Source organism: Conger conger, chromosome 14, assembly GCF_963514075.1.
Source record: "Conger conger chromosome 14, fConCon1.1, whole genome shotgun sequence".
In the NCBI taxonomy this organism is placed as follows: Eukaryota; Metazoa; Chordata; class Actinopteri; order Anguilliformes; family Congridae; genus Conger; species Conger conger.
The window spans coordinates 29,424,670-29,496,758 of NC_083773.1; the positions used below are offsets into that span (position 1 = coordinate 29,424,670).

The 72,089-nt window shown below is 41.5% G+C and overlaps 1 protein-coding gene across 1 annotated transcript; it reads right to left on the reverse strand.

The window, feature by feature from the left end:
- Positions 1–210: 210 nt before the first annotated feature.
- Positions 211–38,589, reverse strand: vstm2l (V-set and transmembrane domain containing 2 like). The gene is made up of 4 exons (XM_061220581.1): positions 38,220–38,589; positions 7,842–8,011; positions 6,856–6,900; positions 211–1,358 (listed from the first exon to the last, which is right to left on the reverse strand). Exons 1-4 carry the CDS (start codon positions 38,335–38,337, stop codon positions 1,080–1,082), a joined length of 612 nt encoding a protein of 203 aa, XP_061076565.1. The 5' UTR covers positions 38,338–38,589; the 3' UTR covers positions 211–1,079.
- Between the last annotated feature and the right edge of the window lie 33,500 nt (positions 38,590–72,089).

The following is a 72,089-nucleotide window of genomic DNA, read 5'->3' on the forward strand; positions in this document are numbered from 1 at the left end:
CCTTTTTTGGGGGGGAGGGTCATTTCATTCAGAAATTGCGGAATCAAAAATGAAGCTCTGAAATGAACCTTATTAATGGTTCTTACACTTATCCTAAGGTATATCATTATTTTCAGAATTGCGGGTGGGTGTTGTAAATTGGTGGTGGTTGACAGGAGTGCCCCCCCGTCAAGAAATTTGAGATACCATGGAAACAAGTCAAGTAACTGATTTGGGTTCATATACAATTAATTTAATGTGATGAAGGCATGTGTATAGGTTGAGACCAACATTCTAGAAGTTATTTAAAAAGGTACAATATTTTTACATTGATCTCTTACAAAACATCAAAGCAAAATAAAGGTAACATAAAAAGAACCGTCCAAACATACCTGTCACAAAGCTTAATAAATGTTCTCCATAAGAAAGCATTAAACATTAAAATACTGTAGCTTTTTTGTTTTAAGTTTTATATTTTTTTTAGTCAAAGACTAATGAAATATGTGGCACTTGAAAGCACATCTCACTCGGCAGACACTAAACAACCCTTTTTTACCCAACACGCTGTACAAAATATTATCCCGTTAGGTGTCACCCTGGCATCAGAGCCTTAAAAACATGGACAAAGCAGAAAACAACTGGCTCAGCAGCCATGAGAAATACATGGGAGTCAGAAATCACCATGACGATTCCCACCTGCCCTCTCACAAGCAAAATAAATAGTTCATAAATAGTTAAGAGATCAAAATAACTAAAACCAAAGGAAAAACAAATCAACTAATTCAATCGTCCACTTGAATTTAATCAACATTGTCCTCAACGAGCCACAAACAAATGCAAGTGCTCACTTTTTCATCACCAGTAATTTGGAGAGTTCATCTATCACCAAAATCAACTTGATGAACACTCACATTTCTTTAAGTCAACGTCAAGGACAAAATGTCGTATCAAACCAGGCCCTGGTGTGTCCTGCCTCGCCAATGATATGTGATTAACATTCAGAGAAACATGACATGCACTCCTTGTTTCCTTATGTTTTTAGACAATGTACAGGGAGGGAAGGGGCGCGTTGCCCGGCAGTCGAGTAACTGGGGGCGGAGCTACAGCACACAGCTGTCAGAGCAGTCATTGGCCCTGTCCACAGAGCGCTTCTTCAGTTCCCTGCCTCCTTTGTGATGGGCGTGTCCCGGAGGGTGTTTGGGGTGCTCTGATTGGGCGTTCTGCTCCGGCTCCACCTGCAGGTAGGCTCGGACCCTGTGGTGGCGCGCCTTGCTGTCGCTGAAGTCGATGACCCGGCACTCGTACGTGCCCTCGTCTGATGGCTTCACGCTGGACAGGCGCAGCTTGTGAGAGATGTTACTGCCCGCCACTTTCACCACCTGCGCATATACACAGCGGGAACAGCATTTACATTGTCAACATCGGATCAAATGCCACTGCTAGAACGATTGTCTTAAGATAACATCAGCCATTCTAGCTCTAGTGGTGAATAAAAACATTGAGCTTATACCACAGTAAGATTATGTATACCTATGGAAGGACAGGTTTTAGGGCAAAAATCTTATTTTCAAGTTTGTGAAAATTGCATTTTTATATCAAAAAATGTTCTTGTTTTGTCCTCAAGCATTTAGCTCCTGTGTCTGGCACACTGTGGGAATACTTAAGACATTTTGGCTGCGTGTACAGACAGTATATTCTTAGACAGATAATCCAGGTAGAACAGTAAGACTGTCAACTTAGAATGAGCCTGGAGTGTTGTATTATGCATGCTTCCGTGATGAGAGAACCCTTTCTTCGTGAATCCCACAATGCTTTGCAGCACGCTCTATTGTAAAAATAGGACACTTTTCAGACTTCCTGGAGCCGAAAGCCTGCGTTCTCAGTCTGTCAGTACTGCTGGCGGAAGCTACCCGCCACTGGGACTCACTCCCCCATCAAGCGCCTTCACAGGGCTGCCACAGCATTCACACAACACCTTGCATGAACCTCATCACGGTGCAGGGAACGCTTTCTGCCAAAGAGGCAGATTGAGGGAGGAGGGGGTTCAGGCAGCAAAATGGTGCATCCTCTCTGAGGACGTTAGCTTCCTTTCTCACAGTGCAGAAGCACACAGCTGTGGCTTTCCCAGGGACACGGAGACCAGACACAATCTTGTTTAACTTGTACCACGGTCATCTTTCGTTCAAGCAAAATCTCCAAGAGTATTGCGATCTCACTTTGTGTGTTCAACATCTCGTTTTACTCGTTCCTGGGATACCTTTCATTGAAGATTAATGTTAGGCCCATGTCTATTTCAAACTCGTCCTGTGCGTTCCCAAAACCGGACTGAAAAGACCCTCTGCTCCTTTGTTTAAATCTCAATTTAAAAACATACCTTTCATTCTTTGTAATTTACTTTTAAGCGTCATGTTCATTTTAATCATTTTTTTGCAGCTGTTCATATTCTGAAGCTTCGGCTATCCACGCTTAAAAGTATTTTTCAAATAAATCTTTATTTAGCATTAGAATTATTATCTACTTCAGTTTCAGAAATGACATGTTACTGCTGGTGCATCATCATTAGCTTGCTAAGCCAATATTGTGCTCTTCCAAAATAGCTTAAACGTGCTAATCACACAGGGGGGCTTCATGCTTGTGATGTGCCAGCACTAAACTCCTTTCCCTTAATCACTCTCCTCCTACACAGGTGCGCCTGGATCTCCTGTTGTTCTGTAACTCCTTGCTGACTGTGGGCGAATGGCCAGATGCAGCCTCTAAGTGAATAATCAAACTGAATGCATTAACTTTTTGCTCAATATACCACAAAACCATCATTTGAGACAGACCTTTATAGGAATTATTACTGAATCAGCACAGCACTTTCAACCCGGCAAATACCACAGTCAGTTATTTATCCATTTTAAGTAAAAAAGGGCACGGTTCTCCGATGAACGGAAGACTGATCTTTATTGAACTAACGGCTCTAGCAGATCGTCAGCATGAAATAAATCACATACCTAACTCAACCCTGGATACAGCAGAGTCTCTAAACCCTGATATCAGAACTGAATGACCTTAAATACCCCTTCTCAGTCTCCATCTTCCAAGGGGGGAAACATATTCACAATGATGTGTCTGAATACAGAAGGCCTTTGTCAAGTTTCCCTAAATCAATCAGTCAGTCAATCGGTATGGGATCTGATGTTCCAACTTCCACAGACCTGGCCAGGGAACAGTCTATTGTACTGTTAATCATGTCTCTGCTGAGCGGTTCTCCATCACTCTCTACCAGTCACTATTCCATAATTAATTACAATGGCATCAGCACTGACTCTATTGTGTTGTAGGTGCTGAAGCTGGCTGAAATGATCCAGGCAGCAGGCATGGCTGATAGACAAATGTTCAAGACTGGAGTTGTGTTATGACAATCCTAAAATCTTACCCCATGCTACATTGTGTATGCCTGTCTTATTAAATGCACAGCAAAGCATTTGAAACATTTGAATACTGGATGAGTTAAAATGATATCTTTACAGGGCTATGTTCACACCATTTAATAACAATTGAAATAACCTTGCCGAAGTGTACTGCAGTCATGCAATGTCAGAATCTGAACTTTTTGTATTTGTATTTTGTTGTCCCATCTTATTGCAAAGATTGTAAAATCACTATATAATTTGGACGTGTTGTAGAAAGATTTATCATGTAAGCACAACAACAGCATTATCAAGCTTTTTGATGTGGAGTTGAAGTAAAGTATTTCCTGATAAGCCCCCTCCCTCCTCTATGCGTCCTCCAGAGGAACTAGACGCCAGCGGAGCCACTGAGCCGTTCAGACCAGACGCAGAAAACAATGCGGATGACTGGAGACAGTGCAGACAGCAGCCAAGCCTCCCCGTTCACCAGAAAACATCGATACGGCAGGTCTCCGCCACTGAGTGCAGGAAGCTGTAGAACATGAAAAACTAATCTCCGGGCAAAGAAAAGTCCTCGCGTAGTCTGTGTGTGCGCGCACTTTGACCTAGTCTGCTCGCGGTTCCAGTGCTCATCCATTGTCATTTAGTGCCAGTGTGTATTCCAGACTGGCCTTGTCAGTTGAGTGGCGTTCTCCAGAGATGGCATGCTTCTTTACTGCATGTGCACCTTGTTTACCCTTTTCTGAATGGCAGCTAGCGGGAACGTCAACCAATGGGATCAAATTCATATCGCTACTTTGTGCTACTTTCGGCTTTAGTGACAACATCTTTCTCACTGGAATTCAAGATGGTCCCAGTTAGAGGCAATGACTTTACACAGGGCTTATGCCATCAAATCTTTCTGTTCTTTTGCCCATATTTTCTCCTTGTCTGCCATTTTCAGAAGTGTCTTTTTCTTTTAAACCCTGCCCATAAGGCCAGCATCCTTGAATAAAATGGCTATGGAATGAAAATGGCCTTCAAACAAATGTTCCATTTTGAATAAAATTGACTATCAAACAAATATTCAATATTCAACACCTCCCACCCCTTTCCTTTCTGAAATGTGTCTCCAAGTAAGGTATTGCAAACCCAGCAACCAAATGCACTTCCTTTATTCTGCACTATTTATGAGCATTATTTATGTACCTGGCGGTGACTGACAACATCAACCATGAGGGGAAAGGCTAGACTGCCAGTTTAACCTGACTGCTATGTATAATTCAAGGGTTCATTATTCATTCAGGGTCACCTAAAATATGAATAGAACATGAGTGACAAAGGGGAAGAAAGGATAATTATATATAGGAGTATATAACCTACCCTACCATTGAAGGTTACTCTATGTCCAGCCAAAGACCATGACTCAAACATAACCAAATACTACACATAAATATTTTTGCAAATTGAGATACATGTATCTTTGAAAAGAGCATGCTGACTTGAGTAACATGCATAGACAGTTAAGTACCGGTCATTTATACAATGTCAGCTAGCCTGGTAAGCAATGACTCAATTGTTAATTCCCCTGTATTGATGTGTTGAGCCAATGTAATGGTACATCTGAAATTAATGAAATCAAAGTTTATCAATACCCAAGTGTGATAAAAGCCTAATTTGGTTAATTTTTAACATACATAATTTCTTGCGCATATTACACTTCACATAGAAATGCCTGGATGTCCTACCTATGCAATATCTAGTTTTTGAGATAAACAAGCACAGGACTCAGCAATTTAATGCCGGAACATTGGGGCATTTCTGGGTAAAATGTAACACATACAAGAATGTGTTGGCAAAAAAAAAAACGAGCGCGTTGTAAAACTGGGACAGTTTCTGTTTGGCCCAAAGGGGATTATGTGACACTTCAGCATTGTACTGGGTTGTATTTTCTCCAAGTTTGAATCCCCCCCCCCCTCCAACCCCCCACCCACAGGGGAGGGAGAGTAGAGAGAAAGTAGCTTTCAGTAAAAGTATTGAGTATACGTAGGCAGTTCAAGCTGTGAGTAGGAGGCGGCAGTAGAAATAGAAGTAGGCCATTCCAACAGTTCCCACAAATTTCCTCCAGAGAGAAGAGAAGGGAAGACAGATTTTGAACAGTTTGCACATTCTCGTACACATTTCTTATAATTACTGGTATTTACAGCCAAAAATGTAATGGACATCTGGTTTATTTAGTGTAGGGGTCTTAAACATGGAGGGCTGCAGTCTCTGCTGGTTTCTATGATCTCCTTTCGATCAGTAGCCAATTTAGGTGTTGGAAACAATATGTGCAGAATTTCTTGTCAACCAATGACTTAAGTGCATAAGACAGAAATACATAGAAAATCAGCCGACACCGTGGCCCTCCAGGATTTGAGTTTGACATCCCTGTTTAGTGCATTATTCACTCGTCATTCACAGTTTTTCTCATGAAACTGGAAATGAGAAATGTAAAGTGTATATTCAGCCTTGACCTTTGGGCAGCGAGAGCTGGGAGCACGGTAAACAGGCAGAGAATGAGCTATACCACACTACTGCAGATATTCCTTCACACCTGGCAGGCAGACAGCATAACTCTGTGAAGAAGATGCCTGGCTATTGGTTTATGCATTTCATTAAAAGTAAGGGCTGAGTCACCCTGTGTCAACCTTGGGCTAGCAAAACAAGGGAGCTTTTTAACTACACCCGTCTGTTCTAGTTGGGGTTGGGGCACAATGCAGGTTCCTGAGGTTTAGTCCTGAGGTAACACTCATAAGAGGGCTGAGGGGGAGATGTTGGGGACACAGTTTGGAGGGAAAAATTAAGAAAAATCAATCCTGTGGAAACGGTCACAATGATAAAGGCACAGAGAAAAGCTTTTTGTTCTTAAGAACACTCCTAACTTATTGTTAGGCATTGGAGGGTTCACTTGAGCTTTCATAACACAATATAGAGACCCAGAAGATGCTGACGTAGGCAGGAAGACTCAGCAGGCCTGGGCTATTGGGGGGCATAGTGGCGCAGTGGGTAGCACCTTTGCCTCACAGCAAGAAGGTTCTGGACTCGAGCCCCGCCCGGCCCTGCAGAGAGTTTGCATGTTCTCCCTGTGCCTCCGTGGGTTTCCTCCCACAGTCCAAAGGTTAGGTTAACTGGAGAGTCTAAATTGCCCCTTTATGTGCTCCTCCTTGACCAGGGCACTGGCCTCAGAACTGGAGTTGGTCCCCAGGCGACATACTATGGCTGCCCACTGCTCCTAGTTAACTAAGATGGGTTACATGCCCAGGGTAGGAATTGTGTTTTTATTTCATGTAGTGGTTGCTGGGTAATGGTAAAATGTCCAATATTTTATAATGGGGGATGGTGCTGATTCACACATGGGTAGTTAATTTGAAAAGGTGAAATATAACCCTTTGTGTAGAACATGCTTTGAAATCTAAAGTTTGTAGCTGTCATTTTCATTGAACAATTGAAGCAAACTCACGCTTATTTTGGTAGCATCCTTTGACATTTCTTCCTGGGGCAACACCTATATTGAGAAAGAAAGTCAAAATTAAGTGAAAACAAAGACATGTCATAAAAAAGAGCATTCAATAGCTTCCAGAAGTCAACTGCTGTTACAGACCTGCAAGATAAAAACTGTATCCTTTTGGCATTTTCATTCGAAAACTCAATTCTGGATAGAATGTGATATTTACTTGCAGTTAAGACACATTTTGGTTGAGTGACTGGCATGGAGAGATGGGTGCACTCGGAGGTCAACACAAAGAAACAATTCTGTATAACAGTGACAGCAATTATTTTAAACAAGTTCAGTTAAGCAGATGGAAGCCAGCCTGGGACTGTTTGGGTCATAACACAGTAGTTACATTTAAAGCTATTTTAAGGAGACAGTGTGAGCCATCTGGGAGACTATCCCCTGAATTGTTGCATGCATTATGCAGGGAGAGAATTTTTATTGAAGTTGCTTTAATGAATCCCTCCCCCCTTCCAATTAATATGAGTGACAGAACAGCAGGAGATCAGGAATCTTCCTTTGGAGAAATTCCACTGGTTTATTTAGCCGCAAATGTTTTATTCTTCTTCCAATGGTACATGGCTACCTTATTTGCCCCAAATTTAGCTAAAATGACCCAAAAGCAAAAACCAGAACCATAATTACTCTGGTTTCACATTCCAAAAATGCATGTTGCATAATATGCTTGTAAGATAAGACAGTGTTTCATCAGTTATCTTGTAGAATAAAAGATATGATTAAAACAAACCAATTTTCTAGCAATATTTTATCAATATTCCTGAGGAGAAGGATTATAAAACAAGCTGAATAGAGAGAGCCGCTGCAGCAGTCTGTTCTACACGATTACACACCTCTTTCTTTGAGACGCAACGCATACACACACACACCTACGCACACATATGGCCTCATACAAACCCTCGTTTTCCCCACCCCTCACTCTCACTGTCGCTCACCTGATTGGTCATCCACGCCTGCTTGTCTGTCCATTCTTTGTGGTTCCTGATGTACCACCACTGGATCTCCAGGGAGTAGGAGGGAGAGCCCGCCCCACGGAAGGAGCAGGCCATCTCCACATCCTGCCCGCTCTGCGTTGTGATGTCATGGGGGACCTCTGTGAAGAGTGCTGTCGGAGAGAAGAAAAGAGGAAAAAGATCATAATAGTGCAGCGATACACGTTCTATTGTGAGTTTAGACACGATAAGTTATGTAGTGTAGCTTCCCTTATCTTGTTTGTTTGGAATCTTTTAATTGTGCTGTGAAACAGAACGCTCCAAACGAGCTAGAGATAGATTAGCGCATTAACTTTATCCTTTTTTATTCTCGAAACAGTATCATGTTCTTAAATATTGTGAGCCTAAGGGAAACTGACATCAGGCCTTTTATGATAGCAGACGTTCCGTGTACTCCAAAGAAAATTACAGATTTCTTGTGAATAATTTAAAAGTGAAAAAATAAACTAACTTATGACCCTTCCATTATATTATTTAACTTGTGTACAACTGAGAAGATACACTCAGTGCCCACTTTAGTAGGCATTTATTAGTTATTTTTTCACTTATTGATCTTCTCCTGCTGTAGCCCATCCACTTCAAGATTCAATGTGTTGTGTGTTCAGAGATGCTCTTCTGCATACTATGGTTGTAATGCTTGGTTAGTTGCATTACTGTCGCCTTCCTGTGAGCTTGAAACAGACTGGCAATTCTCCTCCAAACCTTTCTCATTAACAAGGCATTTTTGCCCACAGGACTGCTTCTCGCTGGATGTTTTTTGTTTTTAAACTCTAAAGACTGTTGTGTGTGAAAATCCCAGGGGATCAGTAGTTTCTGAGATACTCAAACCACCCTGTCTGGCACCAACAATCATTCCATGGTCAAAGTCAGTTAGATCACATTCCTTCCCAATTCTGATGTTTGAACTGAACAACTGATTGTATTCCTTTATAGATTTGTGAGCTTGCTGTTCAACAATGATAATGTCAACAACAACAAATTACTCCACAATATCTTTGTCATGACCAAGTAATTCATGGTCAGCCAATCCAGATGTAATCATTCTGGCTCAAAGGCTCAATAAGCATCACAATAGCTGTGTTCTACCTCACCATGACCTGGCCTTCAGAAAGACCCATGGTGAATATGCAGTGCAAGGCCTGAATTCAATTTCAACTTTATTTGTATTGCACTTAACAAAGGGCATTGTCGCAAAGCAGCTTTACAGAGATCCAGACCTAAACCTTGAGTTGAATCAACATTTGTCATCAATTTTTATACCTCACACATGGTTTGGAGAGGAGGTTTTTACAATTGTTAAAGTCACTACATTGTATTTGGGAAGGAAAAAAAATTCGTATTAATCCAGATGCATCCCAGTCATGGAGGCACGTGGATTAAATCCAGCCCTATATATTTGGATTCCTGTACCTAAATGTACTATACTCTCACATAAGGCCTATCCTATGGAAGCAGAAAAGCACATCCTGTATTAGCAGATCCACTGCTCTGCTGGCCCAACTCCATGCATAACATGGGCTGTAATCCCACATGGTTCCAAACTACCTCTGCAGAAGAAGACATCGGTTTCTCTGATCCCAGCACATCCAACCATTAACTGTATCCAAATCCTCTTAACTGCTCCCTTTAAACAGATTTTAATTTGCAGCTAATCCCCTTTATGAACACGTAACCACAGGGGGAGGTTCAGAATAATAATAAAAAACTGACATTTAAAATGGCAGGAGACAGTTTTACAAGAACTGACTGCCATCTAGCAAGCACGAAACAGTGTGGATATTAATTTGGTGAGAACATTTTCGCTTGTTAATATAAAGCATTGGACATTGCACATCTTGTTGCAATCACAGGTAGAGGGGCATTTATTAATTTGTGGCTTGAAGCAAGACAATACATTTCAGCTACAAAGCAGCTTGTTCAGCAACATTTTACCTGCAGAGATTTTTAATAACACATGTCATAATGCCCAAACTACAAAACAAGTATCATAAAGTCATCTCAAAAATATATGGTTTAATTAAGCCAACTCCTCTTGCTCTTATTCTGAAATATATGCCAAATTATTCACTGACAGAATATTCTCTCTTCACTTCCATTCACTTAATGTTTTCTTTCTGTCTAGCCTACATTCCAGTCTTTCTGGGCAGGTTTCTGAGAACTTCACAGCATGAATCTATATTTCTGAAGTTTCTGTTCAGTGCTGCAAGGTACATTTTTTTCGAGACACCCACCAACAGCTTTGTTCAGACATCAATTTTACATGTCAGTGACACGGAAGACAGAGAACTATTCCAATCCAGAGCTTACTGAAAAACAGAATTGTTTATAACCAATTGCATGCATCGAAGAGTGGGGCTGGAAGTGAAACCCCACCTATTGACATCCAACCCCACCCCTCCCACATCCTGCGGTCAGATGCACTCACTCGGGAAAACCTTCCAACTGCATTAGTCACAGCTGAACCTCTCTCCTGCCCTCTGCTTATCAAGATGGCTTTGCCCCTGTCCACAGTCAGTCGGCCAGGTGTTTGAGGAGTGAGGCACATATTCAGCCATATTTCGCGTCATCCTGTCACCAGAATCGAACCCAATTTTGGTTTTATGGCATATACTCTTGAAAGATGGGGAGAAAAAGCCTGCTTATGCCCTACTCAAGGATAACTACTGGAGGAAGCCCTGTGTTGTAACTACCTTAGTGAGTAATTTCACTTGTGTGAGTAAATGAAAGCGCTTGAGGATGCGCCTGGCTTAAGCATTCAAAAAGACATCGCACCATACTGTAAATGGGCAGGGGTTGTACACAGCATAGCCAGCGAAGAGGGTGATTCGAAAAGACAGACGTGAAGGAACTGCAGATTCCACGGAGGTGAGGACACCTTTGATCATTCCTCTGTACTGAGTCTTTCAAGTGCTTTGGCTGTGTTGGTGAACTGCCCTCAAGTTTTCAATCCAATTTGTGGTCACATCGTTAATGCTCCTAGTTTGGCATTAACATTAACTGTGTTTGATTTGCACTTAATTGTATGTCCTGTCTGCTAAATGCCTGTAATGTAATGTAACTAACAGACCACCCACAAAATCAGTGTAAGGTTTATCATTACATAGAAATACAAGCAGGGCTATGTACAAATAGCAATAAGACCAAAGGGCTTGCTCATGTTTAATGACCTCTCTTTCTGTCCTAAAATCTCAAATAAATAAATGGTAAAAAAAATAAAGGCCTTGCCATCACTATTCAAACAAAAGAGAACTGAGAGCTGAGAGCTGAAAGCAGAGAGCCCAGTGCACACAAACAAAGCGGACATCAACACATCAGGAGGCTTCTTTGTAAGACTGAAGCACTGGTCATTTCAGGCCACAGACAGATGCAAGCAATCAGGCATGGCACCCGCAGCTCAGCGAGGTGCCCAGGGAGAGAGAGAGGGGCAGAACAGGACCACCAGCAGCTCAGCGAGGTGCCCAGTGAGAGAGAGAGGGGCAGCATAGGACCACCAGCAGGGGGCAGAATTCACCACTTCAGAACAGATTCAACGTGTTTTTAAAAAAAACAAAGTTTTAAAGGCAAATTTGTGGACTGTTAACCTTGGCTAGGTAAGCTTAGGATACTTTGCTTGTTGAAAGATCAATCTTTGGCAAATCCTATCCCCATCCTACTCTGTCACTGGACTAAGATATACTGTATTAGGTTAACAAAATAATAAAAATGAATATGAATAACTTTATTTTTCTTGCCGTTAGCAGTACCTCAAAAAACAAGCCAGTCATGAATCAATTAACAGATGTGTGAATGCCATTTAAATGGCATGGTTCTCCTTTTATCAGGTTTACTGAATACCAGACTTCACCCTTCTCCCACCTTGTTTCATTGTGTGAATTAACCTGTCTAACCGCTTCGGTTTCTGTGGATAAGTGACAAGCCTTGAGCCAGAGCTTGCTGTGAATTGATTGGAAGCCATTTTATTTCTCATTTCTGAAATCAAATTTCCATACTCTGTATTGATTTTATATTATCTGGCAAATAGCAGATTCATAAGTCATGTCTTGAATACACGTATCTGTAATAATACGTGTAATCATTTCTCATTTATTTTGCAGTGCTGAGATTTGACGTTCTGAATCATATGTTTAACTTATTCATGCACTGTGTGATAGGTATCCAAGCCTTGCAGCCTTCACAGGCAATGTGTCTAATCCTGTGTCATTTCTACCAACAGAAACAGCTAAATAAACAGACCACAAATTAAGGTGTTTTGGCAGGATAATAAGCAGACAATATTTGCTGATATACAGTATAGTTATTCATACCTTATATTGGGGGGGGGGATTCCAGTCCTGGTGAACCACAGTGTCCACAGCTATTTGTGGTACAGTGTCCACAGCTATTTGTGGTTTCCTGTCAACCAGCAGACCGTTAAGGCCTTGAGAACAAGGACTCTTCAGCCAATTTATGACTTCACGAGAATCAGTCATGAAACACACCAAAAACCAGCAGACAGTGTGGGTGGCCCTCCAGGACAGGAGCTTGATAATGTTACCTTATATTGTATGTTTGATGAAGAAAACAGCCTTGTAGCTTGCATATCCTAACAACAAAAGAAAAAACAATCACAGAGATTGCAACTGTTGAAACAATCTATGCACTGTACTTGGAGATCTCAAAGGGGCTTGTCATCTTAGGCCTCAAGCTATCATTATCTTTGACAATTCAAAAAATGATTTTTTTTTTGTTACCAAGTGACTCACTGGTATTAAATAGGCAAACTTTGAAGGGCATTCAAAGCAAAGCAACACTAACTTATTTATCTTACTGGCTGGTCAAGGTTGTCTCAGTACAGAAATATTGGCAATGAAACTACAATATCTTATTTTTCAAGTACAATTTGAATTGGAGATACTTCCCATCTACCTAAAATCCTTGGTGCGTTGACTGAGCTCATAAGAGATTCGGGATAGCTACTGTTCCAACTGTAAAGAGTATTAGCTGGCGAGCTAGCTAGCAAAACTAGCAAAGTGGACTTGCTTACTCCTCTGTGCTCTCTGTGGCCCAGTGTGATGATGCTTCACTGCTCTGAAGAGGTGGGAACATGGATGCAATTCAATGCATTCCATGACGTCACTCAATGGTTACTAATGGTTACCAACAGTCACCAAGGATTACCATACTGTACTGATATTACAGGGTGGACTGGAGAGACACTGGAAGACAGCAACATCGATCACCGAAGAAATGTCAGCTAAACCATCAATAGATACATTGGCTAACCAAAAGCTTCAACATGTTTTATTCCACAAGGGACAGTTCAACCAAAAAATGAAATTAAAGTATGCTTCACACTTACCCAGAGAGTACTATCTATCCATCCAGAAAGTTTTGTGTGACTATTTTTTTAAATGTAGTTCACTGTCAATGTACATTCAAAAAACTCAACAGCAATAGCCCTTCCAAAAATAATGCCAAAGTTACTTGTGAACATCAGCAAAATGCAGATTTAAATCCAGAACTATTTATACTATTGCCAGAACTCAACAAAAAATGGCAAACCAGAGGCAAACATGATATTTTGTCAGATATTTATCCAAATCAATTCTCCTATGAGGGAATGTGAATAATGTCAATCATTTCTCTGTGTCTGGCTTAACACCTCCTCCCCCAACACCGGGCGGTATTCTATAAAAATAAAAACATCTGTTCTAGGAGGATTTGTGATGACAATCATATCATAAAGTTCAGGCAATTCAAGCATGGTCACAGTCGTGACCTTGTCTGAAATAGCTTGCTATGGATCAACTGAATAATTTGTAGTTACTGACTCGTAGTTCCGCTAAACCCTTGCAAATTGCCACACTACAGCACAACGGCATTTTCTTTGGAGTAGAACTTCTGCATGGAACTGAATGGAACACCATATACCTAGACTGGATTCCAATCCAAATGTTATGCTTTGAATTATGGCAGCCACACCATGTGGCATTCGTGTCCAATTTATGGAAAAGGACGAAGTCATTCCTGTGCTTCCTCATATTTACTTATTAAAATAATCTTCCAAAAATCGGGGTATTGCTATGCATGTAAACATAGTTCCTCCACAGGTCTCCACAAAACAACTTTCAGAGTGAGCGCCTGGGTCTGCGGGTATAGCCATCCATCAGTGGTCTGCTGCTGTTCTCAGACGCAGTTTAAACAGAAAGCAGTATAAATTACCCGACTATCACGGTAAACAGAGAGGAGCTTTGCTCAATGTCTTCTCCTTTATCCCGCTAATCCTTTTTGCGGGCGTCTACCAACACAAGGCTCTGAACTTCAGAGGCGAGAAACGGGAGAGTGTGGCCGATTTTCCGTCTTGGCTTCGCCCTGGCAGTGTTGTCCTGGTGTCGAGTGAGCGCAGCGTGCAGCATCGCTTTCCCCCGGGGCCCCGGGGACTGGGCCGGGGCTGCTGTTCTCCAGCACGCTGGGCTCTGAAGCAGGAGAGGGAGGGGGGTGGATTAGAGCACAGACGCAGAGCTGCATTAGCCGGAGCCCAACGTGCCCTGCCGGGTTGTACAGGGACAGAGGACGAACACTCCCCAGGCGACCGCCCCCGCTGACACGGGCTGAGTGGCAGCGAGAAGGCGGACCCCGCCTTATCAGGGACACGCAGCAGCCGGACTCCGTCGGAGCAGCGCAATCAATAACGCTTTTGTTTGTGTCCTTTTCAGCATGCCTCTCTGCCGTTCTCTTTCCCTGCCCCACAGCCAGCACAGAGCCAGAGCCGGCTGCTGGCACAAGCACTCTCCGCAGTCGTTTAGGGCCACAGCCGTCCCCGACCACACAAATCAAGTTAAGTGGTGGGTGTGATGTATGCTGGAACACTTCGGGCCCATAACAACATGAATTCTTGTTTAGGGCCCCCATACCTTAGGAGCTGCTGCGTGCAGAAGGTCTCCATAAACTACTAGGGCTGGGCGTCCAAATCCCATACTTTTATGGTCCCAAGTTTTGAGAAAAGTTTTGATGTCAAAGAAGTTAATCTCATCAGCATCAGCCAATAAACATGTCCAAGATCTGCACTGGTGATTGTGTCGCATTTACAAAATGTCCATCAATCTCCAATCACCAAGAGATCTAAAGCATGACTTAATTTTAATAGAATGGATGCAAATAACGCATGCTGCAATGTATATGCAAAGGGAATTGCTACAAAGGTCGGCTACATCGCAAATTGATAGCATTTTTTATTCACAGGCATACATTTACATTTTACTGTCAGACACTTAAGAGTTGCACCATGTTTGATTGTAAGAAGACCACCAGACCACTGCCAGTTGAGTCCTCTCCTCTTTCAAGTCCACCTACACATCTTTGAAATCCGAGACTGCTGAGGATGAAGCTGGGACTGGATCTTTCATATTAACAGGTAGATAACATCAAAACTAGTAGGCTGACTTATAGTTGTATGAATTGATACTGTAATTTGTGCGGTGACTTGGTGTGGTGTTTCTATTTATGAAAAGAAGGTCCACATTTAACATCAGCCAAAGTGAGTTTCACATTCTGTTATAGGACATAAATTGCACCTGTTAATCTCATCTCAACAATGAATTTAGAAGCTGGTATGTGCTTTAATAAAATTGTAAAAAAAAGTTATTTTGAAACTACAATAAAAGGTCGCTTTCCACAACACCACATCCCCAACATTCATGTTTTATACTAGTGCGTCTACACCAGACTTTGAGTCTTTAAGCTCTATTGGTGTTTGTGAGTAATTGCAGGATTCAATTTGGAGAGAGACATTGTGGTTGATTCTTTCCAATTTTGGGCCCATGAGGTCAGGATGAGCTGTACCCTATACCTTGAAAACTCATATAATCATATTTCAGCGAAACTATCAGGATAGACAGCTACTACTCTAGGTACGTGGAAACATACCTTAATTACATTTTTGGGTGAACTTCCCCTTTTATGACAGCCACACTACAGACTCTATCCCAGAATCCCTCACTTATATCTGAAGAAGATTGAGGTCAAAACATGCTGTGTTTACCGTCAAGCGGGGTGTAAGCCTCGCCAACGTCTTCTGTGTTTTCAGAGATTCCCCGAGCATACTTCAAGCTTTACTTCTTAGCTTCTACACCACCAGAAATCAATGCGGTCAGTTTAATCATGACCGGGGCCCCTCCCTCCTCTTTGTTGTTAATCGGTAAGGCACAGAAAGGCTTTTTGAGTGCTATCGCTTTCTCTACGAGCCCTCTCCACTGCTATAGCAGCTGGCTAGTCTGGCTGGCGCCAGTGAACGGCTTCACACAGCAGCACAATTCCGTGCTGCTGTCGACAGAATTATGCACATTCTCACCAGCGGCAATTACTTGAGACAATAGGTGAGCGGAGTTGGACCCAGCTGCAGAGTCGACCGCTGCAGCTGTTGTTTAGGACCACAATCATCCCTGAGCAATGCAATTCAATTGTGTCATTAATTATGGAGCACATTGGACCCACAACAACATTCCTGTTTTGGGTGCTGCTCAGCTGGCTGGTGTTCACGGTGCTCACAGGAGGAAGTGTTAGCACCATCCTTCCCACCTTCCCCCCTCTTCATCCCCCTAATCTCCACCCGGGCCCAGAAAGCATTTTGGTCGCTTCACCCTTGGCAAACTGTCTCACTTAATTAGCAGTGCTTAAGGGCCGCGGGGCGGGTTGTCTCGCTCACAGCCGGGCCGCGGGGGAACAGGGCGTGGCAGGATGCAGAGCGGACACAGGGCATCGCTTCTGTTCATCGCACCCATCTGAAACCCCGACCAGAAATAAAACAAAGTTCCTGCCTCAGCAAAAGCTAATGATTCAGACAGTACTCGGGGAGGGCAGGGAGGGGGGTGTTGAAGATTTAAACACAAGAGTCTGGGGAGGAGAGGGGGGAGGCTGGTACTTCAAGCTGCGAAGAAATACGTCCCTCTGCTCTCCCTCTCACTTTCCTTTCCAACCCCCGTCCAGCTCTGGCCCTTTTATCTTTCTACCGCGCTCTCTCTCCACCGCTCCCTCCTTCATCCACAGGAGGTGATTTCAGTATCTGCAATATCTCTCTTTCTCTCTGCGGAGCAGTGACTGACAGTCCTGACTGCTCTCTCTCTCTTTCTGGAAGCAGGATCTGTGTTTTCACTCCTCAGTCACACACTTGTGATTTCCGGGCCCCCCCACAGGCTCCGGCAGATGCTCGGAGTCGAGGCAAACCTGGCCCTCGACGGGGGGAGTGTGAGGATGAGCTGCCTGATCTGGTGAGATGAGGGGGCTCTCCTGACCTCCACTTTCCCTGGGCTCTGATATGCTCCTCCTGCTGCACCTCCTGAGTGACTACTCCACTCCTCAAGGGACCTGACTTTTTTTCTACATTTACATTTTAGACATTTAGCTGAAGCCCGTATCCAGCTTACATTTCACATAGTGGCCATCCGTACAGTTGGATATATAATGACGCAATTTAGGTTACCTTGTCAAAGATACTACTGTGGCTGTGCCTACAACTTCAGCTTCATAAGCCAGGTTCCCTAAGCATTCTGCAACCCTGCTGTACCACTGTCCTAATGCAATACATCCTGATTACCAAATATTAGGGATCCAACAGCAGTAAAAAAATAGGTGCTTAACCATATAATGTATCATTTTCTAATATAAGTCAATTTTCTTTTTGATACCTTCTATCATTGGCACTTTTTAGGCAATAGCAAATAAATGTATAATTGTATGTAATGTATAATTACCTATCTCTGCATTAGCTATTTTCAGCCTCTGGACTAGGCTGGTGTATGGGACCAACTCTCCCGCCAAAAATTGAAGCAGATACCCATAACCCATAGCGCGGCCATTCACAATTGCTACCATTAATTTCTACAAGCGCAACAGCTAATGTTAGCACCTGCATCTTGAATAAAAGTATTTCTGGCTGCACTAATATGGAAGGTGGCAGCAGATTGCAAGCTGTAGCAAATTACTAGCCTACTCAATTTAGTGAATAATTGTTTGGTTAAGAAAAGTTTGATTACAAATATACCGGAGCTACTGAAGGAAAGACTGGTGCCCTGTTTCACAAAGCAGGATTGCAGAGTTAGCTGAATAACTGCGCTTATTACTTTCATAGCGCATAGCTAACTATCTTCAAACCATACTAAGCACAAGCTAGTTTTAAAAGTGGATCTAATAATGCTTGATTATAATGCTTGATGATATCGCTTGTCTGTCATTCATTTGTCTTGCAATATCTGAATATCAGAAAGTTGACAGCCCTATGCTTGATAGCAAGTCAAGACTTTAAACATGAATTTGTGCTGCTATCTTGTGATTATAATTTCGGGTAATCCTGATACAGGATACTCTGGTAACATCACAGAACTGTATCAGCACAGTTACTGTGTTTTTTTGGTGGCTATTGAATAACGTTACAACCCACGCAACACTGTTGATATTTGAAAGGGTATATGGTATTTGCAGTGTCATTACCACTTACCAACACAGATGACACTAAAACAACAAAAAAGGAGAATCTTACATATTGCCATTAATAATAAAAAAAAAAAAATAAAAAAAATATTGCATTTATTTAGCTGTTACTTAGATGTTGTAAAAGAGAGTGGCTGTATATCTGCGTGCTATAACCTTATAGCTTCACATCTCTAAGCTATTTCCTTACAGCTTAATATGTGTGTGCTATAATTTTACAGATTCATGTGTGCTATTATATAATCTTATAGATTCATGTGTGCTATAACCTTACACAGCATCATATATGTGTGCTACAATATAACCTTACAGATTCACATGTATGCTATATTATAATTTTACCGATTCATATGTGTGCTATAACCTTACACAACTGTGAGTGATTACCTGAAAGAAGTCATGTAGCATGTGTTCTGTGTGTGTGGGTGTGTGAGAGAGAGAGTGAGAGTGAGAGAGACAGAGAAAGATAATGTGTGTGTGTGTGTGTGTGGGGGGGGGGGGGGGGGGGGGAAGTAAGAATAATTAAAAATAAACAAGAAAGCAAAAAAGATCACTTCAAAGGAGATAATATTCAGAAATAAAACTTTATTACTGCTAGGGCCCCTAGGCCCCTTCTTTCCAGCATGAATGTTATTCTTGTACAAAATGCATGGATTTTGGCACAGTGGTAGTCCCTTAAAGCCCAACTGAGGACAAATTAAAGGGTTATTTAAAAACAAATAAAGGAAAATCACCTATACTCAGAACACCAACTTCCCAACGATGGCAGTCGGACAAATTGAACTTGTCCAAACTTGTCAAAGAAACAACAAGGGAGAGCAAACCACGATCAGCTCTCCTCTGCTCAATTACGGAACGGATGGTTGGGTGCAGGAGGCTAATTAACACAAACAACCCCTAGTTACTTCTGCGGAGGTCGGACCACTCATCTCCAGAAGCCATTCTGAGTCTGATCTTTGATCAGCAGCAGGAGACTGAATCTACCCTGAAGTGCAGCAGTTCCCTCTGCTAGACTGGGATGCTTAAAAAACTAGAGAAAAGAAAATGGAACACTAAATTGAAAACATATTTAACACAGAGCCTATCTTCAAACAGCCTTCCTTGTTATCATTTTAATTAGTGTTTCTTACATAACAGTTCTTTTTTCTCTGTGCTGTACTGTTTTTGAAAAGAGACTATTTCAGATTTTTGATAGTTTGAGTAGAAAGCATTTCAACTAAGAATTGAAAAATTCCATTTAAAAAATGGTTTCTTTTTCATTGTAAAAGGGACAAAGGAAGAGGAACCTGACTAAACTTCCACTGTGTAAACTTTAGGAGGTAAATTATTAACAAAATAAAATGAGCACTTTTTTGTGGGTTGCACGACATCAAGTGGTATCTCGGAAAAGAGTAAGTCAAATTCAATCAGCTTTCATCAGGCAGCAAGGTAAAGTTCTTCTCATTTCATGATTGCCTTGAAGGATATCAGAATTTTGTCCACTGGGTTATGCACCATTCTAATTTACATTCAGCTTCCAGGCATTTATAATAAAACACATTTAAAGTAAATTGCTGAAAGTATAAACTAAACATATGGTAGACCTGGAGTTAGTGTAATACTCAATTAATGTATTGTAATAATGTAAACTTGTGAATATATTGGCAGCATACTTATGATTAGCCTAATTTTAGCCTAATCTAAATTTGGATGGTCAACGCGTGCACATGCGAATGCACGCACACATGCACATGCACAGACACACACACAGGCACGCACACACACACACAGACACACACACATGCACGCACACACATGCAGACACACATACATATGCACACACATACAGACACTCACACAGACACACACACTCACATGAACACGCACACACACACACGCAGACACACCCACGCACGCACATGCACACACACACACACACACACACACACACACACACACACCTTTCAGGCAGCATTGCTTGTCAAGCAGCTTTCCTGCAGTGATCTATGGGAATTGGGGAACTTAATTCCATTCAATGGTTGATAGCAAAAAGAAAATTCAAGGACCAATAAATTCTGCACTGAAGGCCATATTGTGTGTTGCAGTCCATCAAGAAAGCAATACAAATATAACCTCAATATCCCCCAAAAATTTATTGTGTCCCAAGATCAGCCGCTTCAACCCAAAATCAAACCATTTCAGGGTAAAATATGGGGTTGGTATTGGTCCATCAGTTTTGAAGTATTGTTTAGTACGTACAACACTTTTCAAAATGATCATTAAAATGTCTCAAAAAACTTTAAAAGCACCATTTTGAAAAATGTTATTTTCAAGAACCTCCCCATCCCAATTCGGGGACTTATTACATATTAATATTACAGTAAGGTTTTACGTGTAACAGTAAAAAGCTTCCCTTGAATTTAATTCCCATCCAGCAGAGAGCATAAGGTCTGTAAGATTTCTCCCGAGGAATAAATGAGAAGGGCTCATAAAACAGCAGTGAAGAAGGCTTGTCAGTCAGAATAAAGACGGGTCTCCTTATCCCTCCACTGGGCTAGCCATGGCCTCCGCACAGCTTCATATTAAAGACAAACATTTCACTGGCTGACATACTTTAGAACAAAGAAAACCGCTTGTTGTTGAAAACTCTTATCGTAAACTCCAAGGAATTTGTTTGCCCAGAAAATGGCGGTTATGTTCACAATTAGCTGCAGTAAATGAAGCATTATCTGCCAGGTGTACATGAGAATGATAGAAGCTCACAATAACATCGCATTTTCCTCTGAGGTAACTGGGACACGCCTCGCTCTAATCCACTGCAACTGCTGCAGACTCTTCAGAGAAACGATAGGAGCAATTTCCCAGTGTTAATCAGACAGCCTGAATCTCTGGGGCAGTCTCGCCTTGTGATGGTAAATTAATGATGTAATGTCTGTTCCCACAATGCTTGATCGCTTGACACAGACTGATTTTAATGCCAAGGCACACAGCTTGCCTACTAGAATGTTCTCTGGTGTTTAAGGGATAAGGCCTAATAGAAAAATTTGAATGTTCTTACTGGGACATTCCATAACTTACTAAGTGTCTGAACAGATGACTGCATTTCTATCCATATGAAATGCAGGCATAGAAATACTGTTGTCATAATACAGTCTGCAGGCTAAAAGCCTTTCCTGCTACAGCTGAATGGCAGATCCAGGAAATCATATGAATAGAAATTCTTTGTTTACCTGCCACCCTCCCTTATAAGTCAAAGGCAGGAAATGCATGTGGAATGATTTCCATTAAATTTCCATCAGTGCAAAAAAAATCTGCGGTGTGCCAGCTCTGCTCTGCCAGCACGCATCAGCACTAAAGGTTTGCGTTATAGACTACCTGTACAATCTGTACCAAACGCCCTGCCACACATAATCACCACACAGCTTCTGAAACAAACTTTATTTAAATTGAAATAGTCAGAACCCATACTGGCGCCGCTTGAAATAAGAACTTAAAATAAAGCGTAGTGCATTAATGAAATTACAATAAAAGGGGAGGAGACATTGCAGTGCAATAAAGATCCAATCAAAGTAGCTCATTACAGGGGCCATAATTGTTATGCTGCACATTAAAAATACAGTTCATAGAACAGTCTTACTGATAAAGTTAACAATGCTTTTACAGTGAAAATAAATATAAACCAAGGGGGGTTGTAAATGCGTAAATTTGCAGTAAAGCAAAACAAGGACACTCGCACAAATATTGTCAAATACAGACATTCTGCCCACCAATTACATTTGGTGGGCTGTAACACACATAAATGAGTTTAGCACATCAGTAGATCTCCTTTGATAGTTTAACCACCCTTGTAAAGACTCTCGGTCCACAGCTCCCTCTCCATGTTATCACTGCCGTGGTTCTCATTCAGGGGAAAAAAAACACCTCTTTATTTCACACTCACAGCCACTCCGTAAATCAATACAGTAATAAAGCAGCGTAATGATCTCTTTCGAATTAAAATTAGGTTAAACCTTTCCCTTCGGTTTCAGAGAGCCCGTTTTTTTTTCTTTTCAGGAGGAGAGAGAAGTTGAAAAAGGCATTATGTTTCTTAGGTCCCAGAGGCTGTGGAGATGAAGCTGTAAATGTGGCCTATATGAAGTCATCTATCACCTTCCCTCCGTAGCCCCCGGTGCAAAAGCAGACACCTACATTAATTCACAGCCGACCTCCCGCTGCGTCCGTTCCGTTTAAGGGCACATCGTGCCTGCTGATTGTAACCGGGAGAAACGCACTGTTTGTAAGCCATGTGACAGTGTTATTTAAAGGCGGAAATATAGGGAGGGAAATGTTCTGGGGAAAATGCCACAGCTGGATGAATGTGGAGGGAAAGCAAGCAGGAGAGCGGGCTGCAGTTGCCGCAGAAACTCCCAGAGGACAAGCGCACCGAGAACAGTAGCTACATACGTGACTAACATCGAAAGGATGCAGTGCCATTAGGCCCTTTGCTAGCTAAGGAAAATTCCACAGTTTCCTTCTGTTCACCGGAACATTTTCTCTAATAAAATCACCTTCAATATGTCATAAACACTGGCACTGCAGATATCAGGACGGAAAAAAGGGAGAGGCAAAGTTGAAATTGACAGGAGAAATATGGACGTCATATAAAACTCAAACGGAACTGGTTTTCCAATGCAACAGCAGGAGTCTGTGTAATTACATCTAATTACTTGTCACGTCTGATCTTCACTTTATTTTAATATATGCTTGGATAATCTCCTAAAAGCCCACCTTTCAACTAGGTAGGGCAGCCAAGTAGCTTAATAAACTATAAGCCATCTGTTAAGCAACTCCACTGCAAACATGAGCATCCAGATGTCCAGTGACTTTGTAGAAATCAAAATGTTGACACCAGGGTGTTAATTAATTTGTTTTATTGATGCACCATACAGTATATACTGAAATATATGTGATTTTGAAGCCAGGAAAAGCCCCATGGAGTGATGAACGGTTGAGGGGGATATTTAATGAATGTAATCCAAGCAGGCAGAATCATTTGAAGCCAATAAAGTGTGCCAAACTGCCAATTGAACTTATTATCTGGACATTTACATCACACAGTAGACAGATACGCACTCTCTCTCTCTCTCTCTCTCTCTCTCTCTCTCTCTCTCTCTCTCTCTCTCACACACACACACACACACGTACACACACCAATGAATAAAATTATCCTATTCTTTAGAAAAAAATCTAACAACTGCAGTTTTGAATTGCCCAATGGGCAAAAAAAACATGACTTTCTTTGTATTTCACTCAACGTTTAAGCAGGTTTTAGTGTGACCAATCATGGCACCACTGTATCCCCTCAAGCAGTAGCCACAGAAGACAGCTAATACAGAGGAGAGGTGCGTGAGGAGCCTATCCCAGCATGCAGTGTGCGAGAGCCAGGAGCGCAGGTCATACCATTCACTCACACATTCATACAGTACCTAAGGGCAATTTAATTATCCTCCAATTAGCCTATTGCATGCTTTTGGACTGTGGGAGGCAACAGGAGCACTCCACACAGACAGGGAGAGAGTATGCAAACATGACACAAAATGGCTGGATTCAAACTCGGTACCTTCATGCTGTGAAAGGTAAGTGGCAGAGTTGGTTTGGATCACCGCCCCAGCTAGACAAGATCGGGATCATATCAGAAGCAGTAACTTTCCATTGCTTTAGTAGCAAATCACACCCCCAAATGATGTGTGGAACCATCTCAAATTGGATTGTCAACCTGATTAGGCTCATAGCGCCCAGAATATGGGGGATGTGTCTGACAAGCCAGGTTATGTGTGATGTCTGCCTCCTCCAGAACTTCAGGGAGGGAGTGCTGATCTTTAACACACTGATATGCATACAATAGAATAGGAAAGAAAGCACAAAGACAACCCAGACATTTACATTTATAAAACTAATGTGACGTCGGGGTGGGGGTGGCTACTGGTCACGAGGTGCACAGACCACACAAAACGAAAAATAATCGGTGGCATACTGCCATTTATAAACAAAAATAGACCAAAAGCTTCTTAACATTAAATTAAATAAAAAAAGAGAACAAATAATGCCCTCACACAACTCTTTAAGCCCAAACAAACAATCAGCCCCCGTGTTTCTCCACAGGACTGAAAACCCGGCCTCTTTTATAGCACAATAATGAGGTACTTGGCCACAGCTACGGTGATTACAATCAATCACAGCTGTGAACGGACTGGTCCGTAGGGTCGGTGCTGCCACCTGGTGGACAGCACCATACTACTGCCATCCTGGCGCCACACAAAGTGTATGCTTTAGATATTTTTTCCCCTTCAGGCCCATTTAAAAAAACAAAAAAACAAAAAAACAAAAAAACACTTCCTTGCTGTGTGATCTAATTAACTATTGATTAGTAATCTTAGTGGGACTTGCCACAACTTAGACAATATACGTTGACCGGGGAAGTTATGGAAGTTAATTCTAGTTTATTGATCGCCTCTGTTCAAGGTTCTTGGCTCTAACACTTGTAAGGTCTATAAAACAAGCTGGCATTGCTCCATACTGTAAAAACGTTCCATACTTTGGTGCTTTAAAGCTCATACATCATTCACATCCCGCCGCCTGATGGCTTATATTTCTCTGTTGTAGCGCTTTCATTTCTCATGTCCTGTGTGGACTTGCAGCCGTTAATATCCGCAGATATCAGGCGTTCAGGCATCTCCAACACAGTGCTGTGAAGCAAGCAGTTTAGTTGAGATCTCAACATAAATCATGTCATCATGATTTTTTAAAATTTGCACATCCACTGTAAGATTTTTAGTTCTGCGATTATAGACATCTGGATTTCACCTTTATTTGTATTCCTTTACATTGGATTTTAAGACATTAAGATAGTTTGTGTTTTGCTTGCATTTAAGCTACTGTTTAAGGAGAAGGTCCACATTAAGTTGACTCTAGGCTTTAGCTAGTGCCATAGAATGGAATCCCTGCATCTGATCACAAAAGAGATGGTTCCCAGCAGCAACTCTTCTGTTGGTCTCAATTGGTTTTTGTCAGGCCAGAAAAACACATTAAGAGAAATATCGGGCAGGGTGGGTGTTAGTACCAGGGCTTGGGGAGCTCTCCAGGACCATGGCTTCATCTACAGGCACACTGGACTGAGGGTGATCAGCCCAGCTGTTTCATTGCCTGTTTTATTCTCCGGTCTGACTCGCAGGGGCTGAGTAAGATTAAAATGGAGTGACTGGCTGTTAGAACGGGAGCGCTTTCTGATGTCTGATCTCCTATCAGCAGTCAGACTCCAAAATAGACACTTAAAGGGGCTGTTGCCATAATGTGGAAGAAGATGAGTTAGAATTTAAAGTCTTCTGCTAATGCGAATCATCCCGGTCTGCATAAAAAAAACATTTATAATACTAACCATAGGATCTCTAACAGGGAAATATCAGCATAGGGATTGAAACCCAGAGCATGTTTAATATTGGTTTTAAAGTAAGGCATTGGTTAGCTGCTACTGTAGAGCTCCCTACAGAACACGAGAGAATACAGAGATCTGCATCCTGACCTGATCCCAAAGGCCTGAAGGTACTCTATGCTGTGATTAGGCCAGGTATCTGGCCTATTTTTAGTTCTGTGATGTACAGTGCGCTCAGATCAGGTATGAGCTGCTGCATTTCATTGCTAAACATGAACATAAATGCTAAATGTTAAGGAAGCAAGCACCCTCACTAGTAGCCTTCCTGTGGTAAACACTGCATCATTTTGTATTGTGCTGTACGGGGCTGTTGGCTTGTTATTTCAGGGTTAATATTTGGCTAGAGTCTGTAGGACTGTTTTAGGTCATGCCGTAAAGACTTACCAGGCATGTGCCTCATTTCTAGCCTGATGCAGACCCCCAATAGTGTATATTTGCTCTATGACTTAGACGTTTAGACGTCAGCGTTCCATTCTAATCACATATTTGTGATCTTACAGCTTAAAGAGTTAAAGGGTGTAACTTAGATTCCAGAAATAGTCACTCAGCAACCCATTGTCCACAGCTTTGATCTTGCGGAGTAGCTCGTTCTCAGATTTGTGCATCAGAGCCGTTGAGATGGCTCTTTGACAGCTTCATGATGAGAGGCAGCATTAATAAACCATGCTCCATTACAAAGAATAACAGTTACAGAAAGTGTCACAATTCATAAGCCGTGATACATCAAGACAGTCTCAGTCGACCTTGCAGATTAGCATTTGGGTTGTGCTGCTATAGGAAAGACTGCAATAGAGGTACGCTGTGTTAGCCTAGTCCTACTTTTCTCACATGCTGGAAAACTGATCTATTCTTTCCTCACAAACTTCCTGTTTGTGCTCATTCCTCATTATGACTTTTCCTCATTAACTAGGCTACACTTTCCCTTAAGATGATACGATGTTCTGGGGAATGCATTTCTTGTTTTATTCATTTTCTGCCTGTTTATGTCTCTCTGATTTAATTCTCGTACACACACTCATTCTGATTTCATTCTTGCACACACACTCATTCTGATTTCATTCTCGTACACACACTCATTCTGATTTCATTCTCATACACACACTCATTCTGATTTCATTCTTGCACATTTTCTGGAGCATGTGCATGCACACAGCAAGAAACAGTCACCAATGCAATGCACGGTCAACCAGCAATTCAGGAACCCTCCAGAACAGGACATGTTTATGGTCGCCGGGGCATGTTGCACTGCTACCACTTTCCAAGAAAATCACTCGGAAATCAATTTAGAGGGAAGAAGACTTGGAGGCATGCGCTACCTACAGATACCAGCTCCAGGCAACAGCAGCTACAGCACATTTTCCCCAACGAGGGACAAAAAAATCTGTGCAGCAGAACAATGTCTGGAATAATAGCTGACCTTGGTAGTGCAAGCAGCTGTTCAGCCTGGAGGAAGCATTCCAAAGCAGACCTCTATTTAGTCTGTCCTTAACCCTCTCAAGCCTGCTCCATGCATTGACATCACAAAGCCTGATAAAATATTTTAGTTCAACCAATTCTAAGAGGGAGGGGCCCTCTACCACAGTAGTTCTCACACCTGTGTATGCTGGTTTTTGTCCCAGCTAAAGTCTTGCTCAATCAAGGCTGCTGAAAACATTGTCAAAATTATTTCACGTCATGTGGCTTAAGAGGGTAAATTATACCTCAAAACATGAAAATCTTGTTAATGTTCTGTGATTGCAATTGTGGTTGTAACAAAAACCAGCTTCCACAGGGGTTACGCAGGAGTTTGGGAAAGACTGGTCTACCACGACCTGGTCATTTTAAAGGGCTTTGGCATGGCAAGGTTTGGAAACCCCTGCTATTAGTAAAGCTTGCAATATGTCCACATCTGCACAACAGATTGGGTGGAGCCAAACCAAGGACAATAATATGCTATGGCACCTATGGATGTACTTATGTAATGCTGCATCACATAACTGGTGCTGCAGGAGTCATCTAGCTTTTAGACAAGACATTAAACCCAATGCGCCTCTTGATAATTAGAGGAGACCTACTGAAGAAGTATGGATGCTCAACGCAGATGTTTACTGTGGCTTGGTAACCTATCAGTGGCTCTCTAATCATCGCTGAACGCTCCCCGCTCACGGATGTGGGGCAAGTTCTCTGTTGCAGGATAACAGATGTGCATCTTCCCAGTAGCTGCTACACTGGTGGGATATAACAAAAATCAACATGTGGTGAGAGATATAAATTTAAATAATAGAATTAAACCGGCATTTGAATAAGCAGAGCCCAAAAATAGCTAAGCTGTGTGTAAGATAAGCATTTCTGGAAGCTCAGGAAGACAATCTGTTCTGACTCATAGTTAATTAATTTTCTTAACACCTCAAAAAGACTGAAACAATATACATTTTACAGACTAGATGAATATATGCAAATTATGTGGTCTAAAAATTTATCTGGTAATTAGACACAGACACCAGATAGAAATAGGCTCCGACAGAACTTTTTCATAGACAATGCCATACAATATTCATTGACATATTTTTAATGTGTGAAAAGTGCTCAGTACATTAACCCATTCTGCGGGGGTTGGTGAGAGGGAGGTGCATTCACCCATTCTGCGGGGGTTGGTGGGAGGGAGGAACATTCACCCATTCTGCGGGGGTCGGTGAGAGGCAGGAAATGAAAAGAAGGGTACCATGCAGGTAAGGAGCCTCATTAAAGGAGGAACAAAGGAGGGGTGAAATTCTATAAGACAGGGAAAGAAGTTGTCTGGGGAACGGAGATGCCGGCCATTCTGGCTCAGAGAAATGAGATGAACACGTTCGGTCACCTCGTTCCATCTCCTCGCTCCCTGACTCCAAAGGGAATGGCGGTTCGGCAGAGCCACGCCACTGTAATTAGCATTGGCCGTATCACTATAATTAAAATGCATGTCACCTTGGTGGGGTTTGGGGGGTGCACTGATTGTCAGGTCAGGTTGCTCCTCAGCATTGTGGTGAGCTGCTGGTCGTCACTTGCTGTGGAATGAAAGTCTGTGGAAACTTGTGGCCTTCTCCTGTAGTCGTGCCGGCCTAGCTACCAGTCATGGTGGAATGGAATATGATGTGCCTGGTCTTTTGCATGTTTTCTCTCGGCGTTTCTTCAATTTCAGCATTTCAGATTGTTACCTTCACACCGGAGTGAGAAAACCTAACCTCTCTCTCGCCATCTTCCCCAACAGGCGAAGCAGGAAACATGTCATCGCTGCAGTTGTGCATCTGATAGTAGAAGTGCTGTTGAGACATTAAATAAAATGTAAACTGAATTCCCTCAACGTCGAGAGTCTGACTGGTCTCTTTCCCGTTCACATTTCTGATGAGATAGATGTACAGTGTGTACGGCACACACCATTCAGGAATGTAGTCAGGCAGGCTTCATTCTCATACAGATGTTAATGGAGTGGTCGGTCCAGAGTGCATAATGGGCTGCTGTGGACAGGGGCAACGAGGCATCTGAAGTTGTATTTTATTTAAATTTTATATCTGAATGCGGCTATAGGCCTATACTTCAAAAGTGGCAACAAGACAAACAAATCATTTTCATCTCCACCAAATCGTTTTCAGTCATTGCACTAAAGAACTGCATGGATCATGGAGAAAGGTCCGGAGAAGGAGCGAAGATGTTCTTCAGCTGTAATGAATGTGACACCAGACATCAGACACCCTGGCCTACTGTAGGCCAAGCCTTGAGTTGCTAAGATAGGTGCAATCTATTAGACTATTGGCAATATGAAATATACCATATATACAGTAGATATATGCCAGCCAATATGGTTTATTTCAAATGCAAAAGTAATTATTTCTGCTTCAAAATTGTCGTAAAAAACAGTTACATTAATACACTCTCATCCGTTAATTCATTCATTCATTAACCTAACCCGCTTATCCTGAACAGGGTCGCAGGGGGGCTGGAGCCTATCCCAGCATACATTGGGCGAAAGGCAGGAATACACCCTGGACAGGTCGCCAGTCCATCGCAGGGCAATTAATACACTCTCAGTAACTGAATTCATCTAATTAATAGGGTGTCAACAGAAACGTATATTTACTGCAGTTCATGCAGGGGTTTCTTACGCACTATAAATAGCTACTACGTTCGGCAATGGTGCTGATAAGAGCGAGCTGTGCCGAGTTAAAAATCACTCATCCCCAGTCAGAGTGCACAAGACTCACGGTTTCGGGGAATCTTAAATCACCTTTGGGAAATATGGGCTCACAGTTGAACATTCAGACATTACTGAAGGCGGAAGGCAGAATAATGGAAGAGGAATCGCTCAATAAGAGGCGGAATGGGCGTTTTGGTATTGGAGCAAATGCGGCCTCGGAGAGTGTATTTTTCATAACCCCTGGGACGGGCGTCTCTGAGACAATTTTCCCTGTCCCCCTCATGTGACGGTACATGCGTTCTGCATGGATGCGCTCTGCACTGACAGGAGTGTGTGGCCATTTGCATGCTGGGAACTGCGGTCGAGAGCTGGTGAGACGCGGTACCGGTCTTCTCTGGCAGGTGGACCCTGGGAGATGGAGTCTTAGTGCTGGAGTCACCTGAGCCTGATGTATGTCTGTGAGGCTGTGTTTCTCATCAAATGGGACACAGACCGGGATTCAATCAACGTTTTGACAGGTCAACTATTCGTTTTTTCCACTCAGCAAAGCTAAGGAATAAGTCATGAATGAGGCTGTAGTGTCTCCAAATATACTCTATAGCATCTGAAAAGGAATGTCACAGTTGACATAGAAGATGGGTACTTAAAAGGTTTTGCTGGTAATCGACCACTGTTGGGCTGGCTGGTAATCTACCTCCTTTTCATGTTTCGCCTCTCCTCCAGACCTGTACTAACTGTTTTCTACCTAATGTGGCATTGTCCATATCTGTAGCTTAACCATATTTACTTTGGTCCACTAAAGTGGACAATAAATACAGTTCTAAAGAACATCGACATTATGATCAAATTTCAGTGTGATTTCCCAGGCATGCCAATATAAAACTCATTTCACTCGAGATGTGGAACACTTCTCAAAGCTGAAGGACATTTAATCCAAACAATGTCTGCTCGGTATCTTCTGGTGACCCTCTTTTGAAGAACACTGACAGGACAACCAAAACCAAGTGTTTTTTTTAGATGGCCTTAAAAGGGATGTGGGTTATAAGAACCTTCAGGCACTGTAGCCTTTTGAAGGGCTAAATCTCCAGTCTTCCTTCATATCAACAGCATTTCCCGGCCGAGGCTTACTGCCAGCAGTCATGCGCTCTGATCCGTTCCCAGAGAAGCATTGGCGGCTGGAATGTGTCTTACGCGAGATAAGCCTTCCCCTAAAAAAACCCGAATCCCTCCGGCTCACTGCAGGCGTTCCCAAGGATTCTCTGTTGTGATGAAGGATGCGCAATTATCGCTCCAGCAGAATTCATTCTGATGTCCTGGCTAACCATCTGCACATATGAGTTGGCAAGGTGAGAACAATTTTGGGCTTGTCCACCACTGTTGTTCCGGAGACTTCTCAGCCCTTTCTTCTGTAGACCATCGCAGTAGGCTTGAGGCCAGAATCTCACCACACAACAATGGAAGAGAATGGCAAAAACCCGCCATGAGTGAACTCATTCTCGTCTGCCAGAAATCCATTTACACGCCACGAAAGTGAACTTCTTCGGAAATCTATCTTCCCTGACTGCTGGTCAACCACTGACTATACTATAGAAGATGCTTTTTCAAAGTGTTAAAGCCTTATCCCATCCTTTTCCAAAGGGCCTGTCCTCTGACCATTCAGAGGGCCCAAGAAACCAGATCCCTCCATTACAGAGCTTGAGATGTCCTCTCATTTTCAATGGAAAACCAACCTGCTCAGCCTTGTTCCGGTAAAGATCAGCAGCTCAAACAGTTGAAGAATTTTACTTGGCTAGTGCTCATTCAGTCTAAATGAAATGCACTTAGCATTGTACTACAACATGTATGCAGGCATATTTATCGGCCAGTACCAGGTGGCAGGCGAAAGATGTGGCAGCATAATGAAGAAAATGTTTAGAGCTAGTTGGTCATTGTGAGGCCATTGAGCAGACAATAATTTATACCCTGCAGCTGCCATCATAATAATTACCATCTTAGGCCAAAGTTATATAAATTCCTGTACTGCAAACTACCATCATTTTTCCATGGTGCCCTTCATCAATTCAGCCATAAAAGAAATTAGTTATTTACTCAATCTTTGTATTATGTGTTTACTAATAAAATTGTACTTTGTTGCAAAATCACTATGCAAAGGAAGTGTCTGTGTGTGGGTGTTGGTGTTGTATATATTTTAAAAAAATTACTTTTTGTAGATAAAGGGAATGTGAAGAACAATTTATGATGTGACCTTTATGTGTTGCTTTTGATAAATGTAGTCTCCTGTACATCTGGCTTGTTACAATTTCTAGTACATCCACCAGCTCCCAATTGAGACTGGCCAAGTTTTTCAACAGCTATTCCTGGTCAAACTCCCAGCCTGGCTGATCCCCCCCCCCCCCCATCCCGACTCTGATAATATTCACTGAACATTCTGGAACAAAATGGCTGTTAACTCATCGTTGGTCACCCAACTGTTGAGGTGAGATTCTGTAAAGACACTGTAAAGACCATGAGAAGAAAGGCTGTATTTACAGTAAATGCAGTATGTTACCCATTGCTGTCCCGTTCAATGGTCATACATGCACATATTAATTTCTGCATGGTTCTGTATAATTGATCATAAATGGCCAGCTCCTGGTCCAAGTGATGCTTTTGTGCCACCTGGACTACTGCAACTCTCTCTTGGCTGGCCTTCTGGCATCGGCCAGCAGACCCCTCCAACTCATCCAGAATGCAGCACATTGGTGCTAGCTTTCCACGCAGTTACGGTGTCAGCCCCAGCTTACTTCTAAAAGATCATCAGACCCTACACGCCTGCCAGACTTCTTCGTTCAGCCACCGCAGGATGCCGGGCACATCCTCCTCTCTGCAATTCCACCTCACGGTCACGACTACTGTCTGTTCTGGCTCCACGGTGGTGGAACGACCTCTCCGTAGAGGTCAGAACAGCAGAGACTCTGAGCACCTTCAACTGCAGACTGAAGACACATGTCCTCAAGCTGAACCTCTCCCACCCCCAGCTCCCAGTAATCTGTAATTGATTAGTAGTTGTTATTTTTCAGTTCTCTCAATAGTGTGCGATTACTTGAGCAATAACTTCTGTTCGCTAGGATGGTATTTTCGCTACTTTTGTTTGGCTAAGTAAGTGTAAATCATTGTGCTGTATAAAAACGGTTTTAGATATAATCCATAATCAGATTAATCAAATAGTCCTACTCTTTGTTGTAATCTTAGCACTTGAAATTGCTAAGGAAATTCCTCGAGGGTCTTTCAGCGCACTTGCCCCTGATTTTTGGTATGCACTTCGCACTTGTATGTCGCCCTGCATAAGAGCATCTGCCAAATGCCAATGATGATGATGATGATGATATGTGATCTGGACAATCGACCCAACATGCGATCTGGACAATCGACCCAACATGCGATCTGTACAATCCACCCTACTTGCCAAATGGTAGGCCAAGTGGTAGACTTTTGGAAAACCAGCCGGCCTCTCTGCAAACCAGCAGCGTCTGTGTGAGTCTCCCCGCAGAGGGAAAGGGCTGTCACAGAGCTTAAACCCACGCGGCTTCAGTTTTCCTGGGGTGTACCCATTTCTTTACGAAGCAGAAATAACTTTGCTCCATCACAAACAAAGAATTAAATAAACACAGTTGCACCCCGTGCTTTATAAATGAGCTCCCCATCATTACACATCTCCCTTAACTCCCCCAGGAGCAGGACTTGTGCTGGAGAAGGAACTAGTTTCACTCCTTTTTAATTACATCCCCTCCCGTCTTCATGAATGTTAATTAATTTTTTTTTTCCCAAAGATCCGAGCAAATCCATGTCGAACTGGTTTACACCGTGTTAATTCAGTTTTCTATTGAAACAAGAGCTAGTGCTAATATTTACAGCAGCACACAAGCTGAAAGTGCTTCCGGTGATTTCCGTCCAGTGGAGAAAGGGATGCTTTATGCTGGTTTATTATGCCACTGAGCAAGTGCCTGTCATTGGCACAAAGCAGCTTTATCATTCCACAGGAGCTGCCTCAACTCTATCAACTGCTATCTGAAACACAATTCATACACTCGTGCTGACAACTTCTATGTGAAAGAAATATATTAAATGGACACACGCTTCTGACAGAAACTTAAGCTCTGATAGCAGCCACGCACCTTTATCATTCAGCAGACTTGGTGATCACAGGTTAAGCATCGTTATCAGAGAGAAACCGAGGCAGGATCATTGGACAGGGGATGCATCAGATTGATTTTAAGAATACGCTTAACTTGAGAATCAATCGAAGCCATTTTACTCAGTGTCAACTTTGCTGACTGACAGGGCTAATAAAAGGCTCATAGAATTGCCAATGGAAATACTGTATAGCAATGGAAAAAATACATTTCTGATAAATGTATCACAATGAAACTGACATGTTTATTTCTTGTTGCTGCCGCAAATGTTTGTAGTTTGAATGTCATCCTTTTCTTGTTCAAATTTGATCAATGCAGTTCTGATGAAAATACAAACTTATTTGTAAAACAAGGTATCAATTATACAATATTAATTATGCAACTCATTAGATACCAAAAATTCTTATATACATAAATTAACTGTCGCCTATCATGTGCTGCATGTGAAATGTGTTCACTTACCTTCTCAGATTTTAGGCTATACAGCATACTAACCAATTTGAGTAATGTATGTCACCTTAACAAACAGAAAGTAAAGAAAGCACACCCTGGGCTGGGCTGGTGTCTGTGAAACTGGCTCATTATGTCATACGGTGTTCTGTCAAAGCCACCATAAACAATGGCCAGGGCTCAACCGCATTTGTCCTTAACTTTGGACTTGTGCACTTCCTAGTGTTTTTCTTCAATAACACAGTTTGGTGACTTCAGTCATCACAAAAATAAATGAACCACACACTTTCAATTAAAAAAAGTAAAACTGCATTTAATTATGCAAAGTTAAGGATGTGAATTTTAACTGAATCCAGTGTACCCCACAGTATGTGGATGTATATCGGTTGTAAAAGTCTAACAGACAGGGGGTAGAAAGATATTACCACGTGAACTGGCCACGTCAATGCATGATAACCTTATGAGATGTGGAGGGTATAAATGCAGTTTGGACTGGACTAGTTAACGGTACTTTATCTCTGTTGCCTTTCATCTGAAGAGAGTGAGAACTGAATCAATATTCCACCAGTGTCCTCTCTAAAATGCATTTACAGCTTTATTTGTGGAAAATCAGCGAATTCTGCAGCCATCCAGAGTCATATTTTGGGTATCCATGGTATAGGTTGTGTGGTGTTTGGCACCTAAAGTTTGTTTAAACCCAACCCTACCTGCTAACCCCCACACCCCCACCACCAGTAACCCCACCCTGATCCCCACCCCATCCAACATATGTCGACTGAGGCTTTCAGGCGGAGGTCAATGGATCATTGGAAGCAATGCAATTCTGAACCCATTTTGTTCTATTCATTGTAATGGTTTTAGTACTACTTATATTTATAATATGAAGTGAGACCATTCTGCAAATATTGCAGCTTCAGCTTCAAGCTTGGCTTGAGCAAGGCAATTTATAGGAAAATAAATGTCTGGTGTTGGGGAACTACAGAGTGCAATGGTTCACTGAACTCATTTAATCAAGTTGTCATTTTCTTGAAGAAATACATTGTTGGATGTGTGCCTCTGCTCACAAAATGTAAAAGTAAACATTATTTAATATTTTGTTTTAATTTATGCCTCATACTCATAGCAACACACGGCTCATTCACAATAGTTGATTTATTTGCTAAGCTATTAAAATTAAGACAGGTATTCAAGTATGTTGAAAGGGCAGTCCTTCGTGGAAACTGGCAGAATAACCTTTACTTTTACCGCAATACAAACACACCTTACGGCACATACTTTTCCACAGGGTGGTTAAATCTGGAAGATTAAAATCAATTAATAATATCAATCAATATTGAATTAAACCAAATTGATTGAGATAAACAGTTCGTCCCAAGGATCAAGATAATAGTAGTCATAGTAATCATGACAAATACTAGAATGATTTGGGTTCTGCTAACAAAGACTTTATAATGTTTTTACATCATTCCATGACTCACCCTTTTCAAGCCCAGTTTGCTCTGTAAGCATTTTACATTAATTGAAAAAAAAAAAAAAAAACCTGGTGATATTCTGCAATGGCTAAAATTAAATGTTCATCACAGCAATTTCATGAAGGCATACAACGGCACCCAATTAGGTCTAAATACAAAGCCTACTGCAAAGCTTATACACATTTAGCTAATGCCTGTTAACAAAGCACTACATATCGATATATGTCCTTTAGGAATGTATACCACATTGGCCAGCTGCTACCTCCACATCCTCATGCAGTTTTTGTACATACAGTCACTTGCAGGCCCTGACTCCTACTTAACAATAAACGTTAAGCCATGCCACAGTTATATCATACATCGCTAATCGGTCAGACGCCTTAATGGCAATCACATGCAGCTGCAAGGGGCGACTTAAGGAACTCAAGATGCTTGAATTGACGTATACCCTCCCCCTCTAATTTACAATGACAGTATTGATTTATCACTCCCGCGGTTGAAGGTTGATTGATTCTTTCTCTTTTGCCGTGTGTCGGCAGTTAATTAGCGAGGACCTGGAGAAAACGTCGCACAAACAGCGCGAGCGTCAACATCAGGGAACACTGTACATGAACTCTGACCACCGTTGGAATGCTGCACGATAAAATCAACAACCCTGCCAGATTAACAACCCCAGTACCTTAGAGTTGCATATTAAAGCTATCATTTATTAAATATTTCGCAGGATGTTGAAACAGCATTTTGTGGTGTATGTTTGCCTCAGGCTCTTCAAGAAAATATGTGTCTGTTCATTTGATCTTGCTGTAACCTACAATAGTTCCATGAACCATGTTTTTAAAAGAAATATATATATATATATATATTTTTTTTTAATCTTGTAAGCTATAGGCCAGTCACACGTCTGAGTGGAGAAGGCATTCATATCGCTCATAATGAAACTCCATTCTGGTAAAACTCATGTCTTATGACTCTTAAGTCAATGCAAAGCTGTAGCAAAAAGCTAGTTGCATCTAAAAAAATAGCAGATTGCAAATATCTTCATCGAGTATATGGTGCTAAGAGGCTGCAGGCTCAAATCCCATGCACAGGCACAGCCACTGTACCCTTGAGACAACCTTAATTATCACTAAATGCTAAATCCACAATAAATGTACCAATTGATTATTAGTTAATATATGAACTGTGTGAGGAAAGGGTGCATATTTTAAGATTTACATTTAAAGTGTGGTTCCTTCAAAACGTTACTGACTAACAGTGTCCAGATTTGCAACTTGAACCACAGTTCTGGCACAACTGGTTGATTCCCCAAGATAATTAAAACATCATGCAGTTTAATTTTCCTATCAACAACTTGCATCACAGGAAAAACCTGAACCTACTCATCCATGCAATTCACTCAAATTAAACCATATTACATTATTAGCCATCATCACGTCTGTTTCAAGTATCTGTTATCTAGTGTACAGTGCTGAAGTTAAGGCGAGTTGCAGGCTACTTTATGTGATTTAGCCTATTCATAAAAAAATATTATAATATAATGAATAGAATAAAAATATAAAAATGTCATGTAGGTTAATTGCTTCCGTCATCAGTCAAAGAAGAAAATAATTTTCATTGAGTCCAGTACCTCCCTCCCAAAACAGTGTGGCAAGGTACACAGGACAGAAAAACCCACGCACGCCGCGAAAACGGCAGTCCTCCAGGTTCATCTCAGAAACATTCTATTATAACCAAAGACATTTGACGGGTGCGCGACACTCCAGCAGCGCACCAGTAGCAACAATATTGATAACTAACAACGCTATATTCCAGTGAAGGAAACGAAATGCACGGAAATGGATTTGGTCCTTTATTGTAATCCCGATTTGATCATTAAAACCAGGGAAATTATTAGCGACTAACGAGCTTTTGTAGTTCAGAGCGGATTCAGTCATGGGCTCGGATGCTAATGCCCTTTACCCCCCTCACAGCCCACTTTTTCACGGCACAATTTTAAATCAGGGTAAAATAGCTCGAAAATATTAGTCATAAAGAAACCCCACCCTACACCCACATTCACCTCATGCTGTCATTCAAAATACGGATCTCACCACCGACTACCCTGCGCAATTACTTTTATATTTTTCCTCCTTGTTTATACTAGCTTCAGGGAGCATTTTTACGTACCGTTTCCAGAGATGTGGTTCTCTACCTCAGCGTGTCCACCTTGTCTGGACGAGGCGCTAAGTTGGATGTAGAGTCCTGCGTAATGTAAAATCCCTACTATCACTCCAAAGGTTCCCATCGCTTTTGTGTGTGCTTCCAGTTTTCTTTGCTAGTCTCACATTAGGCGGAGGGAATCGGGGGGAAATCCAGTCAGGTCCTGGGGGACTATCCTCCCTTTAAAATAAAATCACCCCAGGCCAGGGAGAAAAGTGCCTTTTGTGGCGCTCACTGCTGCAGCTCACCACCTTTCAGCAACGACTGCTTCCCCTCGCGACAGATTGCTCGATTCTGAGTGCCTCCTAACTGCGGCGGAGGGAGATTGATTCTGAGAGCGAAAAGGAGAGTGCCCAGGCTTACATCGAGGGTGTCAATTAGGCGGAGGGATCTGTATTGGTGATTTATTCATTAAACTTTTACAAGTCTATAATTCTTAAAGCTGTACAGAGACTATTTATCCTGCAGCCTTAAAATATCTTTCACGTCGATGAATTGACATCGTTGTAAAATCAAGGATACCGATACCGCATTCGCAGAAGATGATTTAAACTGAACTACATTGTTCTGTAAGTGATAAACACGTGAAGACATTATTTAAGCCTGTCCATTTTTTGAAGTGGGTGGCTGGTGTGCGGCTTTACTTACAATAATTACAATATTTCGGCACTGACAAAACGTGCAGTCTATTGTTGTGATTTCCAAACAAGATAATCCTCATTGAATACCTAGCCGCTATGTAGATCGTTTTTTTACATTAGAATGTAACATTGCTTTATTTCCAAAGTGAAGTGTAAATAAAAAAATGAATAAATAATGGCCGAAGTCAGAATTTATGTTAAACATCTGTTTCGGTATGTTTAACATCTGTAGGTGCCAGGAAATGTTCACAGTGACTTGGACTGGTCCTGGCACTAGATGGCTGTAATGGGTTTTAAAATGAATTTCTGTATGCATGTCTGAAAGTAGAGGGAGAATTGCTTCATCTCCCGTGCTATATGAAAACAGTAGGGCCTACTATACCCACATTTGAAATTGATTCTGAGACATAAGGTATAGATTTTCCTCAGTTATTTTGTTGAGGGACACGGTGCTTCTTTAAAGATTAACCCATCAAACGTGGTTGACAATTTAATGGGTGCTTCTGTTGCAGTTAGAGCATTTCAGCACTGGGGGACCGAACAGCTCCCAGTTAGAATAATATGGAGTCGAAGGCTTTGCTAGTTAGTTAGGCTGTATACACTCACCGAGCACTTTATTAGGAACATCTTTACTTTATTACACCTACTTATTCATGCGATTATCTATTCAGCCAAGTGTGTGGCAGCAGTGCAATGCGTACAGTCCTGTAGATACGGGTCAGGAGCTTCAGTTAAAGTTCACATCAACCATCACAATGGGGAAAAAAATGATCTAAGTGACTTTGACCGTGGAATGATTGTTGGTGGCAGACAAGTGACAAATTCAATGAAGCGCGGGTAAACGGCGGGAGTAAGTATGACTCTCTTAAGGTAGCCAAATGCCTCATCTAATTAGTGACGCGCTTGAATGGACGATATTCCCACTGTACCTACCTACTATCTAGCGAATCTGAGTGGATAGGCTACAGCAGTAGAAGTAAAAGAAATAAGCCGAATAAAGTGCTCACTGAGCGTATAATAGACGTGTGTTAAAACATCCAAACAATGCATGCCATATTACGTCATCGTTATTTCACGTCATATGCCTACATGTGGTTTGAGAACGCACACACATGCACACGCACCGACTCATTACATTTAATCTTATCGATAAATAAATAACGCATGTGCAACATTTAGTGATGACCCCATCTAACCCGTGATGGTTTATATTGGGAAACTGTTGCCAATACACGCTGAAACCGATTACTAGACTTAAGCACATTACGCCCCCGTGGTTAGCTGAAATGGCACCAAATCAACACTGCATGGTGTAATATGGATGTTACAGTTGGGTCGGAAAATGATGTAAGCCTAAACACGGCTCTGTAAAAAAGACAGAGGGGTCGCTGAGATTACTAAAGTTATCACTTATAACAGGCAGATGCTGGATCTTTTCCCCCACTGAAATAATTTCCCTGATTAATGCAATTTAGCCAATTACCTTACAGATGTTTATCAGGAGATGATTGTAATATTAGTCGCGTCTTTGAAACTAATGAATATTCATATGGTGATATTGAAAATGTCTCTGTTGCCTGCTGGAGCGAGAAGGCCGGCAGCAAAAAGACATTATATGGGTAATTATCTTAATTATTACGAGAGGCACTCAGATTTGACAAACTAGCAGTGTCATTTACTGCACAATGGAAGTTGTCTCCAGACCTTGAATTTTTGTTTTATTTTCGTGTCACCTCGCGTCTAGCTTCTATATTCCAAATTCAGACTATGTACGTTCTATCTTCAGAAAAATGTCTGGACACTTGGTACATTTTGGTTGCGAAAAAAAAAGAAAAGAAATTTCACAATCTGATTGGTTTGAGACAGTTTTAGCTTGCATTATGTTGTAGGTAGGGGTGTGAACAGGCCATGAATCTCCAAGCAATGAGAGTCAACCTTTATTTATACAGGGTACGTTGACTGAGCTCACATGCTCTTTGGCAGCAAAGCCCCCCTCCCCAAGTAGCCTAACCTGCATGTCTTTGAACAGTGGATGGAAATCAGAGAACCCGCTCAGCCATGGGGAGAACATGCAAACTGGGATTTGAACCCAGGTCCTTCTTGCTGTGAGGCGACAGTGTTATACACTGGGCCACAGTGTCACCAAATGTAGAACTAAGCCGTTGAAAATACAACATATTTTCAAAACTGCATTTATTTGATAAAAAAAAAGAAGAAAAAAAACAAGAAAAAAAAAAACATTACTTTCGGGTGTCCTAGCACAGCTATTCACATAAGACACGGAAGCAGATGTTACATTCCATAAAATGTTGCATTGTCACAGTAATAATTATGAAATTACACTAGGAAATGAAAAGCCACTAGTACAGTCAATGTCCAAAGTCCCTGTGGCAACCATTACACAATGTTTAGGAAATTCAACAACTAAAAAAGCTACCCTTGGAATTTAAGGTCCAGTCACCATAAATGCATGCAGTAATCATTATTACCCCCAGTTGTACTGTAATAATTTCACAATGAGAAATAAAACACTTGCATATGCTGTCAAAGGGCTAAAACACCACACACACCAGTGCACATTGCAAACATTGGGGAAGCATTTTACAAAGATGGAGGCCAGGCAGTTATAAGATGAAGATGGATCCATCTAGATCAATGCTTATCCTGCCAGCCAGGTGAAGAAAGGACTGGACCTTCCTCATGACACTCTGCGTCTGGGAAGAGAACATTGTGGGTCTGTGTACTCTGAAAGGTTACTTCTGCTCTTCAGCTGAAGAGAACCAGGCCACAGATTGATATCTCTACTTCAGCTTACGGTGTGCTCTCTCCATGGGGTCTCAATTGCAAACACCTGTCTAAACTAAGCATCATGAACAGACATGTACACGCAAGTATGGCTTATTAACTAAGAGACCATCTCTGTTGCAAGTTTCTGCATTTAGAATGCGCCACTTCAAAATGACAAAGAGGCCTGGAGTGAAGAATATCGGGCCTCAACCACCCTGAGCACTTCTTTTCTAAACTAACCAAATGGTCATTGCCGGTTTTCCTTTTTTCAGAATTTAGCAGATGCTCTTATCCAGAAATCAATTTGTACACCTGAATATTTGACAGCAGCAGGCAGTTCAGATTAAGGGTGCAATGGCAGCACTGCAGATGAAACGTGAACCTACAACCTTTGACTTACAAGCCCAGTCCCCTACAACAATGCACTGAATATTCATGAAGATGCATGACCACAGACTTCTATAAACTGCACCAGATATATGTGTTTAGCCTTATTGGTAGATACAAAACATCCAGTGTTAAAAATTGAGCTGATAACACTGCAGTTGTAAAGTATGTAACTGAAATCGGTTGTAATCCGCGTAAGGACAGCTAAATGCAGTGGAAGTTTAAGGCAACATGAATAATTGAACTGTGAGCAAGTGATAACAAAGGGGCTGGTATCATAGAGCTGTGGCTTACACTCTTCTCAGTGATTCAGTGAATCTGGTTTTGATACCTGCCTCCTTCCTGCATTTCAGTAATTTCTAATTAACAGAAATTAGAGCAGGAAAATACAAAGAATCATCATTTATATGTACTTCCCTCCATGTGCAATATGTTGAAATCAAATTCTAATTCTCATGATTTGATGGCAGTACAGCATTAGACATGCAGTATTAATCTAAAATGCTGTAATCGTGATTACATCAAGAACACATTTTAGCACTACATTTCTATCCATGTAAATCAGAGCTGCAAGTTGTTCACCCTTGAACAAAATGAGCGCTAGCATTTCCCCCCATCTACAATCTTATAATCAGGATAATGTGAAAGCCCAGAGGTTGGATTTGCTTCATGCTATCAGTTTCCTGTGGTTTGTGCCCTGCGCTCCCACCATGATCTTTGTTTATCCGTCTTTATAACCGGGGACTGGCACTGCGTAAATTTAGGTTTTGTCAATAATTAAATTCACAGCAACAGACAAAAATAAATAAATAAGTATGTGAATAAAATACAATGCTTGCTTGATATAATCACTAAGAAACAATTATTCCACGTCCTTTCTGCTGTGAAATTGCTCTTCAACTGCTGGAGTCATAATCAGCGATTAGGGGAGCGGGTGACACGCTCCCTAACAAACTGTGCCAAGGAAATTAGCAAACGGGGCCTGCTAGCTGTTATTAGCAGTATTAGAGTAAGGAGCGCAGCTCCCTTGCAGCAGATGTTAGTCTGCACATGGACTGCCTCCTGCGGGAATGCCCCAGTCACCGATGAGCCGGATTGCCGCACCGATAACTCACCCACCCCCTGACAGGCATCACAGCGGAAATGATGCCCTTGAATTTCAATATTCACGCTGGCTGGCAGCTACTTTCCCATTTGCATTTTAAGTTTGACAGCACGGCTGAGAACACATGCAGTGCACCAGCGGCACAGTAACCAACGGTGCCGTTCATCACGATCGGAGCTCCAAGCTGTTCAGCGGGGTTGCAAGGGGCTTTTTTCGGAGGCTAATTCCAGAAACATATTTCACCTAAAAATGAATTTCCCTAACTGTGTTTTTCCTGAGATGACACCAATCATAATATTCCCCTTATTGTCTGATGCTCTGAAAAATTGCATTGCTCTGTCAGAGGTATCTCCCACTGCTGGAGGCTAGAGGTACAGATTCAACTCCAATTCTGAAAGAAAATAGAATCACCCCCTGCTGAAGACCTGCAACTGCAAATTGTGTAACTACATTTAATTTAATACAGTGAATTAACAGATTAATCGTTCATGCATCTTGTGCCAACAGAGAAGACTACTCATTGGCTGCATTTGGATACTTTAAAGAAAGCATCCTTTGATGCTTCCTTCCTTGTCCATTTGACTCCTTGTGTCCTGGAAGGGGTTAACAGGCAGCCATGTCAGGGACAACAGATTGTTTATGATTCCCAATGTGATCCCTCCTCATTTCCCCCTTTGGTGAAGTATACAATGATGCATCCACCGTGGGACAGGTGTGACTGCCAGACCCACAATGATTTGTTTCTAACAAATAACTGAAAAGATGACAGAAAATGTGATGGTTAAGTCAAATTACAGAGGAAATGAATGTTTTCCGGAAAATAACAGCATACATACTGTCAGTGGCGGCTGGTATAAATGTGTTTTCCTTTTGAAAATATGTTTTTAAAAATGACCCTTGTGTAAGTCTCGTTTGTCGTCTTATTTCATGTCAATAAATTAATTTAAACGGTTTAGTTTGAATTACGGTGACCCCAAAAACAACAGCACCATCTAAGGGTCATAAGAAAAACATAGGATATTACCAATATTTTAGCTACACAGCTACTTTTTCTCAACCCCTGGTCAGCATATTACAATGTCAAGTGTAATATGCTGACCATATAGTGACACTCCCCCTCGATTTGATATAAATTTTGGTTACATTTATTCAGCCTGTTACAGTCTGAAGGTCTGTGTGTGACACACCCCTTCAATTTGTTATCCAGTGAAGGCGGGTGAGTAGTGGCGAATTAATGAAATGGCGGGCACAAATATGAACATGGTAGACTATGTACTTCGCTAATCATACGTTTTCTAAGATGCAAATAGATTAACGACCAAATGATGTACAGTTTAGGCAACAGGACAAACGACAAAATCGTAAGTTTTGTGTTTCTTGGTTTCAACGAAAGGACTGGTTAGATAACAGCGAGTGTACCTAAGAATCGGCTTTTCTGCTTCCCATGTTTTGCTTTTTGGAGTAGACACAGCATGGACTCAGCAAGGCATTACAGATTTGAAACGTTTATTGGAGAACATTTGGAAACTTAATTTCTAATAAAGTATTTCCAAACTTTATTGGAAATAGCATCAATCTGTCAATGCTATGTAAAGCTAACATAGCCTGTCAGCTTGATGGAGGTAGCTAATTTTAACTTGTAAAGAAAAAAACACTCACTGTCACAAATTGTGGATTGTATAAAATTTCGTGGAGCACACAAATTAGATTTGCCATGGGTAGCATGAAACTACCACATCATTACGCCGGGGCATGTTTCTAGACTTGGTTGACAAGTTATTTTTTTAGATAGCCAGTTAGCCGATCACTTGTTTAACACAGCAATCACGAAGTTACACGTCAGAGACAAGTCAAAATGAGCTGGTTGACTGTATGTTCACTTTTTAATGGAAAATAGCTGGTTAATGAAATATCAAAGGCAACATTTGTGGCTATGCAAACGGAGACGACAGATGTGGCATGCGTTAGCCAGTTTGTGATCGTGCTTTGGTAGGCTACATTACTGACGGTTTAGCTATAGAAATTCATCTTTTAGTGCACCGACTATAGGAAGGCTTGGTTTCACGGTTTGTATTGTAATGGTCTCGTGATTGTGATTTTGTTATGCTGCTATTTGACCCTGTCTTGGCTAGGTCTCATTTGTAAAGGAGGTTTTAATCTCAATGTGACTTCCTAGTCAAATAAAGGTTGATATATTGCTCTAATAGAGTCGGGGCCTATATTGTATTCCTGTAGCTCAAGTGGTTGTGCACAGCAATAACACTGCCAAGGTTATGGATTCAATCCCCATTGGTGCCAGCCATCCTTATAAAATGAGCTCATAGTTTTGTAAGGTGCTTTGAATAAAAGTATTCATCAAATTGCATATATTTGAATGGCATATTTTCAAATGCAATGCTGGAGCGTGATCTATTGATAGATATTACACTTTTCGTCTTTTGCACCCCCATCCAGTATCGCCACCAGCCGCCATTGCATACTGCATATAGCTCCTACCCTCTGGGCTGACAGCACTCATGTAAGGAAGTGACAATACAGTATGTATATACAATACATGGATGTATAGCTTACTTGTACAGAGAGCAGATGAACCAAGACACTTTACAACACTGTCATTTATCTCTGAATTTATATGGAACATAACCCAAGAAGCCTCAGACACCTCACTTCTCCTTCCATTTAGTTAGACCTTTCTCACGGGCATAAAAGCTTGAGGGCTGCTTGGCTGCTCGTCCTTGGTATTTGTTCTGTCTCCCCATTAGTATGCTATGAGAGAGATCGCTCAAAACATTGCATTAACGCCACAACAGGGCTCAGGAGGAGCTGAGGTCTGACTCAGGACTGAACTCTTAATGTTCAAGCATGCTTTTATTTCTTTGTGCATGCAGGAAGTAGAAAATGTTCCTGAGTGTATGAATGTACAAGGGTTATTTGGTTCTCTCAGACTGAAGAATTGTACTGACAGGCTGTCAACAGCAGAAAGGTGAAGTGTTACTTCATTTAGAATAGGGTTGGGGTGTCATCGGATGCACTATGGAGATGGTGATGAGACAAAAGTAAGAAAGAAACCATCATTATACAGATATGGAGGTGAAGACCAACATGAATGTAACTGGGAAACAACTAAACCCAAATGATGTGAAGCCTGCAGAGCTAGTTCGGGCAGACAACTCGAGAAGTGCCGCCCCCTCACAAAATGCTTACGTCTAATGGGAGGAGCTACAGCTAGGTCCGGAAATACTTGGACAGTGACACAATTTTCATAATTTTGGCCCTGTACGCTACCACAATGGATTTGAAATTAAATAATCGAGATGCAATTGAAGTGCAGACTTTCAGCTTTAATTTGAGGGTATTTACATCAAAATTGGAGGAAGGGTTTAGAAATTGCAGCAATTTTCATACATAGTCCCCTCATTTCAAGGGACCTAAAGTAATTGGACAATTGACTCAAAAGCTGTTTCATGAGCAGGTGTGGGCTATTCCCTTGTTATTTCATCATCAATTAAGCAGGTAAAAGGTCTGGAGTTGATTTCAGGTATGGCATTTTCATTTGGAAGCTGTTGCTGTGAATCCACAACATGCGGTCAAAGGAGCTCTCAATGCAAGTGAAACAGGCCATCCTTAGGCTGCGAAAAAAGAAAAAAATCCATCAGAGAGATAGCAGAAACATCAGGAGTGGCCAAATCAACAGTTTGGTACATTCTGAGAAAAAAGGAACGCACTGGTGAACTCGGCAACACAAAAAGGCCTGGACGTCCACGGAAGACAACAGCGGTTGATGATCGCAGGATCCTTTCCATGGTAAAGAAGAACCCTTTCACAACATCTAGTGAAGTGAAGAAGACTCTCCAGGAAGTAGGCGTATCATTATCCAAGTCTACCATAAAGAGAAGACTTCACGAGAGCAAATACAGAGGGTTCACCACAAGGTGCAAACCATTCATAAGCCACAAGAATAGAAAGGCCAGATTAGAGTTTGCCAGAACACATCTAAAAAAGCCAGCCCAGTTCTGGAACAGCATTCTTTGGACAGATGAAACTAAGATCAACCTGTACCAGAATGATGGGAAGAGAAAAGTATGGAGAAGGCTTGGAACGGCTCATGATCCGAAGCACACCACATCATCTGTAAAACATGGTGGAGGCAGTATGATGGCATGGGCATGCATGGCTTCCAATGGCACTGGGTCACTAGTGTTTATTGATGATATGACAGAAGACGGAAGCAGCCGCATGAATTCTGAAGTCTATAGGAACATTCTGTCTGCTCACATTCAGCCAAATTCAGCAAAGTTGATTGGACGGCGCTTCACAGTACAGATGGACAATGACCCAAAACATAGTGCGAAAGCAACCCAGGAGTTTTTCAAGGTAAAGAAGTGGAATATTCTACAATGGCCGAGTCAATCACTTGATCTCAATCCGATTGAGCATGCATTCCACTTGCTTAAGACAAAACGTAAGGCAGAAAGACCTGCAAACAAACAACAACTGAAGACAGCTGCAGTCAAGGCCTGGCAAAGCATCACAAAGGAGGAAACCCAACGTTTGGTGATGTCCATGGGTTCCAGACTTCAGGCAGTCATCGCCTGCAAAGGATTCTCAACAAAGTATTAAGAATGAACATTTTATTTATGATTATATTCATTTGTCCAATTACTTTAGGTCCCTTGAAATGAAGGGACTATGTATGAAAATTGTTGCAATTCCTAAACCCTTCCTTCAATTTTGATGTAAATACCCTCAAATTAAAGCTGAAAGTCTGCACTTCAATTGCATCTCGATTATTTAATTTCAAATCCATTGTGGTAGCGTACAGGGCCAAAATTATGAAAATTGTGTCACTGTCCAAATATTTCCGGACCTAACTGTATATAAAGAATCAACCTTACTTGTTTAGGCCCTTGCTCATTGTGCACGCTCCATGCTATGCTGCCTGCTAGCTGATGCTACATTTGCCCTGATGCAATCATACAAAGCTGCCCTGCTGCCTGGTTCATTCTGCCTGCTAAAGCCATTGTGCTGCCTGTCTGCTGCACTGCCTGTTTTTGACTGCTACCGTTGACCATTGCATACTTTTGCTAGCTGCTTTTGCTCTAATTAGTCTGCTATTCCTAATTCATGCCTTCAAAGCATTTGTACCACCACCACCGCAGCATCCACCAGTGAGCTCTGCTTCTTAAGATCTCCATGGGCCAGGTTTGTAGCCCCTCCCTGTTTGGAAGACTTTACAACAGGGAGTACTGAGAGGCAGAACCGACACCAAAGTTTGCATTTACATTAAACCTCAATAAATACTGCTTAATTGTTCATGAGTTGAACTAACTGACTGAACTAATTGAATGTAGTCCATGTGCACTCACCTTCCTCCCTCCTCCCTCCATCCATTCATTTTTAGTTATTTTATTCATATCCACAAGCGCACCCTTCCCCCCTGAAAACTCCTCAGCTCCCGACCGCAGAGGTGCAAGTTAATTTGAAGCAGACGCACGCGGGCATCTGCATCTGAAGGAGGCTGTGACACCCGTTCTGCTCCCCGACTCCCTGTGCTAAGTGGTGGAGACAGGCCGCTGAGCTGGAAACCTGATCATGTTAACTCTGGGACTCTATGGCTAATGGAAAAAGCAGAGGGATGAGGCTTCGCTGAATGTTCCGTCTGAAAGGGGCTCCGTGGCGGTGGAGAGAGACGTGACGGTCGACCCCAGAGGAAGATTTCTGAGCAAGTCTGAGCCGGCAGGCATGCGTTCGCTTCTGCCAAATTTAGAGACTGGATGAAAACAGCCTATATTGATCTTCCGTGCCGTATTGCAGACATTTTGTTCCGGCTGTGTTAAAATGACAAGCCAAGGTTGTTCAGTTTAAGTGGTTTTTAATGTTATTTATTTAGTATTGAGATAAGGTATTGTACTTAAAGTAAGGTGTACTTAAAGCAATGATGGAGACTATTCACTATTCACCTGTTAATCCAGTGGGTTAATCGCCATCCGAACATAAATTTACAGACTTTCAGTACTTCAGTTACTATGTACAGAACAAGGCCTGGTCTTTTCCTCTCGTTTGTTCTCTGGACACGTTTCATGTTTCGTGCAGAGAAAAACTGTTGTAAATGACATTCACATGGTAGATAGTGACGGAAATAAACCATAAATCATTTAAAACCAATTATCAATTACATTTGAAGTGAAAATATGATTGTTTTGCATTCAGAATATTTAGAAATTTTGATATCATTAAATATATTGAAAACTATGGTTTCTTCCCTACTTGTATCACTATGCTATGGCATGATTAAGTATGTGTGTAAAATCAAATGCATTATGCTTTAGATTAACGAGTGAAGACTGAGGGCAGATTTAATAGTAGGCTATACTCAGATTTTAACAGCCTTAAGAAAAAAGCAAATCATTAAAATATGAACACGATCACAGATGCAGTCATATTTCTTTGTGATAAACCAAGTTGTTACTCTAGAACAATACAATATACTTTGGTGGAATCCCCAATAGGAGCATTATATCTGTCTACAGATTTGACGAGGAGAATTTCCCGCTGCACGTTTGGCATGGCAGAATATCCTCCACACTCCTGCGTGCGGAAACCCAGCCCAGTCCTCTCACAGGCCATATATACAGTGGGGTGGAAAAATTTGGGCAACCCTGGCTTAAATGTCTTACAATGAATCTGTATGTGATCAAATGCAAACCTGAACTCTAAATGGTAAGAGTTAATCTTGAAACTTTTCTGCAAATTTGAGCAAGATTGCTTTTTATTTGCTGTTTATAAATCATATACAAAAGACTGAAAAAGTTTTGAAAGGCTTTTGGATTATTCCTGGTTACTTTTTAAGAACATGCTTACCAAGGCCCAGACCCAGGTGATTTAGGGCTTCTATGAGTCAGGGCTGAACCTTTTATTCTGAAGTAAAAAGCGACTTGCCTACCACTGTCAGGACAGCAGAATCCCTCCCCCTATTTCGACGCAGACTAAAAACACACCTTTTCAAACTGAAAATTAAAATATAAAGTAATCTCGATTTAACATTTGAAGAAATGCGTCATGTTGTACTATTTAGAAGTAGTTTCTAAATGGTACAGTGGTCTGTTTCTGTTCACTTAGATATAAAATGTAAAAGGCTTTTCGACCAGGTGCGCCAAAATTGTAGCACACCACTGTATTAAAATCATGCCGTGAGATTTACGGAGACCAAGCAATCCACGCTTTGTTCCTATGACGTGAAAGCTTAGCTAGCTGCGATGGATCCATACACTTGTGCAACTGCACTGCTGCTTTGATGGGTTTTTTTAGAGCCTAGATCCATGCCCTGATCCAACGGGATTTAATTCCAGTCGTTCCTCCTTGCTCTGATGGCAGAAGGACTTAAGCATGTAAACCGCAGGGGTATTACTTCTGAAAGCGTGGGCCATTTGTGAGTCAAATGTGGAGAGAGCACTAGAGCTTTGCACAGGTGCCAATCACCTAAGGATTACACTTTCAACCTCCTTCTCTGCTTCTGGCGAGTAGAAATGAAAATGGAAGAAGCCAGATAGTAAAATAAATAGTTTTTATATAATATATATAAATAATAAAAATAAAAAACTTTCTCCAAACTGTGTAGGTAGCAATAATGTTCTTCCCATATAAACTGCTTCACTGTGGGACAAACTTGGAGAGAAGTAGTAAAGAGCCAAATAATCCCTCAGTGAAATTGAATCTCTGCTGCATCGCAAATCTGTGCCCACACCCTGATCTGATCCCACCCCTGGTTTGAATGTGTCCCCAAACAGGTCAGGGAGGATATCATTTAGTTGTAAACTGATTAATGCGGTTTTCCCAAATAACAATGATAATAGCAAACTGTGGATAGCGCTCTGACAGTGACACAGCTGCTAAGATAGAGACCTCTTATCTCAAGAAATAGGAATTGTGTTCGGGCTCCGGTTTACATATGTAAATTAGCAGATGTAATCCAGTTTTGAATTTGGCAACACATTCTGAAAATCTCAAACGGTTCACAAAACAAAAACAAATTGATCAGTTTGATTGAGGTCAATTATTTACTGGAGCTTATTCATCAAACCCTGGATTCATTATGTGCACATTCTAATAAATACAATATGATACAGTTCAGTGAACAATGAAATCAGATACTGGCAGTTTAACTTCCCTTTGTAACATAAAATAGCAGATGTCTGCAGTAACTTTTCCCGAATGATGTCTGAGAATAATCAAGGTGACCCTCACTGAATGAATCTATTTACAGGGCTATTGATTCTGCATAGCCGGTACAATTAAGTCCAGTATCTGGAATGACAACACATCTTGCATTTTAACACTGATAAACAGGCATGTCAATCACATAAAATTGCAACGGAATCAGTGTGATGCCTAATCTGAGCTGATTGGCTCGGCTCAGGAAATGCTATGAGATAGAATAATATGACAATGAGAAATTATCCTAAATACATCATGAAATGCTGAACAGCTGCAACACAGAATTAAATTACACAGCAGAATAACAAATAAACTATGGGTGCCCTCAAAAATGTAAATGATGCACTGATCAAGAATACACCTGAAAAAAACCTAATGCATTACACTGGATATTGCATTTAACCTCAAGGTTATAGGAGCAAATGAGTAATGTATCAACAAATCATCTCTATGACATGTGCATAAAACACTTTATAACAAGGACCTAAATATAGCCTCAAGGTGATTGAATGCATACACCAGGTCGATGATCTGCGTTTTTAGCACAATATACATAATATTTATACTGCACTGTCCATTTTCTACAATATAAATGGCTAAGCTACCACTATGAGATTCATGCTACATTCCCAGCCAGCATGATGAAAAAGCATTAGCCCATGATTAAATAAAACTTCCCTGTCCCACTCTATTGTAATTCTGTAAAACCTTTCGCTTCGCTTGGCAGGAGATACTGGCGGTAATGTTGCATGGGCTCTTAGCAACAAGGGGTTAATTGCATTTCCTTTCTTAAGAGATGTGTTAAATTTAGTGTCCCAGGGTGCCTCTCACCTCCCGCCCTGGCGGGTTGGGACGTTCCTCCTGTCATCTGGCTGACCGGGCAGAGAGGAGGCAGTGTACCTCGGCCGCCATTTTATGGTTCGGCGGGCAGCGGCTTCCCGCTCCCATGGAAACAAGCTCTCCGGCGGTATTTCAGTCGAAGAAAGATAGGGGTTAATAACAGCAAGATCCTACGCACCACACTGAAGAGAAACCATGTACATCTGTTACAACACATCTACATTCTTTCAGCGTCTGCTAGCAATCTACTGGAGACGATGGGAGATGACACGGTGTATGCTGTGTAGAGAATACCGGCCATATGATTTCTCTAAAATGTCATTGTATGTTGATTTGGCCTGCAAATAGGAGCAAGTGGTGTCTTGTAAACTCATTTACATCTCTGCAGGGCAATCAGGTTACATCAACCCCATTTGTTCAGAGCATGAAATTGATCACTGTTTCTGTGATTAGGGAGTGATTAGATTACTGTAGATGGATGGACAGCAAAGTACGAAGAAAAACATTGCACATTTTCTTCCCTGCCCTGCTTTGCTCAGTGTACATGTATGTGTGTATTGGGATCACCATTTACTCTGTTGATTCAACTACATTTGATTGTAAACTCTACGCATGGTAATTTCTCACATTTCTCAAGTTTGAATTCCTCCAGCTGTACACTGTAACATGACAGGTGCATCATTTTCTAGCACTCATTTTTAAATATGTGCCATTCTGCCAAAATGTATGTGCTTTTCATATGCATTCATATGTCATGCAGTAGAATGAGTGGACACATACTGGCGGCGCATTCAAAGTGCAGGCACCCTGCACGGCTGGGTCAGTCCCTCTGCAGGAGGAGAACAGAGAAACCTTTCAGATGGGGTTGGGTGACTGGCCAATTAAAGTTCACCCAACAGAGCTGCCAGCCACAGCCCAGGTATGGTTTTCAAAAACTACAACTGGTGAAAAACATGGCATGAAAAACTCACTAATGGGATTGTGTGGCATGATGAATTTATAAAATACCCAGTTGGAGCCATTTACAGTATATAGCCTTATGATACCAGCTGCAGAGATGCTTTTTTTAGACATCTAGCAGCTGCTCTTATCCCGAGCAAGTTGCATAGCTTGCATTCTCTACATGAACTCCAGTTCTACAGCTGGATATTTGCTGAAGCGAGGCATGTTTACTACCTTGCTCAAGGGAATTACAGGCTCAAGGGTGCTTGCTCAAGTGCCCTACCTACAGAAGGAATCAAACCCCGAACCAAAGAGTTATAATCCCAGTTCCCGAAACATGATGCTACACTGCACCTTGATGAGGCTTGTGCAATTCACACTGGCTGCCTCTGGTTCATATTCAGAATTAGATCACGATGGGTGGTTCGGTCTCCCTTAAATGGGAATTATTTTAACTGCGATTGTAACTTCTGCATGCTGCTATAGTAGCTTTCACAATCCCATTAGGACAACGAGAGCTACGAACTGATGTACTCTTGCAGAAAGGAAGAGAATTTGGTTACCGTGGTTCACTGATGTATTCACATTCATCGGAGACCCATCACCTGGCGGGGGTGTGAAGGAATGGTGTGCTCGATTACCTCGAATTCCCTACTTAATAACCTGACAAGCGCCAGACTCTCGTGCTCCGAACTACGGGCCCCCTTGCTAGCCACGTTTAAAGCACTGGGTATCAGGCATCCTGTGGTAATATTCATTCTGGTGGTAAACTAAGAATACAGCAAGTTCTGGAACAGAAAAGATTACAGAAGCTGTGAGAATCTATTACAGCCGTGGGGATGGCTACCACGTGCGGACACGGCCTTGAGCGAGACTCCACGGTCGCAGACAGCGTTCTCTCGAGCGTTACGTGTTTTGGGGGCAGACTTGGTTTGAGCGCAGCTGCCGTAAACAGCATTTTAATTCAGCGCCAATTTTCATCACACCTCTTCCTCTGTCAGACTCAACCGATAACACTAAAGAGAAAGAGAAGCCTGAGTCCATCAGAAACGTCTGCAGCGTCTCCCCGCAAAATCACATCATAGGATGGCCTGAAGCGTTGTGGTTAAGGTATGTGACTGGGGCCCTCAAGGTCAGTGGTTCGATCCCTGGCCTAGCGCAGCTGTTGGGCCCTTGAGCAAGGCCCTTAACCCTGCATTGCTCCAGGGGAGGATTGTCTCCTGTTTAGTCTAATCAACTGTACGTCGCTCTGGATAAGAGCGTCTGCCAAATGCCATTAATGTAATGTAATGTAACATCAGAACTAACAAATCTCTCCCAGAGAAGACTTGACTGAACAAGTCTATTTTGAAGACCTCTGTCAGGAAACATTTAATGCATACATTACTTGTTGTTGGAATTTAATCAGCTTCTATGCAGTCATGACATCTCTTCCAATCTAGTCCTTGCCCCATAAGGTGATTCTGTATCAGCATCAGCGTGTCTGCAAATGATACATGAATTAGCATTTGGTAGCATTTACTCACTTCAGCTGTGATTTCATACCTCCCACTGGCTGACATTTAGGCCCAGATTTATGGTGATAAAGGGTGCAAATCAAATATGTGCTGGTTCAATGTGGCCGTACTGACATACAGTTAACCACCAACTGGCTAAGAAGGTTCTGGAAAAGAGTTCATGACTTTCAGCAATTTAATCGCGCAGTTGGTTGCCTGTCAGAGGCGAACACTCCAAGCATGAAAACAAATGTTTTCCAGTGAAAATTCACAAAACATTACAACATTTAAATATAATTTAAAAGAAGACCGCAACTTGGGCACCTATTCTGCATTATCACTGTAAGCTTAATGTCACTTAATTTAAAATGGCCTATCTTTTGAAAGAGTATGTGGTATTTCTGTCCTTTCTGACCAGTTTAACCCCTTTAACCTTTTCCTCATCCACGATTTAAAAAAAATCTCTCATATAATACCCTTGAACAGCCTTCATATAAAACCTCCAACACGCCCCACCCCCCAAACAAAGATCCCTGAAGAGTATTACAACCGTACTGCGTTCCCCCATCCCTTCCTTTGTCCCGATTCCTGGTCACACTAAACTACCTTGAAAAAGTATGTTTGACTTGGCCTTTATTTTAAATTCATTGACCCTAATATAGTAACAGCCGATGACTCCCTGCCTTTTACCCTTTCAAAAGCAAGTCATGTAGCAGGTTGAAATATGTTTCATCTATAATCCTAAGCATGTGATTGCAAGCACCATGGACACACCAAGTGATGCATGCATCGGCTCTATTACAGTATTTCAATAGACTTGTGGGGTTTCATTTCCACATACCCTTTCTAAGTTTAAGAGTGCCAGCCTTGCACAATAGACCAACTAAGATGTATAGAATAGGATATGATACTTTAGTAAAGCCAGCTTACAAAATCTGTATATCACTCATCAATCTGTTGAGTGATCAGATAATATTGTTTAACGTTGTACAATTTAGAGGTAAGGGTTGCTTCTGTTAATTTAGATATTAATTATGAAAGGCTTTTTTGCCAGCGGTGCAAATTTTTGCACACTACTATAATGCATAGTGAATGCTGTAAATCAGCAAGTAAACCCATTCCCAAAAGAGGTATGAAAAGCAAATTGATCATAAGCTTTTCTCAGGCTGAGGGAGGCTAAAAAGCAAAAATGCTTTGGTGTAAGGCATAGGGAAGACTATTCACTTTTCTAGCAGGTATAGATACATTAAATTAATTCCACAGAAAAACACATTGCTAAAATCAGTTATGCATTCAAGCCTGCAAAATCACTGAAGTAGACAATCTGGCAGCCTAAGAGCACTGAACACTACAGGCATTTATGAGGAAACCTTAGTAATTTTGTTCCTAATTCAATGAACACTTATCTTGAGATTTGGCCTAGGCTCAGTAAGCATGGCTGACCACTGCCTTTGCTCCCCACAAACTGGCAAGTTATTTATTTATTGCATTGAAAATTGCAAAAACAAAAAAATAAAATAATACAAAAAACACTTGAAAATAAAAGATAAGGGACAAATATTTATCAAATTCAGGACAGGATGCTGACTGAATTCAGGCCTATGTCAATGTCTGTTATTAGGGGCAGCTTTGGAATAAAGCTCCAGAAGGAGCTAACCTGAAGAAACCCTGCATACTTTCAGCATCAGCCTCCCCTCACTCAATCACTGCAAATGGGCTGTAGTGATATATATATTTTTCTGCATATATTTTGGTAATGAAAAATGTGCTGTGTCTGGTGCCAGCTGTGTGTGAACTGGTTCAATGAAAAGTAAAACGCTGGTCTGCAGCTTATTAATCACGCTGGCAGGGGGCAGGAGAGTGATGAAGCACTGGGTGAACGTGCATGGTCTACTTCCCCTTGCCCCAAGCCAGCATTCCGCAGTCCACCTTGCTAAGCATCTTGGGATTGGTGCCCTTGCTGATCTGCACCGTGGTGAATACCCCCTATTATATGGCCTAACCAGATGGTCAGCTCTGTATTCATAACATTGGAAGGTGACTTAGCTTGCCGGCTAATGTAATCAAAGAGAGCTTTGGGAGCTCATGTGCAGGCGTGATTCAGTGCTGCATACTCTCTGGACAGTAGACTAATTGTGTGAGCATTTCTGGGCTGAATGGCCCAATGTCATTATTAGATGTTACTATGCTTAATTGTCACTGTTCTTTTGCCGTACCTTATCAGTATTTATGAGGCCGCATGATCAAGGGCAAGGTCAGTCCTTCCTTCGCCACACATTACCAGTAGAACCCCAGAAATACCCTTCTCTAACTGCACCCTCCTATGGAAGGGACACTGAAGCTAACAACCCAAATATTTACTGTAAATTTACATACCTTTCATACGGAGGTTGTTTGCTACATTCTGACCCAGGCCAACTAGATTGAACTAATCCAGTCATTAATTGATCAATATGCACAGTGAACTGCTGGGAGCCAGTGGACAGGATTTTAAAAAAGGTTAAATATTTAAATACATTTTCACATAATACAAGTGTCTGGGATGACAAAAATATGTTGCAGTGAAAATATTGTCAGCGTGTTTCAGTAGAATATGCATTTCTTTTAGACCTGGTGTCCAAAAGTGAATTACTGGGTCTTGGAGGAAATTATACTAGTTATAGCCTAGGCCTACATTTACACTTACATGCTGAATAATAAAGAAAATTTAGTGCCTGAGAAATTCTGTCAGTGCCAAGACAAACAGTAATGTAGCAATGCCTGCAGTCTAATGTGATGGAACTCACCAATAGTTATTATTAATAATCGGGTAAAATCCTGCAAATGTTTCAAAATGGAAAATAATTTATTATTATGTTAGCCTACATCATGGTCAGTGGTTGAACTGTTGTAATTTCAGTCTGGTCAATCTATACATTTAATTTGGTTATTTAAACCAAGACAGGGAACTTTCATTTAAACACATGCAAAAGTCTCTTGAAGACAAGAATAAAGTTAGCACTGCAGTCTATTCATCAACATTGAACTCTCGTCAAAATATAGGCTAAATATACAACACTACAATTTGTCATAATAAACAAATATATGCCATGCATTTCAATCTCTTTTCACAGACGGCCCAACCAATAACAAAGATAAAATGCTATTTGCAGTTGCTTCATTTTTATATATTGTGGACAGGGTACAGATGCTTAATGAGTTTTTAATTTTTATTTATTTTTATTAGCCTAACCAAATTGTCTATGGATTCAAAAGCTGTGCACGTAAACCCAATATTTTCATTTTAATGCACATTAATATCCCTGAATCTTTTCACTGGCTGTATTCCAGTTATGACTACGATGCCCTGTCACACCCCAGAAAAAGAAAAAATTCTAATGTTGTTTTTTCACAGCGTGGACAGTTTGTTCTCACCAAGCTGTCGTTCCAAAAAGCAACATGACAGTTGGCATTTTGGCAAAATGTAATTGCCTCAATTGAAAGGCGGCTTTCCCTTCAGGATTATAGTTGCTGGGGTGGAACGACTGGCAAGTGTATTGGAAAGAGTCTGTTTCTGTTGCGCATATTAGAGAAAAGGCCACACTTCACCTGCAGGCACAGTGTACATGGGAGTCCAGGAAAAGTCAATTGTGATGAATGGCAATTACCACAAAGCCTTTAAGTGAAATTATTTACTGAATTACCATTGTTGTTTATTTTTAATGTTGATGATATCAATGACTGTTAATGCATATCACATGAGAGATAATGTATGCTCCCTACAGATTTCACCTGTTTCTTAATTATTATTATACCATGTTTAGGTCATAATATGTAGTAATATATATTATATATATTACTACTTATTATGCCCTCACATTAATAGGAGAAACCATAAAGCTTCACAATCTCCGAATCCCATTTCTCTGTGCGATGTTTAGATGAACCCACCAGAATAACACTTCTGGAAGGCTAGGGGAAAAACACTTCCATAATGGCGCTATGCTGTCTGTGAGCATTGATGGCAGCAATCATTTATTGAGAAAATGGACACAAAATGTGCGGTATAAGTGTGTTCTAGCCCATTAATGATTATTGAACAAAATGCACCATAAAAATTCACAAATGTCTTCAGCACGCCTGCTAGAATAAAAAAAGAAAGCAACGCGGTGAAAATGAAAGAACCGGTCTCAGCATCTGCGTGTTAAAATGAGATTTAGGTTCTGCTATCTCCTCTGTAGCAGCGAGAGTCAGCGGAGAGTTAGGCTACACGATGTTTGTAGCTCCGTGGGAAGAGGGAGAGCCCCATGGGGTTAGGCTGCATGATGAATCCGCTCTGCCAGTGCTGTGCATATGAAAGTGCGGAGTGCGATTCAGCTTTTCATCATGTTGCTTTAGTGGGTGCTCCGCCAGCTATCTGACCCCGGCTCGCACAGCTGAAACACTGCGCGGTGAGTCAGGCGGCCCTGCTGAGGCCAACGAGGTCTGCAGCGGCCCTTTCCACACTGTCGGCCCCGGGCGGAGGTGAGGCAGGGAATGGAACATGAAATAATCAGGCAGAGTGCAGTATTTCCTACACCGTGACAACAACCAGTACATTTACAACGCACCTGCAGTATTACATCCATTGTACCGTTTACAGTGTACATGCAGATGTTTTGACAGAAAAAAAAAAAGAGTTATGTATTTGAATGTGTATGCGTGTCTGGCAGCATCATAATAAGAGGTGGATAGTCACAGGAAACGCATGCTTAAATCAGTGGGCTTTGAAATTTAGGAAACTGTTGTCCTATAGCCAGCAACTGCCTTGTTAGAATACCCAGTGTCCAGCCTTTGATATTCCACTGAGTAACACCAGAGCTTGTGTGAATGATGTCGTCTGGAAACAGCCTGGTTGGCTAATCAGCTTGCTGCTTTAGCTACTGCATCAGATTGTGGAGGGGCAGTGTGCTAGCAGAAAAATGCATTGTCATTGCATGCCAGTGTCTTCTGTTTGAACGGCCACTTTTCTGGCAGTATGAACTGAGCTGCCCCAGTACAACGACTGTAGAAGCTCAGATTTGACTGGAAAAGCAGCAACTGACTGCTTGTTTACATTTTCACAAACTGGCAGAAGTTATAGAGACAGGTTGCGCCAGGTAACATTGGTTATTCCAAACAGGGAGAAAAATATAAATGAGGCTCATTTAATTGAATTTGCTAAATGGCTAAAATGGTTAATTTTTCTTAATTAGATAAACGGAACACAAACGAGGAATAGCTGAATCAGTTTCCTCACGATCATGAAGTAATCCACATTTCAGAAAGGGAACTTAAAGTAGGGCAGAAGCTCTTTATGCAGAACAGGTCTGCCTGGCAGCAGAAAGGATTTTAAGTCACTATTATTTTTCAGCTCCCGTAGATGGTATTAAATCTACACTGGCAGAAATAAAAGGCTTGCAGGGTGATTTCTGCTCCAGTGGGACGCAGTGCAGCTTCATCGCTCTGACTCCTTTTATCAGCACTTTCCTTGAGCTTAACAATTTGTATTTACAGGGCTTGTCACATCTGTTTACTTGTGAGGCCTCAGCGATTCCTGGAAAGAGATGAGATGGGGGGGGTGGGTAGGTAGAGGTGGAGCGCCCCGCTAAGCCCCCGCTTGTATAACAAAAGTTGAGGGTAGAAAAATGACAGTTAAAGCACTTTTCAGAACTGTTTAACCCTTTTCAGCACTTCCTCAAAAATATGGCATTTAAGCGAGTGGCATTTAGGTCTGTGATGAATTGCAAACAGGCAAACGTATTGATGTTCATAAATACCAGCCAAAATACAAACAGGAACTCCGAGCACAAATATGCACAAATGATTTTGGCCTTTCACTAACGAGCGATGATCAATTGATTGACGACTCAGAAGCGACAAACGTCCTTGTTGAAAAGTCATCCCGGAATGTTCCGGCCCCCTCAGACACAGCGGTGGAGAATTGTAAGGGATAAGGCACTTCACAGGCCTGATTTTCATACAGATCCTGTCAATCCTTCAGCATGCACTAAGCAAGCCTCAAGTACACAGGGATGGAGATAATGGAGGCTGGAGGAATGTGACTGCACTCCTAATCGGGCTGGGGGGTAGGGGGTGGGGGTAGAGCATTTCAGGTTGTGCTGGGGCCTGCCAGAAATGCAGCAATCTGAAAGAAGAAGCCAGGAGAAAAGACAACATTCTGGTGATCCAGAAGCCCTCTAACCTCACGGCAGAAAATAATGTCCCTGTCAAAAACTAAAACAACGACGCACAAGCAAAACAAGCACAAACAATTGTAAGCACAACCAGAACATGGATTGTGCCTATATAGTCATTCAGGATTATCCAGGGAGGGGGCTCCCCTCAGCCATCAGGCAGTGCCCACTCGGGTGATGCATGGCAGTCATTTTACAGCAGCTCAGAGGGAAATAAGCCCGTGAGAAAGGAACCACGATGTGGGTTAATAATTTACATTTCTTCTGGCAACCTTGATTCAAAATCCCAACTGTCAGTTTCTTTAAAAAGGGGTTGAATGGAGATTAAAATGCATGAAATACCCTTTTTTTGTAGCAGAATAAATCGTTTTAAGGGTCTACGCTAACATTTCCGTGCCCTCGGAGAATAAATCACATCCATTTACAGGAGTGTCATAACGGTCCGGAGTTATGAATTCTTCCCCTCGGTGTTTGCGCTGGAAATGTCCCTCGCACACATAAAAACGCCGCGGCGCTGACAGCGGGATAAAAGAGTACAGGTGTTGAAACCGCTCTCCGGACTTCCGCAGGACGCTCGGCTCTGCTGGAGCCCCGATTAACCTGCACAGAGCCACACCGGTAATTACTTGCCACCGGCACAAATCAATTCCACAGCAGATCAGAGCTGGTCTTTTACAGATACCATCTGTGTGCAGGACTGACTTCAGGCAAGACACTGCGGGGGGAACAGCACCATGAGCACAGTGAGCTTCGTGACCTGAAGTTCATGAAGGAAGTCACCCTTTATGACGAACTATCAATTATCAATTATGGAGCGCTGCTGAGTTAAATGCATGCTTTTGTGACGGGTGAACACTTAAATGGGGGTAGATGATGATTTCTTTAAATGTATCCACATGCATGCATACACACACAACACTAACAGAGCTCTTATGCAACATATAATTTAAGTATAATAAAGAACAGGTTTGAAGGTTTAAAGCAAAGTTTAAAATATATATTTATTTTTATTATAATTTATTGCTGAAACACAGTATTAATCATTTGCTGTCGTTCTTTACGCAATCTTGTTAATATTTACAAAAAGGAGACTCAAATGAGAAACGCAAACTAAAATGATTTCAATGAATCAAACCCTCTCCAGCTCGGGTACATGTATGAGCATGAGTTATGTACCGCAGATTATTTAAATTCATTCTATTTAATCATTCACTTTGGTCTCACCGTTTTTACGATAACAGTGACACTGCAGTATGTCCTGACAGAGGCCATTTTATTGAAAGGCGTGTGCTATGTCAAGGTAAGTAGAGCTTCTCTCTGATTTAGTGTGAGCTCCACCAAGAACAAGAGGAGGTCAGGTCTCAGTGAGTCAGACACGTCTTTGGCAGCATGCAATAACATTTAAAAAATCCATGTATGTCATTTTATTTATTGGGGGTGTTAAATATATGTAAAGTTCTTCCTGTAGGGTGAATCGAAACCTAATCAATCTTGAACTGATAGTTCAAGCTTTGTGTAACCAAAACAACCAATCGAAGGGACACTGATGGCATACACATTGGTGCTACATCTGTGAATAACTGTTATGGTAAAGAAAATACTGAAAACTATATGAATAACGAACTGCAGTGGATCTTTCAGTAACTACCAACCCAAGCCCAACACCTGAAATTGAATTGTTAGCGCAGAAAGACAAGGTCTTCCACTGATTATCAGCATCGTAGCAGGGGCCATTTGCAAGCCAGACGCTGCCAATGTCACTTTGTCCATTACAAACAGAAGGTACTCAGAAATGAACTGGAGGGGTTGGTTGACAAGGCCATATGGTTCATTTGAAATGGTTTACAGAAATGGCTTGCCAAGAATTACAAACACCTGCAAACATCCTTAAATTGCAAAGTCATCCTGTGCAATGATAGGTTTTGGCACAAAAAAAGTTGTTTGCTTAGAGGACCGTGATTGGCCATAATACAAGTGTAAATCGACAATTTGGCCAGTAACCCAGTCCTAATGTGAGCTTCAGTAATAGTGTGTGTCAATAATCCTTTAGACGTAAAAACATCCATGTTAAAATAATGTGACCAAGGCTTTGAAGGTCCCCCAGGCTCGAAGAGACAGCAGCATAATGTAAAACATTTTCAAAAATGTTTTCATCAAAAGAAGATGAAACACTGAATAGCAGTGTTTTTTAAAACCATTATCCCTGACCCATAAGCATATGCAGCATGCTCTGTGCAGTGACATTTTATTCCATCTTCACTTTTCAGCTTATTTTCCATGCAATGTTTAAAAAGTTTAGCAAGTTTAGCCATGTTACTGTGAGCCATTTGTATTTGGACACCCATTGCATTATAAAACTCAAAGGAATATAAATATTGGATCTAGCAATATGAAAATTGGTCATTGTGTATTGTTGCGTTTGCGTTGTGTATGTGTTATGTGTCTGTCCTAATCACCTCAGCATAGTTTTTGCAATAATACAGGGGTACCTAATCCTTAGAAATCGTATGGAGATTGTCTGACTATTCCGTTGCCTAATATTGATAGCATTTACATTTATCAGGGAAATGGATTTATTGCAGTTCAAGGCTGTTGATCAGAGAATGACATTGATGCAGTATAATTGCATATGCTACTCTGGGTCTCTCACCGTTCGATTCACTGGAATGGACCTGTTGGCTGCATCACAAGTAAATCAATCGATGGAGTTGGAGAACATACAGTACTGTGCAGAAGTCTTAGGCACCCTAGACTTTATTATATATATGTTTTTTGTGTGTGTGTGTGTTAGTATAAAAGAACACATTTGAGATTTACAACTATTCATTTTTCATAGACATTTTTGTATTTAATTTTAAAAAGTAACATATTACTGAAAGCAAATGACTACTCTTTTCACAGAAAAACTTGATCAAGGCTGTCTGGGATCAAAAGCAAGGAACCAACCAAGTCTGCAGAAGAACTGTGGCAAGTTCTCCAACATGCTTGATTGTCTTATAGAACTGCAGGACAGTGTTGGCTATCTCAGAGAAGAGATGCAGTTTTAACGCCGAAGGGTGGTCACAAAAAATATTGATTTGATTCAGTTTTTTGATTTGATTGATTCAATTTATCTGCCTCTAAATAGCAGGTGTAAACCGAGGCGCAAGCGAGACAGGGACACAGGCTCTGAATCTTGAAATAGCTTAAAGATACAGGAGGTCATTTTGGACTCCTAACGGTCAAGAGAGGAAATGCAGCAACAAACACCGTCAAACCACGCACAATGCACCATTTTGGAAAGTTGACAGTGACAAATGCAGACAGAGCCTGCCGTCTTTTCGTAGTGTTCTAGTAAGAAAATGTTCGCCGAACAGGTGACTTTATGAATTGTTGACTTTAGAGTGCTGCACAACACTATTTATAAATTTTGTCTTTTCACTTTAGCTAACCAACTACATAATGAGCAAGCAACTTATTTGGCTATGTAACTAGCTGGCTATATATCTAAGATGTGATAGTGTACCACAAACGATGCAACTGCAACTTACAGTTTGAGAAAATAAAGGGTTGGCTAAACACGCATGATTCAACACGTAAAGACATGAAAGGAACATGTAGCTCCCCAAATTGCACTCCAGACAAGTGATCACTGAAACTCTGTATACTATAGCTTATTATCCATATGAAGAATACATATCTAGTTATAAAATAATACCAGTTTGTTATTGGTAGCAACAAGCAAATTAGCTATTAGTTATAGCTACAAATATCCACCTGAGACACAACGGGTGTGCAACAATGCTCCCAACGCTTGCTACTATGTTCGTTTTGCCTCAGGTGGATATTTGCAAATTGGCTGTGGAAATTAGAACCATTTTTCAACCAATGAGTTAGAATTATTGTACAGCTGTGCAATGTTTTGGTACAGAGTGATGGCCCATCAACTGTATATTTTGAAACCAGAATTTAAGGACTATAAACACAGGCAGAGGGTGAGTCAATGTCAGTGAGTTCTATTTATATAAATTATTTCTGTTTCAGCAACAACAATTCCATATTTTATGTAACAAGCATGGGGGGACCATTTTAGAACTTCACAGACATGAATCAGGCTTTTCGATTCCAGGGCCGAACTGCTAATTATCGCTAGTTAGCTGTAGCTGCACCATTCACTCTTCAGCAACCTTACAGTAACACCCAACTCGCTGCAAAAATGAGGAGTCCTTAGGCATTTAAAAACATTCAAAAACCAGAGAAACATCAAGGAGAAAGTCAAAAATCTGGGCAAAAATCGGTTTAATCCGAACTGTCCTTTGGGGGAATTTTTTTGGGGAAATCGACAATGATGAGCTTTGTTCATACCTCATAAACCTCTTTAACAACTGTGTAAATGCACAGTGCACAATATTTTCTAGTCACAAAATTAAAGAAATTGAATCGGGCATGCTATAATTTGCCACTGCCGTGTGTTAGCACTAGTTGTGCCTTGACTGCTAAAAATAGGCCGACAGCACTTTGCTTTTCGTGCTGCTTGTTGTGTCAATGGGGTTCTTGTTTTTGTAAATTGGCTTGTACTATCTCAATGTATTTTGGGAGGGGGGGCATGACGGACGCGGGTGTGCCAGTTTCATCACTGGTGCATCTAAGACACATTAGAGCCTGCCACCTTTATTAGCCTCTGAATAAACACGGTCATTGATCATGGATCCCGGCAGTGCGCGTCTATCTCGCCTGCAGGGAGCAAAGAGAGAGGCACAGCGTAGATAAGTCTTTTATCTGCTGGCCTTAGCGGGGCTGTGGCTGCCTTATCTGGACAGGAGCGGAGGCCCACAAAAAGCGTTTCTAATACTGCCACCACCCCGCCAAGCTTCAGAGCAGTCGCTGAAAAGGATCCATCAGGGAATGGTCACAATGTGACCTTCACACAAACGGATTTCCTCAACACTGACACATTTCACAGCCTGTACTGCAGCTTGTATATTTGTGTGTGCATTTTATTAATTTTGTTTTATTTCATATTGACAAATACATTATATATGTTACATGCAATACATGTACAGATATTATTTACAAGTATACTTTATTGTAATTAGATTTTTTTTTTTGGCATTTGTGTCAGTGGGATGAGATTGCTGTGCCAATTAGTGAGAGCCAATCAAAGGCGGAAAAATGGTTGAATGTTACAGAGGACAAAAAAAAAAAAAAAAAGTGGGGTCAATTATAGCATTTTGCTATGGGTGCATTCTAGAGTACTCTATTAAAACCCAAATTTAGCAGTTTATCAATTTTAGGCAAATGTGATTGAATGTACAACTGGAATTGCTTATCAGCTGATTTGCAAGCTAATCTACTAATGCTGCTGGTCCTGAAAGTTAATAGTGGGCAGTCACTGGTGGTGAATTAAGGTGTATCTGTCTATTTCAGCAATCTCATATCTGGCAGTGCAGCTTTTGCCTCTGCTTCTGCGGGAGAACAGCTGTACCCCTCCTGGGTGCTGGTGGCAGAAATCTGCCAGCTGCTTTTCAATATGGAGCCCAGCAGACCCCTGTGCTCTCCCTGCTTCTGTGGGAGTCACATCGCCTTCACCGCAACCAGGGTGTTCCAGCACACCCGGATTTCAGTAATTGCCGTTTCTGTGATTAGTCAGTTGGCTGCTTGTGCAGTCTCTTCTGTTCTAATCTGATGTGCAAATGCCCCCCTGCCCCCATTTTAACTGCAGCACAACAGATAACCAAGGAGTTTGTGAAATGTGGATTCCCCCGGGGTTCTTAAAAGAGACTGGGGATCAGGCAATCTGATTGGCCATAATGAAATTAAAGCTGGTACACTTGAAAATTATGGAAATAATTGGGTGCACCTTAATTCTCCACCGCTGTGATCAAGCTAACGTTTGAAAATTGTGCTTTGACCATGAAAATGGAGCCTTTAATGTGAATTTATTCTGTTTCCTCTCACAACTTAAAAAAACTATTTTATGTGAGACCCTCATGAGAAATTAAACTAAACACATGTTGGATAATAGTCCAGGAGTATCGGTTGTCGTGAACATGCAATATGCCAGCTATTATCTGAAGTGCAAGACAAAACCGCAATCAACGGTGGAATAGACATGCTAGTGAGGAAGCAGAATGAATGCAATCAAGACAAACGTCTGCTTCTACATTAAGTATGGAAATCAGGAGTATGAGATACGTTCTCTTATTCCTGAAATCTGTCTGAACGATTCAGCGTTCAATTGATTTGTTTTTAAACGGATGTGTAAGAGGCCATTACAATCAGAGAAATCCATAAGCATTCACCATTTTAACCACCCAGCTACCTGCTTGTGTTCATTTTGTGCAGCATATATCCGTTCCATACATTGATGTCAGGATTAGGACTACAATGATTGCCTGCAAGAAAACTGCCTTATCAGGTGGGACCGACTCACAGGTAATGGAACACACTAGTAAAGACCAGGACAATGAAATCTGCTAGCGTTTACCAAGCGCTGAGGAGCACTGATGAATCATAAGTGCAGTCTTTTTACAGCCATCCTGCTTGGCCCCTTCAGTGAGGCTCCTCTCGGCTGCAAGTGGCATTGGACGCTGGCAGGCTTTGAGGCTAATTTCAGAAAATAGATGCTGATTGTAGGGTTTTGTACAGGGCTTCAAGCTTGTAGCAGTGCAACTTGAGGCCAGCTATAATCAGACAGCGCACCAAAACCAGTTTGAAGTGATTTTGGGCCAGAATTTCTGGATAGGCAGGCACATTAGTAAATCCTAACTAGAGGTCACAGAGCATGTTATTAACAAGGGCTATAGTCCTGTGAAATAATTAGTAGAAAATGTGTATGAAAATGCTCCGGACTGGTGGAATGATCTGGAACAAAAGCCTGACAAATCACAAATCATAGCTGGTTTTGGTCGGGAGTGTAAGGTGGAATTTATTAAAATCTGGTATTATCACTGGTCAGCTTGCTGGCTTCCTCTGATACAGTGGCAATATGTGGCTGTAAAGTAACCCCAGGAGCAGCCCCCATCTTCTCAGCACCCATATGGACGGGAGCCTGTGAGGGATAAACTCATGCATTGTTCCCAAAACAGCTGTCTTCCTGAACCCCCTGTAAATCCCCCTCCTCTCACATTTATATCAGGGTGCGACATCCTTTACGGCACGGGAAGGTTTGAGAAAGCACCGCCTGCTGGGCCCAGACATTATTCTCTTGGACCCCCCTTCATTACTCCCTCCCTCATTCCTCAGTTTCCCTGAAATTATACATAAAGCATTGGATGTTTCATGCTAAAGTCAGTTTAGATAATATTCATGTTTTGTATTATTCTGATTGTTTCAGTGCGACTGGTGCAATAGTCTAATTACTGCAACAGCATACCTTGGACATCATAACCAACCAGGAACCAAGGAGAAACTGTGTGGAGCGCTGCCCCAGTGAAAGCCATGTGCCTCAACCCCCCTGATCAAATCTCACTGCGTGGGGAGGCCTGGCTCCAAATTCCAAATGGTTATAAGCGCCAGACGGTTCATTGCAGACCCATTTGAATGGTCAACATCAAAGGCCTGATTTTGGATTTCAAGAAGACCAAAGCATGCAATCTGGGAGGATGCAATCAGACTCCCGTGCACACTGTGCACGTAACTTCTATATACAGGGTGCCTGTAGCCAGACCCCCATATGTAACCTTTGTTACCAGGTATGACTTTTAAGACTCTGTGATTTGGTTTATTTGTAATACTTTTATATATTTTATTTGTAATTGAATGGGATTAAGTAAGTAACCTGCCTGGTAAAATAAATTGTTAAAACTTGATCTGTGTGGTTTTGCTTACTGAACACTCACTGTTACACAGGGAATGCTTGGTTACCCCCTCAAGTTGGTCTAGGGAGGATGTAAATTGACGCTTAATGTATCACGGCATATTGCACCCGTAGATCTCTGTCAGTAAGTCACTTGCCTCCATGTGGTAGTTCATTCGTGTCGAGAACAGTCGTAGCTAATGTCGGTCTTCTTTGTTCCCTGAACTGCAAACAGCCATACCCAAAAGTAACTATTCGTGCGACCTCTGAAATGACTGCTGATATCTAGCCAGCTCGTGAAACCTGCACATAACATGCCATGTGACATGCGGCGGTACCAGCAGAGGACTGTTCAGGGAACCCGTTACAGTACAGGATTCCTAAAGCGATCAAGTCCAAATTATACATAAGACATCTACCAGGTAGATAACTAATCTAAATTATTATTCAAATGGAGTCCGATAATAAAGGTGAATGTATTGGCCCTATTACAGAGATTCTTGGTCAGCCCGGACCAGTAGAGAGCGGAAGGCAGAGTGGTACTACTGTCTTTGTATCATGGTGTATTTATTGGCTGATCTAGACTCTCTGCATTGTGGCCACTAATATTTAACCCTACTAATATTCTTTCAGCAACACCAGAAGGACAAGCACACAGATACCTTCGGCCCTCGCTAAATTCCGTCATTGGGTTACCGTGGGGTTTTACAGGAGTAGCACTGGGCTAAGAATGGCAGGTCATTGCACCTGCAATCACGTTACATAGTGGCATTTGAGCTGCATGAGTGGTGCACCACACAATGAAAAAAAGATTGTAAGTGAAATGTAAAGGGAATATGAATATCAAACCATTCATGAATAGGCAGAACAATTGACATGGACAATATCCCAACTGAGGACAATGAGTACTCACAGATTACAAAAGATCATTATTTAATCATGCAGGTATATGAAACGGGAATGTAAACTGTAAAAAATGAAATAAAAAGTAAAAAAAGAAATAAATACAAATGGATAAAATTCTTTCCTCAGAGTGTAAATTGGCAATAAAAGAGAATCGCAGTGGGGAGACTTTGTGGGAAGTGGACTGTCACGGAATTGTGGTCAATTCAGCTAGTTTTTGATGAACTCTAATTACATTTCTCCTGAGCGGAGCCAAATGCAAAGACTGCAGATTAAGTGTCATTTCTGGGGATCTTTAATTTTTCAAAAATGTTACACACTTTTGGTCAGCTCTAATGAAAAGACTTAATAGCAAATGCTAACAGCCATGAATATTTTTATTTTAACAATCTGTGACAGGCAGGAAGACCATATTAAAAAAGGAATTCTTCTTTGTAACAAAAACTAACAAAATACGGAGAAGTTCCTATTAGAAAGGAATCGTGTTAACAGAATGATGATAATGCTAATATATGTAATGTATTTATTTTTCTTGGTATACTTTCATCCCCCCTGGTATACCCAAATATACAGTATGTTTTAATAATATGTTTAATTGAGCACAGTGCTCGCTGAATTTATGTGAAGCCTGTTTCCAGATGACTTTTTAAAAATGACCAGTTTAACCAACAACATTACTGTGTAATTGATGCACAGTCTTAGCCAAGTCCTCCATTAATGCTGTACCGCATGAGTGCTTGCCAAGACTTTACCCACAGCTACCCAGAATATGATTTGGGAAAAGTAATTTCTGTTTACTATAAAGTTAAATTCAACCATTTTCATTTGAAAAGACAGCCCATGAAGGTTTGCATGTTCAAATGGGATAGATGCATCCAACAGGAAATGCGTCCAACATCAATGGAGTGATTGACAAACTAATATCAGCTAACTACGGCCATAAAGACTCTTCAAAAACCTTAAAACTTCCATTAACTTTTCCAAACACAGAAAGCGGATTTTTCTTCTCTCTCAGTTTTTCAAAGCAGTCATTTTGGTGGGCCAACTGACAACGCGACATCCTCCAGTTTGAGAGAGATCAGGTGTCCATCCGTGCTCCTGCCAGCTGCTGCTTCTTAACACTCCACCATCCAGCAGCATTTCATTGGATGATTACACTTCATGGGGTAGCCATTTGACTGGAGGAGGAGCCCACCAGTGCGTGATGGGATGAGACCAAACCTGCCAACTGGAACCTTTCATCAGGGTGAGACTGCGCCCAATCACGTCCTGCCCTGTGGGGCTGTCAGTCACAAAATTCAGTATCTGAGTAAGATGCAACAGAACAATTGAAACTCCTGGTAGTTACACGCTTAAAACACACACACACACACACACACACACACACACACACACACACACACACATAACATTACATTACATTACATTAATGGCATTTGGCAGACACTCTTATGCTGGGCGCACGTACAGTTGATTAGGCTAAGCAGGAGACAGTCATCTCCTGGAGCAATGCAGGGTTAAAGGCCTTGCTTAAGGGACCAACAGCTGTGTGGATCTTATTGTGGCTACACCGGGGATCGAACCACCGACCTCGTGGGTCCCAGTCATGTACCTTAACCACTCATTTGCAATCTCTCCAGTTTCTCTCTCCCATTCCCACAATGCTGTAACTGGTTGGATTTTGAAAAAAAAGTGCATTGTTGTTCATCATACACTATTGAGTAAATAATGTTATATAGCTGGTATACATATTAACACACTTCATAAATAGAAGGTAGGATTGCATCTTCCCTGAAGTATGTAAAAGTGTCTGGTATTACATTACATGCCATTTACATCAAAGTCCGGTGGTGTGTAATTTTATTTAACTGCCTTGATTAAACCTGTAATAAAATCGAAGACAAGCAGAGTTAATGCAAAATCAGATATTCAAAATGGGATCATATCCTTTAATTTAATTCACATTTAAAAAATCCCACTTGGAGCACAGCCAGATTGGCTTCTCTTCCTTACTTTAAATATCATCTCCGATTTTAATAAACTGTACCTCACAGTATGGGAGACAATTACAGTGGGCTGAAGAAAGTTTGGTTTCTTCAAAGACTTGCAAGAAAGATTTGTCTAAATTACAAAGGCAAAGAGCTTCAATAAGAAGAATCTTAATTGGGAGAATTCTGTATGCAAACAAGCGAGGGGATAATGACAGGCAACAGAGGGGGATTCTGGGTAAATAACCACATACAGGAGTGTTTGTTTCCCAATTACCTTAATCCTTGTTTTTGTAGCAGCAGATAACTAATTAATCCTTATGGATGCATTGTGTTCCTTTGAGCACCACTTTGAGCTGACACAGCAAAGGAAATTTGTACTGTGCTTTCAAAAATAGATACATCAGAAATAGAAGTGTTTTTAATGAGACTGAAGAACTGTTAAATCCAGCAATTAAAATGACAATCATTTAAATTTAACAACAACATTTAATTTTGGGAGAAGGTCCTAGAGTATGCATTTCTATGGTGGCCCGAAGTGTAATCCAAATAGCTAAAAAGCA

Coding starts and splice junctions, on each gene's coding strand:
- vstm2l (XM_061220581.1), bottom strand. CDS start 38,337: ATGGGAACCTTTGGAGTGATAGTAGGGATTTTACATTACGCAGGACTC. Junction 6,901..7,841: donor AGGCGTGGATGACCAATCAG/GTGAGCGACAGT, acceptor TTCTCAATATAG/GTGTTGCCCCAGGAAGAAAT. Junction 1,359..6,855: donor AGGATGCTACCAAAATAAGC/GTGAGTTTGCTT, acceptor GTATATGCGCAG/GTGGTGAAAGTGGCGGGCAG.